Raw genomic sequence first — 72089 nt, 5'->3', positions numbered from 1 at the left:
TGCCATCTTGGGGAGGGAGGAGGGAGGGAGGGGAGAAAATCTGGAACTCAAACTTATGTAGAACTGTCTGTTGCAAACTAAAACTAAAACTAAAAATAAAAAAAAAAACTTCTAAACATCTCAAGTGGAATAAAACTCACCTAAAAACCAGTAGGAGAGGAAGATAATTAAATAGGGAAGATATTAAAAAAGAAGGGAAGATGGCTACCAAGACATAAAAATGACTACGAACCTCTTGAAACATATATTTAAAGAAAAAGGAAATTGAACTGATACTTGATGAAACAGAGAACCCTTTGGATTTTCAAAAGATCATGGAATCATAGCAACATGTTCTGTATTGTTCAACAGGAAAATCAGGAATCTTGAAAGAAGTTAAAAGGGAACAAATAGCAGAATATATGGCCTACACAGCAGAAATCATTAGCAGAATAAAAGACAAAATTTGAATCTGTAGTAGTAAATGTCTTTAAAGCAACAAAAGAGAGGACGATATATTGGGGCTTCAAATATAGTGAAATAAAGGACAATCTCACATAAGAGGAGTAAATAGCAATAACCTTAAAAGAACACGTGATCTTTATGAAGGAAAAATAAAACACATTTATCTAAAATATAGGATGCAAAGAGATAAGGAAAATAAGTCCTGGAAAAATGACAACTCAAAAAAATGAACATCACAATGCAAGAAACAGCACAGGAAATCTGCCTAGAAATTATGAATCCAGAAAACAGAGCACAAATTGAAAGAATTCTAAGAATGCTTCTGGAGCAAAAAGACTTCATGGTTCAAATTCAAAGAAAAAAGTCATCAAGCTTAACAGTTTTAATGAGAAATAAAAAATTCTGCAAGTGACCAGAGAATGTTGCTCAAATGCAAAGGAAATTAAACTGTAACAATGGAAGACAATAGTACACTCATCAGAAACTGCAGAAGTTAACGAAATAATGTTTTGAAAAATAAAGTGTCTCAAGATATATATCCTGGAAAAACGACATATTTTGCACACCTGAGTCTAATCACCAATGAAAAGATAGATTTTGAATAAAAGAAAATAATTTTAAAACATTCCTATAAAAATGAAAATGGTATGGGCAGATGCTAGTGATTATTAACAAAGTCCAAAGCCTGGCATTCAAGGCCCTCTACATTTTAACTCCAACCAATCTTTCCAGAATTATATCATACTCTTCCTTTTTGAATCTTCTATGCTGCAGAAAAACTGTACTATTCACTACTCCCCAAGCTCAACCTTCTCTTTCCACTTCCATATGTCTTTATTGATATTATTCTTTAAACCTTAAACCTCTCCACTTAAAATACATATCATCCTTCAAGGTACAACTCATACCACCTCTTTAATAAGGACTTCTCTGATCTCTGGTAATGAATACCTCGTAATAAGTCTCATTGTACTTTCTTTTTATTAATGAATTTATTGCAATTTATATTACAATCTAGTACATTGTTGTCATTTTTCTTACAAGAGTATAAGCTCTTTAAGTAGACATGCTATCTTTTATTTATTTCCCCTCCACAAAAATCTGACATGGGGTCTTTCAAATAATTGTGCTTAATGCATATTTACCGAATATATGGTAAGTTGAGTTGAGTTGAATTGAATTCTATGAAAGACAAGCACAAGGATATTAATGAGCTGAAAATTTTGGCACCAACCAGACTTTATTTAATCTCTGACTCACTATTTTAAGAATCCCACCCACCCACAAATAGAAGTTACTGATCTGATAGGTTATATTTGCTGATTACTGTCTACCAAAGGTGGGTTATTTTGAGAAAGGTTATTAAAATTACTCTACAAAATCTTTTAGACACATATAAGGTAAGCAAGGATTGAGATAATAAAATGTATGATCCCCAAACAACTAATAGCATGTTAGCCTATAGAAGTAATCTATCTCAGAATTACAAAAATGATCTTCATATCAACACCATCATACTAAAATAGAACTTTGTCAATTCTGGATAAAGTACCAATTTCCAACTATTGTCTTGTCTCACTGGTACACGTGATGTAATAACTGTGGCTATAAAGATTTTTTGTAGGAATAATAGGGGTACTCCCAAAATTAACATTTCTACTACTCCCAAGTTATAGCTTACAATATTTTCCTCTTCTTTCTTTCTTTCTTCCTTCCTTCCTTCCTTCTTCTTCCTCCCTTCCTCTACCTCTGTTTCTCTGTTTCTGTCTTTCTCTCTCTCCATGTTATTTCATCAGCTTAGGGAAAATAATTGCAACTATTGTGAGCAGGCTCTATTTTCCAGTACAAATAAGCGTTTTTTCTTGCAGTGTAAAGATAGTAGAATAAGGGTGAGAAGTTAAATTATGGGAACCCTGATTTTTCCTGACTCCAAGAATGCTTCTTATTAATTACCTCATACTGTCTCTCAACTCATAATGTGATTTTTATATAATTTGATCTTTTATATTTCATGTTGTATAATACATACGTAGCAGCTAAACTACTCAGGGGATAGATATTTGACTTGGATTCAGTTAAGACCTGAATTTGTATCCAGCTTCAGATACTTATTAGCTGTGTGTTTATAAGCAAATTACTTAAATTCCCTCAATCTTGGATTCTTCACCTTTAAAATGCAGATAATAAAAGCATTATTCTAGCAATGATAGCATTTTAATAATAGGCTTATTGTTGGGATAGAAATAAGATATTTGTAAAGTGTTTTGGAAAACTTAATGTACTATATAAATGCTAGCTATTATCAATATTATCAGCAATCCTGATAGATTTATGTGGCTCATAATTATTCCCTTTTACAAGCAAGAAAGTTCAATATAGATGATCTATATGATCTAATTTAAGATCATTGAAGGAAGTCCATGTATGTGTGTTAGTAGGAAGGAGGATGGTGATAAAAGAGGCAGAGATTAGGTTTTCTGATTTTGATCACAGACAAGTATTCCACCTTTGATCACCATGGCTGATTGATGAGAAGGAAGCTAATGACGTTTGCCCCTTGGGAGGTTAGGAGGTCAGCCTTGAAACACCCCTTGAATATGCACACACACACACACATATGTATATGTGTGTATGCATATATATATATAGGTGTGTGTATGTGCATATATGTGTATATGTATATATACATATATATGGTTATAATATTGTTGACTTCCATGCATTGTATTTTATTGTGCTTTCTTAATTCTTAGATAGGAAACCAGCAGCAGCAAAACCTTCAAGTTTGTGCAGAAGATGGTATCGTGATTCAGTAAATAGTTGTCTCCCTTTGAAGTTAGCATATACATTCAAGATCATGTGTCATGTGGACACTTGAGATGTCCAATTTGGAATCAGCTATGAATCCACAAATTCATTTTTCAAGAGATATGTGTCTGAGTGAGCTTAATTAATTGCTCATCATGCTGAAAATGAGGGAAGGGGAGGTTGTCTTTTCTCAGCTCTTTCGTTATGCTAAAAATTAAAGAATGTGTGATATCGTCAGTAGAATTGATTATCTGCCTGTTACGATTGAGTTGGGAAGTTTACTTTTTATACTGCCAGGGATATTGTCTAGTTAACCTGCTTTGAAACTGGTAGAGCCTAAAATTTTAGGAAAAGGATAGTCTTCAGGAGAACACACCAAAATTTTACCTGGGACAAATTTGGATGGGAGAAAGAATACTATAGGATTTCAGTTGAGAATGGGAAGAAAGGAAGCACGTTTCTCCCAGCTGAGGAAGCACTCTCTGTCAAGCATCAGAACTACATTTATTGGATCCAGTTGGCCTTATAATGATTGTATCTGTGGTCCTCAATTCCCCATATGTTCAATTGTTATGATTCTGTATTCAATCAACTTTTGTGGCATATAGTCAACTTATTCTGAGCTAACATAGAAGTTTTATTGAAATATTTGCATTACTATTTTAATCTGCGTTGGTCTCTGAGGTTTTGATTTTTATTAACTAATTTAAACAAAACTTTTCTCCTTTGGAAAGAGAATTATCAGACTAGCATAGTCACCACTTCCAGTAATGGTAATAACTATGTTGTGTTAAGGCAGCTCATCTTAGAATAGTGCCTGGTGATCCAATGCTGAAGATGAGGTAGAGAAATAGAGGGAGAGGAAGAGGATGAATATGTACTAAGAGAGTTTTGCAGAATTTTACACATAAGCTCAAATATGGTACTAATAAGGATGAAACAATGAATGAATGAATGTGTATTTATTACTCCACTCCAAAATCATAACCCCTTGATGGAAGTCTATACCATCTTTTTGTCTTTGTTTTGGCTTATTGCTTTATTCATGTGGGGAACTCCTAGTGTAGAAATTTCCATTACCTACACATGTGAGCAAATAGTCAATTAATAATTGTCTTGGCCTAGTATTAATGGTATTGAAGATCTTTCCCACTCATTCAATAGGCCTTAGGGGGGCCTATGTGGGAAAGCCTGATTATATCTTTGTTTGTAAGTAGGCCTAAAGCCCCTACTTACTAGGTGCTAAGCCCATGTGGATGTGAAGCCCTTGGGACCCAAAGGGGAGTTGCTAAGACCAGAGCCAATGGTATGTGCACCAAGGTTTAGTCAATCATTCAACTCAGCCAATCAGAGACCTGAGTTCTAGCCAATGAGGCGCTGGCTAGCACTGTATAAAAGGAGAGCCCAGAATTGAAGAGGAGAAGAGAATTGAAGGGGAACAGAACTGAGAGCTGCAGGACTGAGAGGAAGACATTGAAGCAGCGGACATCAAGAGGGTGATGAAGAACAGACATTGAGAGAACCGGTGTCAGCAGAGCTGCAGAAGAGAGTGCTGAGCAGAGAGTTAGGATTCATGAGTGATTGTCTACAGGAAGGCCCTAGCAGGGGGGAAGGTTACAAGATGACTTGGTTCCTTGCTATAATACTGTGTTATAATTTCTTTGTTACTACATTGAGGTGGGCTTACTGGTTTGGGAATATAATTGCCACTATATTGAATTGGGGGTATTGGTTCTTGGATTTGATCCTCTGGAGTCTAAATAAATGTTATACTTCCTCTGCCTTCTACATAGAGAGTTTTTCATACTTTGTGATTCTGAACCATTCAGGCATGTTCATGGTTATCCTTGAGGTCATGAATCTTGTCTTACTGATATACTTGGGGGACAAAAAAAAAGTTACTTGTCCATAGTCACACAGCCAGTACGTAGCAGATGCAGGAGTCTTTCTGACTTCATGACCATCCTTGTATGAGCTGTGCTAGGCTTATTCTAAAGTTTTCATTCCTTTGCAATTTCTCTCATAACATTATATGTTCAACGTATGTTGTGATTTGACACTGTATCATCTTAGGAAAATAAATTAGATCTCAAATATTTGTATGAGAAGGTAGAACTTTCTTAGAAATTGAGGAAAGAAAATTACAACAATGTTAAAGCAAACAATTAGGAAATGCCCTGAAGCAATCATCCCTTTCCATTCTTTTCCTCCACTGTGAATGTCTTACCTTTTTAGCTTTAGACATATGGATAGTCAATGATCTTAGAATTTTTTGGTTATGGTTGTAGTAAATCTGGAAACATCAGTGAGTGAATTTCTTGGATTAGAATGAATAAATCCCAGTTAAAATATACTAAGAAATATAAAGCTGGCACCCCTAAGACTAAACCTATTACATACAGTTAGTGTGTGTGATGAGTAGTTAACAAGAAGTAAAAAAGTATAGGGGGACCTGGCCACATGCCTATCAATATCTGTCACTCCAATCCAATCCAAGAGTTATTCATCACCTATGTGCCAAGAAGGCACTGTCCTAGATTCCTTGTATCCAAAAAGAAAAATAACAATTAATAATAATACCTAGCATTTATATAACTCTTTGAGGTTTGGTAAGATCTTTACCAATATTATTTTGTTTTATATTGACAAAATCCCCAGAAGGTAGATACCATTATTAACACATTTTTCAGTTGAGGAAACTGTTATAGACAGAAATTAAATGACTTATGCAGGTGACAGGGAATCCCTGGAAGAATCATGGTCCTCTATGTGATGTCACATATTTATTACAAATGATGGGACAAAAATAATTTGGGATGCCATTTTTTAAGCTCCTATGTCCTACAAATCCTTTCAAACTAATCCTGACTTCAATGATGCCAAGACCCCTGAGACATTAAATTGAGCCAAGTAGAAAAGGACCAGTATGTAATTGCAATTATCTAACAATAAACTACAGTATGTCCTTGTTATGTAGTCAATATGGATCCTAAGCACTACATTGAATGAAGGAACTAATATAGTTGTGGTTTGGAAGGGTCCTCGAAGGCTAGCCAGGAAGACCCCCAGGAACTGGAGTGAGTGCTGAAGGACCTGAAGGAAGAGTCTTCTTGAACTCTACTGAACAACAAATGAGAGAAGGGCTAGACGATGGAGCCAGTAGTAGTGAGGGTTTACTGTATTTTGTTTTGAAGTATTAACACAGCCTTTAGATGGATTCGATCAGGCCATCAGCATATGGGAATTGTTTACTATGGGCTAGATACTCTGCTAGGTGCTGGGTATATAAGAAAAAAAACAAAACACCATGAACAGTTCCTGCCATCAAGAAGCTTATGTTTATCATGGGAAGCAAAATGTATACATGTAAGCGGATACAACTATATTAAAGTAATCACAAGGTAATTTTGATAGGGAAGGAAATAGCCCTAATGGGAAGGTGGAGTCAAGTTAGGATAGGGTGGGGAGGATTTTAAGTCTCAGATGGCAGTTCTAATTCTTGCCACAGATGATGTAATAAGATATAGATTTTATTTTGAATAACTATACTTTTATAAACTCAAGATTGCAATCTTGCAGTACATTTCCTTTAAAAAAAATTTAAATCTATGTGGTATGAGACACATCACTGGTCAATATTGACTGCCCTGTCTATTTCTGGCTGAAATTTCAAATATTTAATTTATAGCACCTATCTTGTTTGAGACCTGGGTACCTAAGTGAATCTCTTTGTCTCTGTTAGCTCACCCGAAGATAAAACAAACTGGAGCTAATTGTTTCTAGATTCAGACTTAGAAGACCAAAAAGCAGGCAATCTTCCACCAAACTTGCTTATCCTCCCTGCCTGCTACAATAAAGAGATAGTGGGTTGATATTCTTGATGTGAAACAAGATATATTTATTTAACTTGCTTTGTTCTAATGTGTAATTTTGGCTGTTTGTTTTTTTTTCTCCCTGTCTGTGTTGTACATTTCTTTAATGAACATGCAGTCACCTAGAAACATTGGTAAGAATTTAAAACAAAACAAAACAGCAACGATAAACAAAACATGAGGAGGACTCTTGCCATCTCTGAAGCAAATGTGGGTAGATATTTTGATGTCACAGTTCTTCATTCTTTGGAATTAGGTCTCCTCCACTTCCCCCTGCTTTGTTGTCGTTATTGTTGTTCATTCTTTGTTCTCAAAAAGGACCAATGACATCAGGAGGGTGATGTTTTGCCTTGCTAGCAAATTGTATTTAAGTAAGGCAGAGCTGTGCGAAGTTATCAGCCTCATTGTCTCCTCCAGACTCATCAGGGTTCGGTGGCAAGACAAAAGTCCACATGACTGGCAGTGGCCCAGGATACAGTGGAAGACCGTGGCCTTTTTAAATTAAGGTCATTTGCAGGCCTCAGTTTGTCTGAGGCAAGGCCCATGTAATGAGTAAGGGCTAGGTAAGAATTCAGACAAAAGGTGGCCTAACGTGCCATCCCCAAAATATCAATCTGGGAAGGGAAGATCCTCAAATTTTCTGCCTTCTAGTCCACGTTTGGCTTGAAAGTCTCCATTCCTAAATGTTGCCTCTTCTCCTTTTCTAGCCTTGCCTTCTTTTTCACCTTCTCTCCTACAAAACAGGATTACTGTTTTCAAGTTGTCTCCTATCCACTGCCTCTACAATAAGCATATGACCTCTCCTGGAAGTTTTCTAAGAATTTTTACGCTAGTAACTACAAGGAAAGAGGTAAATTTTGTTTTTAAAGGAAAATTTCCTAAATTAAAAGCTAACCCTAGTTTTCCATTTAAATGTAGAAAGATCTAGGTCTTAATTTTTTTTTAAAATAACTCTCCAGAACCGTCTTCTATCCAAAGTAGTTGGTTTCAATCTTGTTTGGTTAGATGATAGCTCAAGTTCATAAGATACTAGCCTGGCATAGATTTAGATGGACAGAGTTACTGTCTTTCTTACCCTTTCTGCAATTTGCTTCCCAATAATATCTACAAGTATGTGGTTCCAGTATTTTTCTCCCTCCCTTTTTTTCTTTGCTTAATCCCCTCCCCCACCCACTAAAAAAATGTCCCATTGATCCCACGGACCTTCTGCCATCTTCTAATGGACTTCCATTTATTTTCCTATCATTCATTGAAGACCTCAACAGATTTTTTTTTTATATCTAACCCTCACCTTCACTGGTTTTCTGAATAAGAAAATACCCTTCCCTATAAAATCTCCAAATGTACTTCCATTGGTTTCAGTCCCCCCTACATTGACCTTGCAGTCATCTCTTCTCTTCCCAAGAGGTTTCCATAGCTCTAACACTTTAAAGTTCTATGTTACTCACATCCCTGCTCTAGGTCCTCGCTGGTTTACCTGAAAGAAATTTTCTACCTGCTTAGTAAGCATCAGGTCTCAAAGTTTGGTTCTAGCATCCAGTCCAACTTCCTCCCAGTGGCTATACATTCTGATGACAGTAAAATAATTTGTTGGGAGTTTTTTTGAATCTTTCTTTCCCATGAACATTCTCTCTAAAGACCAAAGATTCAACTTATCTTCCTAATTCAAAATCCCCAACATATACTAAATCTCTCACTAAGTTTCGATTTCTTATGTCAATTGTACCTTTCACTCTTATTTGTAGGACTGAGATACCAGACAGGTCTTGAACTCCATGAAGGAATATGGCTTTGTAAAACCATAAAGTGCTTTGTAAGTATCAATTATTATTTTGTTGTATTTATTGTGTGGCAACATCTTATAATGGTTAGAATGTGAACCTAGGAGTGAGGAAGAGCTGGACTCAAATATTACATGTTGTAATTTATGGCCTTGATAAATTCATTGAGCTTCTGAATGCCTGCAGAAAACTCTTTAAATTGCAGAGTAGGTGCTGATCTTCAGCAACAGAATTTTCTTCCACAGAGTTCTTAAAACAAGTGAAATTTTTAAAAATGTACGTATATATACAAATATAATGCATATATATAAATGTATTTATGCATATATACATACGCATATATTTGTGTGTATGTGTGTGTAAACATTATTACACAGGTAATTAGTTCACCTTTCTTCTCTAGAGAGGCATGGTGGTGTGTTGGAGGAAGAGCTGACCTGGAATCAGGAGAATTTATGTTAAAGTCCTGCCTCTGACACACAGAAGCTATGTGATTATGGGCAAATCATTTTAAACTCTCACTATTTATTTAAGATATCCTATAGATGGCCTGGTCCTGAGGTGGATCAAGGAGGGAAAGACACTAATGTCCCCCAACATGAACTTATTCTGTTTGCCTTATGATGTATGTTCCTTTTAGACCCATTCAACGTCCTGTGCCAATATAATAGTTAACAATTATACAGTTATTTCTTCAATATCACAACTTCCTACATTGTGGTTTTGATATATTGTAGGGTAGGCATAAGAAATTAAATGGGAATTTTGAGGGAGTTTTGCGGAAGCCACAAGTGACACAGAAAAAGTTTAGAAATTCAGAAATGCAAAAAAATATAGTATAGTATTGGATAATATCAACATATTTTATCTTTTAATATCATAATAATTCAGACTTCTTCTCTGGTACACAGGGAGGGCCATTTTTTATTTTTTAATTTATTTCTTTTTGGTTTTCGACATTCACTTCCATAACTTTTAAATTTTCTCCACCTCGCTCCTCTTCTCCCTCCCCAAGATGGCATGCATTCTGAAATAGGCTCTACATATACATTCTTATTCAACATATCTTCACATTAGTCAGGTTATATAGAAGAATTAGAATGAATGGGAGGAACCATGAGAGAGAAAAAGTGAAACAAAACAAAACAAAAAAAGAGCAAATAGCATGCTCCAATTTGCACTCAAACTCCATATTTCTTTCTCTGGATGTGGATGGCATTTTCCATCATGAGTGTTTTGGAATCGTTTTAGGTTCTTGCATTGCTGAGAAGGGCCAAGTCTATCAAAGTTAGCCATCGCACAATGTGGCTGTTACTGTGTGCAATATTCCCCTGGTTCTGCTCACTTCACTCAGCATCAGTTCATATAAGTCTTTCCATGTTTTTTCTGAAGTCCACCTGCTCATCATTTCTTATAGCACAATAGTATTCCACTACATTCATATACCACAACTTATTCAGCCATTCCCCAGCTGATGAGCATCCCCTCAATTTCCAGTTGTTGGCCACCACAAGGAGAGCTGCTATAAATCTCTTTGTACATCTGGCTCTTTTTCCCATTTGTATGATCTCTTTGGGATACAGCCCTAGAAATGGTATTGCTGGCTCAAAGGGCATGCACAGTTTTATAGCTCTTTGGGTGTAGTTCCGAATTGCTCTCCAGAATGATTGGATCAGTTCACAACTCCACCGACAGTGAATTAGTGTTCCAATTTCCCACATCTTCTCCAACATTTATAATTTTCCTCTTCTGTCACATTAGCCAATCTGATGGGTGATGACCAAAAATGTTAACACAGATTTTCCAGATAGCGGGCCCTCTGCACCCCTAAGGCCTGCACTGTGGAATGGATAACTGTATAATGCTGACTATGTGCCAGGCACTGTGCTAAGCACTTTAAATTATCATCTCATTTGATCTTCACAACAGCCTTGGAAGTCAGGTACTATTGCTATCCCCATTTTACAGATGAGGAGACTGAGACAAACAGAGGATGTGATTTGGCTAGGGTCACAGCTACTAAGTGTTGGAGGCTAGATTTGAATACAGGTCTTCCTGACTCCAAGTCCAGCATTCTATATCCCTCAGTTTGATCTGCTTTGCTCCAGATCTCCTTCCAATGTGCAATTGATTATCTCACCTGGGGTGGGAGGAGGTTCACCTTTAAGTTAAAATTATACTAAGTTAAGGTAAATTGTAAATTAAAATCCTGTTGTAGCTCTGCATCAGTGTAGAGAAAGAGAGAGAAATGGGGGGAGTGAGGAGGGAGACCACACTGGGAGTTCTCCACAATGCTGAAGTCACAGGATCACGGGTCTGGGATGTCCTCTCCCCTACACACACACACACACACACACACACACACACAAAATAATCTTCCCTAGGTACTTTATGATAACTCATCCAACAGATTCTGAGCCTCATAGAGTCATCCTTCCTAGGATAAAGGTTCAACGTGGGGGGGGGGGGGAAATATATACAAGCAGTAATAATAGGCAATTCCCACTGACAGCAAGAGAAGGGTCATTTTCCCACACAAGGAAACACAATAATAGAATCATATAGTGTTGGAGACCTTGGAAGATGTTAATTTAGTCCTTGCTTTTCCCTTCGGGCAGAATTACACCTAAATCATCCTAGACTGACAACCTTTTCATTATTTTAAAGCTACTTAGGAAAGGAGGTTCAAGAATCTATCTCTCACCCTCACTGTCAATGTTTAATTCATAGGTGAGAGAAATCCCTTTACCTAAGCAGGTCAGTACTGTCTTTCTCATCCTTGTATGGGAACACTTGAGAAGTAAATGACTTCTCCAGGGTCATACAGTCAGTATGTATCAAAGCAGCACATGAAGCTAGGTCTTCCATACTTCGAGGAAATTTAGCCACCCATAGGTTCCTAAAGCTGGTAATACCACCCTCTGGAGGGGCACTGGAATGATCCAGGGTGGTGGTAAGAGCCTCAGGTGCAATTGGGGGATGTTGAATAAAAATAAGGGTCAACCTAACTTAACCCCAGGGGGGTACTCAGTAATTTGTTTTTGGAAAAAGGCCAAATAAGTTTGGGAACCTTTGCATACACAATGACTCTCACAATAAATTATAATTACAAATGAAATAAATAGCATATTTGGTCAGTTTAATATTGATTTAAATATAGATAAGAGTAATGAGAATGGGAATGGGAAGCATGTCAGCAGGGTCTCGGGAACTAGAGTAGTAGGAATTTATCTTTCTCCCAAAGTTACTCTTAGAACCTTGAGAGTAGGTGAAGCAGTCATCCTCTCTTCAAAGTGTGTTCAAGTTTGGTGAAAGAGAAAAGAGCCTAGGGAAGGGAGCCAGACATCTGATGCACATTCATTCATTCAACAAGCCCCCCTTTTTTTAGCACCAACTATAGGCAAGGCAACATGCCAGGTACAAGGAGAGATTCAGGCGATGAGCAATACTTGGTCCGTTTGTCCAGTGCAAATATGCTGTGCCACATGAGGCTATCTTCACTTTTGAAATTTGTAACAAAGTGGAAAGAGCCTTGGATTTCAATTCAGAAGATCTAAGTTGAAATTCTGGCTCTACATTTATTGCCTGTGTGTCTCTGGGTCTCAACTTCCTAATATTTGGTGGGGAAAAAGGTTTATACTAGGTAATCTCTAAATTACCATCTAGCTTTCAGTCTTATTGTCCTATAACTATGGGTTCTTTGACTTCTAACAGCTCCTGAACACCTAACAGGTAACTAAGTATGTGTTTCAGAGGATAAATGCTGGCCTTGGAAAATCAGAAAGATCAGAGTTCAAATCCTGCCCTAGATTCTTCATTGCTTTGTGACCCTTGGCGAGTTACTTCTCTTTTCTTGTTTCATCATGTATGAAATAGGAATGACAATAGCACCTACCTCTCAAGTTTGTTGTGATGATAAATTCAGACAAATTAGTTTGGGAAGCACTTTGCAAAACTTAGAGTGCTATATGTAACATATGTACATATATATGATCATACAATCATACTATGACTTCAATTTTTTCATACCTCAGTTTGCAAAATGTTCTCACATATATGTCTCTGTGTATGCATGTTATGTATATACACATATACGCGTACTTATGTGTATATGTACACATCATATACATATGCACGTGCATACACATTGGTTTACAAAAAGGTCCTCACACATGTACACAAATATATGTTAAGCATAGATATATACACACACAAACATGCATACACATATATCTCTCTCACTTTATTCTTACAACAACCTTGCAAGAGAGGTAGGCCAGGGAGTGTTCTGCCCATTTTTCAAAAGAGGACACTGAGGTTAATGTTGAGCAATTTGTCCAAAGTAACATGTGTAGCAAATATTAGAGCTAGAACTAGAATCTTAAGTCACTGTGTTTCCTTGGGCAAGTCAATTTGCCTTCCTAGGCCTTAATTCTTTTGTAAAATGAAAGAGTTGGACTTGATGATGTCAAACTCTTTTTTGGCTCTAAATCTATGATCCCATGATCTCATGAAACAAAATTCTGCCTTCAATCCAGTCCAGAAGGTTTTTCATGAGACTATGGTGCCCAACTCTACTAAGAGTTGTCCTTATTATAATTGGGTCTAAAAGATGAGTGATTGATTTCAAATTGGAGATTCAAGTGGTAATATAACTACTTTTTCCTATTGTCCTGCAAAATAAACATTAGAATTATTATTCTGGAGCTTGGCATCCAGGAAAACATCAATCCATGAAGGTTGTTGCTGTTTTCATTCATCATTAACTAACTGAGATGTGGTCAAATTATCTAGAAAGTTTAAAACACATTCTAATGATCTGCTTCCTCTATCCAAATCACCACTCTGTTATTTTCCATAATGATAGCTGGTAGGTACATGCCAGACACCACTATTATTTCACCTAAGAACTCTTTCCTAACCCATTAAAATAAATAGCACACTTGCTACTTAGCAGTGCCATACTGGGATCTGCTACCAAATGAGTTTACCAAGAAATAATTTAATACTGAGCATGTGGCAATGTATATATCAGAATTAGAGATTAACCTTAATCTTAATTAAATCTCACTAAAGCAGGCAAGAGCTGCCTGGATTACTAAATAAATAAATAAATAAAGATTTATTGATTATTTTAGAAATGGAAATCACATTTAATAAATACTGGAGTGAGCCATTAAGGGAAAGCAGACCACTGAAAAGCATTAAATGGTGATTAAAACAAGATAAATATTTATTAAATGTGGCTGTGATTTATTAAGCTGTGTTGGACTAAACAAATGTAATTTGATATCTGAATCATATCTCATTCTGATATAGCCTTCATTAAATCTGAAGTCTTGGCTTTAAATGGATATCATATGTTCCTTCCCTTCAGTTCTTAATCTCTTTGAAATATCAGTTTGATGCCGTGGAAGACATTGAAAGTCACAGAGACTGAAGGCCCTTGATTATCAATGAGGTTGTTCTGCTCTCTGGGTAGGGAATAGTGGATGCTTTCCATAATGTGGAATATTTAACTCAGTCAAGTGGTGTAGTTTAAACAAGAAAAAAGACACTAAGCTGGGAATTAGGACACTTGGGTTCTAGTTTTTGTTTTACCACAGTGTGTATGTACATAAATGGTTTTAGGTTTCATTTTCTTCATCTGTAAAATGAGGCATTTTGATTTGAGGATCTTCAAAGTACTTTCCGGTTCTCATTTCTATGAATTGTGCATGAAATGTGGTGTTACTCAGCTAGAACCTTCTTTATCCCGATGGACCTATAGAAATAGTCTTTACTGTCTAGGGTGAAAGATAAGTATCAGACCCATTTATTCCACATTCTCCACAATAACCTTTTATTCAAAAATATTAACCTATTCTTGACTGTTCTCTAGGTTTATCTAGTAGAAAGAAACAAGGTCTGGCTTTATAGACAATTGAAGTGGAAATTTTAAATATTTATCTAAATCATTCTAGCCTAAGTATTTGGGGAAAAATGATTTGAAGGGTGTGAAGTTCAAAGGGTCCCTTTGATTCATAGACAGCACTTCAGGCCTTGAGCCTCTTGCATGGGGAAGGAAATGAAAGGAGCACTTTCTCTCTATCTCCTTGATAATTAATTTACAAGATTCAGGTTAGTCTTCAAGTGCGAAAACAAGCCAACTTAAAAAAAATACCTTATACATATATAGTAGGTAGGTAATAATTGTTCTCCACCAGTCCCTCAGACTTCTGAATTTTCTTTTAGTGTATTTATGCATGGGATCTTGAGTCATTTAATGTCTACTAAGGAAAAAGAAGAAGCACTTCTTGTTTATTCATTAACAATTAGCCCCTAACAATTATCTCTAGTGTTTATATTGTATAAACAAAGAACCAGCATGACTATCAGCCACAACTCCCACATACTTATACTGACAACAGAAGGCTATTTATATGTTTATATGTATGTTCAGGAGTGGGAAATGAGGGGAGAGAGAGAGGGAGAGAGAGAGAGAACGGTCAATTATCCAACCTAGTTATCTTACATTGATTAGTCTCCAGTTAATTAATTATCCAACGTCCACTTCTTTTTTCCCAATATAAAGCCTGTAAAAACATGGGCTCCTGCATACAATTAAATAGGCAGTAATAAGACTGATTCTTTTTTTCCTGCCACAATCACAGAAAATAACCAAAAACCAAAAACCGAACACAGATAGGATATGGGAGTGATCTGAATCAGCTAGCAAGAGTTGTTAAAATCACCAGTCCAAACATGTCATGAGCCCATTATTTGTAGGTAGTTACTTATGGCTGATAGGAGGGTCTAGTTGCTTTGAAGGCAAGGGGACCCAGATTCCAGTCCTATCACTGACAAATACTCTCTCTTTGACCCTGGACAAGTCTTAGCCCTCTGGAAAACCAGCTCAGGCTTTGAGATGCAGAGAACATGACAACTTCCCTTAGAAGAAGGAATCTCTTTATCCATAAGTTTCCTGTTCCACTGAAATAATTGTGTGTTTGTCCTTCATTTTTGAAGAGGACCATGGCATCAGGGAAATGATGACATGACTTGCATTTGACTTTGATTTGAGTGAGGGAGGGCTGTGCAAGGTTACCAACCTCACTTTCTCCTTCAGAGCCACCTGGATCCAGTGACCAGATATTCATCAGGATGATTGGAGATGGCCCAGGATGCAATGAGAGACCCTGGCCCTTTTAGGCTAAGTCCTTTTCACATACTCAGTTAGAGTGAATAGGCCCTTTTAATTAGAAAAAGAAAAAAAATATCAAGCTGGGAGGGGAAAACCCTCAGGATTGCTGTTCCAAAGAGAAACAGTTACCATTGACAATTCACTCTAAGCCAGGAGGGCCCAAAAAGCAGCCATTAAGTGGAGCTTGGGCAGGGACCTATTGTGGTTCAATCTATGAGCTTCAAAGAGAACTTAGTTCCAGTCTGTACCTCCTATTACGGACTACAAACTTTCTATTCATCCAAGTATTTGATAACTCTTGACTTTATGTATATGCAGGCAGCATGGAAGCAAATCAATTGCTAGCTTTGGAGTTAGGAAGTTAGAGTTTGAATCCTAACCCTGTCACTTATTAGCTGTATGACTTCGGGGAAGACACTGAATCTCTTTGAGTCTCAGCTTTGTCATTTATACAATAGAGATGGTAATAGCACCTACCTTCCAGGCTTGTGCTGAGACTCAGATGAGATGATGAATGTAAAGCTTGCTGAAAACCTAAAAGCATTACACAGATTCTAAGCATTATTATTTATAATTTATTATTATATCATTGGTATTTATATTTCTAAAATATTCATTAAAAAAGAAATTGCAGAAGAAGAAAGGAGACATGTGAGAAGGGTTAAGGGCACTGATTTTCTCAAGCATCAAAGTGTCACGTGTCTGGCCGCCAGGACAATTGCTTGCATTTTCTGGGGCAGCTCACTCACCTTGGCTGAGATGTCTGTGCTCATTAGACATGTGACAAAATCTGCAAGCTACATAAATGCCAGGGCTGACTCATCAGTGTGTCAGCACATCCTTTCAAGTTTTCTTCTCCCTCCTGAGAAAACAAAAGTAAAGACTGCATCTCTGAGCAGAGAACAAACAGGAGAGTTTGCAGCCTCAGAGGCAAACTGGTAAACAAAGTTACATGACACTAAATATATGGAGAGGCTTAGAGTGAATGCGGCCGTGTCAACCATAACTGTAATGAAACAGCTAATGAACAAGTGCATTCTAGCAAAGAGCCTAACGGCAGCAAAGTCGGCCATGTATGGTACTGAGCACAGGAAGGGAACCAAGTGAGTAAACAGCAAAGGCAGGATTAGCCTCATTTGTGAGGAATCCGTTCCAGCCAGGATTTAAATGGGGAAAAGGAGGGACTTTGCATCTAAAAGCAGCTGGACTAACTACTAAGCAAAAATAAAATAATAAATTTAAAAAACGCATAGCTCTCTTCCATGACAAGAAGTTATCATGCATGTAACAGACACATACACATGAACTAATCCTGTAAAACTCTAGGAAAGAAGCCCTAGAAATTTCCCATTGCCTCACAGAGCATGAAAATCCTAAAAGTCACATCTTTATTTAAAAAAAAAATCTTCCTTGGTTGGTATATTAATGGGCAAAACATCGGCTGAGCTTTTAAACCCTATCGAACAAAAATCAGACAGGATCAGATTGCCTCATTCTCAATCTCAAATCCTCTACATGTAGTCGCATATCCTTACTTGGGATTAACAGCCTTACTCATGGAGGGTCTTTAATAGACACAATCTACCTATTTGATTAAACAAAACTCCATATTTGTCTGGTGAAAGAAAACAAAAAACAAGTGTTATAAAGTAGTGAAGGGACCAAACTGAGCATCAAGAGACCTAGGTTCTTCTAGTCCTGTGTGCCTGCTAGCTTTCTTTATAACACTAAGAAGATTACTTCATTCATCCAACAAGCATTTATTTTTATAGATTTTATTGCTGTCTTTTGCTTTCATAGATTCCCCCTGTGTTTATCTCCTTCCTCTATCCCAGAGAGTCATCTCCTTCAAAAAGGTATTTTAAAATAACCTACTATGTGCTAGGTATTGTCAAGGTGCTTGATATATAAAGAGAGTTAAGAAGCTTACATTATTTGGGCCTCAATAACTTCATTTGTAAAGTGGAGTGGTTGGCTTAAATCAAATAATTTATCTTCCTTCCTTCCTCCTTCCCTCCCTCCTTCCCTTCTTCTTCTTGTTCTAGTTCTTGTTCTTTTTCTTCCTGTCTCTCTCTCTCTCTGTCTCTCTCTCTTCCCCTCCCTCCCCCTCCCCCTTCTTCCTTCCTTCTTTCCTTCCTTCCTTCCTTCCTTCCTTCTTTCCTTCCTTCCTTCCTTCCTTCCTTCCTTCCTTCCTTCCTTCCTTCCTTCCTTCCTTCCTTCCTTCCTTCCTTCCTTCCTTTCTTCCTTCCTTCCTTCTTTCCTCCCTCCTGCCTTCTCTCTCTCTCTCTCTCTCTCTCTCTCTCTCTCTCTCTCTCTCTCTCTCTCTTTCCCCCTCCCTCCCTCCTTCCCTCCCTCTCTTTCTTTTCTTCTTTCTGACAATTGGGGTTAAGTGACTTGCCCAGGGTCACACAGCTAGTAAGTGTCTGAGGCCAAATGTGGACTCAGGTCCTCCCAGCTGCAGGGACTGCATTGCCCAGCTGCCTCAGATCAAATAATTGCTAAGGTTTTTCCCACTGTATTTATAAGGTTGCAGGCTCATGGATCTAAGAGGTGGAGAAGTATTCAAAGACCAGCTTGTCTAACATCCTTATTTTACAGGAAGGAAAAGTGATGCCCAGAAAAGTTAAATGACTTTGAGCAAGGTCACACACTCAAGTATTTTCAGAAGCATAGTTTATGTCTATTCAAGGATGGTGAAGTGGACTGGCATCATCAAAATCCTTTGCAAATGATATTAATGGCCACTTCTGGGCCCTGGGTACCCATGTACTGCAGAAATCATGAGTGGTTATAGGCTTACTATAAATTATTTGGATAAAGATGGAAAATTAAAAAAATATATATATGGAAAATATGTCATCCCTCATAAATTCTTTCCTAACAGGCATCCATACCAGTATTAGCATAAAGGACAGGAGGTATCTAAGCATGATTGGGAGGAACAAATACCAGTTTAGGAAAAGGAAGAACTTAGGGAGAAAACAGGCTTGAAATCAATAATTGGTAAAGACCTGATTATCTTTCCCTCTTCCCCAAACCTTCTCCTCTTCTTAAATTCTTTGTGTCTATTGCGTGTACCACTAGCCTTCTATTCACCCCAGTGACCATTGTAGTCATCCTCAACTCATGACATTAGAACACATTACAAGGACAAATTGTAAGAACAAATTACAACAAATTACCTGTCCTAATAATTTTGCAATCCTGAAATGATATGACATTTAATAATGTTGGAAAAAGATAGACTATTGGGTTGGAATGATCCAGCAGAAAGACAAGTAGATTTGGAGTCAGAGCACCTGGATTCACATCATAGTTTTGCTTCTTATTTCCTATGGGACCTTGACAAGTCACTTAAAGTCTCTGGGGCCAAGCTTTCTCTTCTGAAAATGAATGTTAGACTAGATGATCCCAAATGTCACTCCTAACTATAAAGCTATGGTCTTGCTATCTTTCAGCTTTATGACATAGCACATTTAGGGTTATATGGCATTTTTACTGTTATAATGGAATATGACCTGTACTACATACTTCCTAGTTCAGATTTTGTGAGCCCTGGCCCCAGATTCAGAGAGAGAGAGAGTATTACAAAGCTGAAACATTTACTGTTTCAACAGTAGTTAGAGCGAGGCTATCTATGTTCAAAATGATTTTATCCTACCACGGAGTAGCATAATAGATGCTTATAGTTAGAAGGAAGCTTAGAGTTCATCTAGTAATTTGCAACCCTTCTTCCATATCTATCTGGCCTTTAAAACACATTATAAGGTGACAGTTATCAAAACTGTTTGCTACTGAGCAAAAAATAGAACCTAATAGAAATCCCAGAAATAGATTCAAATACACACACACACACACACACACACAATTCTATAGTATAACCACATTGCCATTAAACAACAGGAGAAATGACCATTTAATAAATGCTGGGAAAATTAGATAATATTTGGAGGGAAAACATACATTTTAATTCACAGATCATACTATATACCACAAGAAATTCAAGTTGGATCAATGAGCTATTTTGATTTAAATAAGTAAATATTATGGTATATTTAGTCCATATATTGGGGATGGGAGAATAAATTCTAAATGAAGCAAAGGAAGAAATGATTAGGGAAATGATCATGCATTATTATTATTGTGTGTGCAACAGAAAACAAACAAATCAAGACAAAAAGAAGAACAATAGATTGGGGAAAATTTTCTATGAATATGGCAAATAAAATCTTCTCATCCAGAATTTATAGAAAACTAATATGAATTTCAAATGTAGAAGCAAGGACAAACATTTTACAAAAGAGGAAATGCAAATAGTAGGCCAAGATTTCTTTTAAAAAAAACTTTAAACTCACTAATAATTAAAGAAAGGAATGCAAATTAAAACAGCTATAAAATATATCACAGTCATCACGTTGGCAAAAATAAATAAAATAATATTGCTGGAGCAGTGGAGAAGGTACATTCATATGTTGCTGTTGGCGATGCAAATTGGTGCAGTCTTTCTGAAAAGCAATCTAATAAGCAATATGCAGCAAGAATCAGAAAACCATTTATACCCTTTGACCCAATAATCCCACTATTGAGAATATAACCTAAAGAAGCAATTAAAAGAAAATAAAAAATAACTATCTGTACAAATATGTTTATAGCTGTTATATGTAACAGAAAAAAAGTAAAAGAAAAAAGCTAGAAAAAGTCTAAATGTCCAACAGTTGGAGCATGGCTGAACAAACTGTGGTATGTCAATGTTATTGAGTACCAAATCACGATAAAGCAAAACAGATAAGAATATACAGAAATATAGAAAGATCCAAATGAAATAATCCAAAGCGAAAAAATCAACAAGCAGAATTATATACATGCATAATATATCTATGTAATAAAATGTATTTGACTGTACACACATGAATGTATTATCATAAGGCCTAGTAGGGGGTTACAAAGTTACTAATAAAGCATCATTAATTCTTGCACCTGTAATTGTACTTTTTAGTGGAAAATTTTTAAATACAAAATGAAATTCAGGGGAAAAATATTTCCCTAAACCCTACCCTTGTCACAGCAAGGTGGCACAGTGTGATAGAGCACAGAGCCTAGAGTCAAAAAGATCTGAGTTCAGATTCATCCTCAGATAGTTACTTAGCTGTTTGACCCTGGGCAAGTCACTAAACCTGTTTGCCTCAGTTTCCTCAGTGGTAAAATGAACTGGGGAAGGAAATGGAGAACCACTCCAGTATCTTTGCCAAGAAAACCCCAAATGGGGTCACAAATTGTCAAACATAACTGAACAACAACATAAATTATTTTACCCTTGCCACTATACGGAGACAATCTGGTTAGTACCTATGTAGTAAGTGCCCTTCTACCCATCTGTCACAGAATGTCCTAATCGAACAATTGGAAATGACTTCAAACTCCATCTAGTCCAAGTAATAAGTGGTCATCTATCATTTTCTTCAAAGAAACAGTATCAACAAAAACTTTAATCATCTAGTCTTCTCAAATAATGTTTATTAATTGGTACAGGATACAGGGCTTAATTGAAGCCATGCTAGGTTGTCTATTTGCTATGTTTCAAAAGTATTTGACTACTGTTGTATTGGAAAACAAATGAGAAAAGAATTCTAGACCAGATCAATGTCCATAATGTCAAGGTCAAGGGACCTCAAGCAAATCACTGTCATTGTCAAGAGAAGTATTGCTCTGCTATTGGCGGATGTCTTTTTCCTGGATAATTGGAGGATGACCCTCACTGTAACACTCTTGCTCTTTGAAGGATAAATCAAGATACTTTATAAAGTAAATATGCATGTAGTAATTGTCTTTTTTGAAAGAAGTTAAGTATGCTTCCCTTCACCCCCTCCTCTCCTCACTTGAGATAAGCTTAAAAATCATTCAGCCAATGTGCCATAGAGCATTAAAGTTGCAGCTAGAGTACTTGGGTTCAAATTCTACTACTACTAAATCATTTTCATCCAATAATTTTCTCTCATCCAGGCCTTCAGTTATTTATCTGTAATATGAGTGTGTTGAACTGGTGATCCTCCAGGTACCTTTTAGCTCTAAATATGTGATCTGTGTTTTTTGTTTTTGTTTTTTTTTTTCAGAATCCTCAGTATGAATATTTTTGCATGACCAGCTAGGGGTAGAAGTTTAACTCTGAGCTATCATGCCTTGATCCCAGAAAAAGCCTCTTTTGCCCTTTGATAACTGTAAAATACATAGGTTTCTGGTAGAACAAGCCCTTCTCATTTCACAAATGCCTTTAAAATACAAAGGTACCTTGCATAGCGATGATGCTAAGGCTGTGAGTGCTGGGAGAGAGAATTCCCTTTGAGGATATTACACATATAAGCCAGTTTTAGAAGGTTTCATGGAGTATGGTTTTGAATAGAAGGAGGAAAATACTCATGGTAAGGAATGTCACCTTTGTCCCTCAATTTCGTTATCTCTAAAATGAAGGGTTTAGACTAGATTAGTCTCCAAGGTCTTCTGGTATGAGGGCCGGAAGGAATAGGGAAGGATTCTTAGTTCAAGTTTTCTTTTATTTTAGTAATGCCCTCGGAATATCAATCTGAATATTCCCAGCATTACATGTCAAAAAGGTCTCTTCTATCTCTGAAGACAAGGTTATTAGTACTGCTGTTGCTAAATGCATTCCAAAGGGAAGCAGGAAGAAGATAATGGAAACAAGCACTTTTACTTGGATGAAGTAGACAGTGCAGCCCAAGTTCATTAATAGGTGAAGGCATTTAAATGAGGAGAGAAGGGTTGAGGTGGTAAGATGGCTAGAAATCCTTGGAAGATAGTATGAGGAATTTTAATTTATCTCAAGAGGCCATAAGGAGCCTCTCACAAAGTTGTCGCCTTGTACCACTTGGTTCTGCAGTTAGATCATTTAAAGGGCTCAATTCTCCTTAGGCAAAAGAGTTTGGCTAGGGCATGGATACAAAGTTATGGGCAACAAGGCTAGATTGGTGGCTATGAGAATGGGGCCTGGAAAAGCTTGGTTCCAACAAATGTTTTACAGTAACAATTAGTAGCTTGTAATGAAACATTGATGAGGAGGATAAAAATGATCAAAAGCTTTCTAGCCTTGAAGACCAAAGGGAACGCATGATATTAAAGATAATTAGAATGGACTATGGAATTAGGGAGAAGGTATATGGTGGTTTGGGTGCCTTAAATTATAGGCTTCCAAAAGTATAGAAATAGAGGTAACTAGACATGTAGACAGAGAGAGAGAGAGAGAGAGAGAGAGAGAGAGAGAGAGAGAGAGAGAGAGACAGGGACAAAGACAGAGACAGATAGACAGACATAGAAGGATGGAAAAGCTCAAGGCAAAAGATATAGCTTTTGATTCCTATGCACACAGATGGTAATTCAAACCATGGAAATGCATATATGAATCCCAAGAGAGTGAGTACAGACCTGAAAGAGTAGAACTGAACAACTATGGTCAATATCCAGGATTAATTAATTGTGGGTCTGATGGAGCATAAAGAACCAGATAGGGAAAGGCTTATCACAAAGGCCCTTAGGTAGCCTCAAGAAAAAAGCTTTTAGGAGTCCTTGTCATAAGGTATCTATGTTTTTATTTTGTAAATTTTTGTCTCTTTTTACCCAGAAATCCATTATTCCTTCATTATTAAAAATTATTTTACTTTTACTATGATTTTTCCTATATTATTTTTAATAATCACAGACTTTTTACAATGTTTTAATACTTGGGTAATCTTTTGTTATTTCGATCTGGGACACAAAATACAATTATCTGCAAAGAACTGAAAATGAGGATCACACAGAGATCACACTTGGTGGATGCAGGATGGCTGCAATAAACAATAAATGAAAAGTACCAAAGAACTTGAATAGAAGATGTCATCAGGGAAATGTATACTCAAAGAAGAAAATAGGCTAGTCATATGGTGAGAACAAGGGATAACAGACAGCAGCAGAAAGGAAGGCCACTCTCTGGCTAGCCTGTGAGGAGAGTCACAGAATGACCAGTCATGGTTGGGTTACAATATACATCATTGAAAGAACTATGCAAATTGACAAGATTGTGGATTTGAGTATTTGCAGAAATAGTTTTTTCCCCCAACTGTCCCTTTTCTTTTTGCACTTTTAAAACACACGTGCAAATAAATATTAACAATAAGAGCATCAATAACAACAAAAAGCAGAAAATTTCAAGGGCTCCTTATATCCTACCATCCCAAACTCCATAGTTTAGCATTCAAGGACCACTTCAACCTAGAACTTTCTTACCTCTCCAGGGTTATCCAATAACGACTCTCCTCCGTGTGTCCTCTATGCACACTTGTCTGTTTACTCTCTCTTATATTTTATCTATTTAGAGTTTTCCTACCTCACCAAGCAGGAGATCCTGAGCCTCACTGTGGTGGAGCAAGCAAATGCCAACACCAACCACCACCCCCCTGCCCATGCTTCAGCACAGCCAGGGGCAAACAGGCATCTTCCAGCAGCCAGACCTCCATGTGTTTCAGTATAGCCCCAGGGAAATGCAAAAATACCCTGTGGCAGCACATGCCAAACACCAGACCCCTATGGCCTCAGCAGTACCAACCATCATTCATGCCACCCTTGCAGCACAGCACCAGATGTAAGGGGAACCCATGGGCCTCAGGGCAATATTAGTACAGCACCAGCCTTATAAACATCCAGGGCTCATAGCCACTTGTACAAGAAGCCGACAGTGCCCCTTCCACCCTGGGAGCAGATCTCAAATTTAAAAGAAAGGAAAAAGGCCAAAAAAGATGAGCAAACAACAAAAGAATCTGACATAGAAAGTTATTATGCTGACAGGAAAGACCAAGATACAAACTCAGAAGAGGACAACAATGTCAAAACACCTATGTCCACAGCAAAGAAAAACGGGAAGTGATCTGAAGCCCAGAAAGAACCCTCGGAAAAACTCAAAAAGGAGCTTGAAATCATATAAGAGAGGTAGAAGAAAAAATGGGAAAAGCAATGAGACCGATGCAAAAAAATTATGAAAAAATGTCAACAGCTTGGAAAAAGAAAATAACTGCTTAAAAAGTACAATTAGCCAAACGTAAAAGGAAATACAAAAGCTAATTGAGGAAAACAGCTCTTTAAAAGTCAGAATCGGGCAAGTGCAAGCTAAGGACTCTACTAAAAATCAAGAATCAATCAAACAAATTCAAAAGAATGGGAAAAAAAATGAAGAAAATGTGAAATAACTCATTGGAAAAACAACTGACCTAGAAAATAGATCCAGGAGATACAATGTCAGAATCATTGCACTACCTGAAAACCATAATCAAAAGGAGGACCTGGACAGCACCTTTCAAGAAGTTATCAAGGAAAACTGCTTTGATATCCTGGAACCAGAGACCAAGATAGGCATTGAAAGAATCCAGCAATCACCTCGGGAAAGAGATCCCAAAATAAAAACTCCAAGAAACATTATAGCCAAATTACAGAACTCTCAGGTCAAGGAAAAATAATACAAGTGGCCAGAAAGAAGCAATTCAAATATTGGGAGCTACAATCAGGATTACACAGGATTTAGCAGCTACAATATTAGAGGATTAGAGATCATGGAACATGATATTCTAGAATGCGAAGGAGCTAACACTACAAACAAGAATCACTTACCCAGTGAAATTAAGCTTAATATTCCAAGGTGGGGGGGGGGGAAAGATCATTCAATGAAATAGAGTAATTTCAAGCTTTCATAAGGAGAAGACCAGAATTAAACAATAAAACACTGATCAACAAGACCCAAGAGAAGCCTAAAAAGGTATAAAGTAAAAAGAGCCAAGATAGTGGCTTGAAAACAGGGACTTGCTTAAGTTCTCCCCCAAACCCCTCGAAACACCTGTAAAAAATGACTCTAAACAAATTCTAGAGCTATAGAACCCGTGAAATAACAGAGGGAAACAAGTCTCCAGGCCAAGATGGCCTGGATGGTCGCTGGGAAGGGTCTATCACATTGTTAATATGAATGGAATGAAATCTCCCATAAAAAAAGAAATGGACAGCAGAGTGGATCAATAATCAGAATCTTACAATATGTTGTTTACATGAAACACACTTGGAGCAGAGAGACACACACAGAATAAAGGTAAGGGGCCCATGCAGAATCTGTTATATTTCTGCTGAAGTAGAAAAAAAAAAAGCTGGGGTAGTAATCCTCACCTCAGACAAAGGAAAAGCAAAAATAAATCTAATTTAAAGAGATAAGGAAGAAAGCTTCATCTTCCTAAAAGGTATGATATGAAGTAATATCAATGCTAAACATATATGCATCAAGTGGTATAGCCCACAAAATTTTTAAAGGAGAAGTTAGCTGAGTTACAGGATCATGACCAAACGAGATAGAGAGCATCATGAAATGTAAAATAGATAATTTTGATTATATTAAATTAAAAAGTTTTCATGCAAACAAAACCAATGTAACCACGATTAGAAGGAAAGCAGAAAGCTGGGAAACAATTTTTAGAGCAAGTGTCTCTGATAAAAGCCTCATTTCTCAAACATATAAAGAACTGAGTCAAACCTATAAGAATGCAAGCTATTCCCCAATTAAGAAATGGTCAAAGGATGTGAACAGATGAAAAACAAAATCAAAGTTATCTATAGGCATACGAAGAAGTGCTCCAAATCACTTTTGATTAGTAAATGCAAATTAAAACAATTCCGAGATACCATCTCACACCTATCAGATTGGCTAATATGACCACAGAAAAAAGGAAAACGATAAAAGTTGGAGAGGATGTGAGAAGATTGGGACACTAATGCACTGTTGGTGGAGTTGTGGATTGAGCCAACCATTCTGGAGAGCAATTTGGAACAATGTTCAAAGAGCATCCAAACTGTACATACCCTTGATCCAGCAGTGCCACTACTAGTCTGTAATATATGATTCCCAAAGAGATCATAAAAAAGAGAAAAGGACCCAGATGTACAAAAATAGTTATAGCAGTCCTTTTCATGGTGGCAAAATACTGGAAATTGAGGGGATGCCCATTAATTGGGGAATCGCTGACAAAGCTGTGGTATATGAATGTAATGGAACACAAATGATGAACAGGCAGATTTCAGGAAAACCTGGAAAGACCGGAAGCAAAATGAAATGAGCAGAACCAGGAAACCATTGTACACAGTATCAGCAACGTTGCCTAATGATCAGCTATGAATGACATAGCTTTTCTCAGCAACACAATGATGCAAGACAAATACAAAGAACTCACAAAGGAAAATGCTATCCACATCCAGATAATGAACTGATGCACTCTGTATGCAGATCTAAGCATACTTATTTCACTTACTTTATTCTTTTGGTTTGATTTTTTTTTCCAATTTGATCTGTTTTTTTCTTTTACAACTGTGACTAATATGGAAATATGTTTCACATGGTAGTACATGCATTACCTATATAAAATTGCCTACCATTTTAGGAAAAGAAGAGGGGATGGAGGGAGAAAAATTTGGAACTCAAAGTCTTGTAGAAATGAATGTTAAAAACTGTTTTAACATGTAATTGTGGAAAAATAAAATGAAATTGAAAATAAATAATATAGGGGCAGTTAGGTGGTGCAATGAGTAGAGCACTGGCCCTGGAGTCAGGAGGACCTGAGTTCAAATCCAGCCTCAGACACTTGAGACACTTACTAGCTACGTGACCTTAGCAAGTCACTTAACCCCAATTGCCCTGCCTTCCCCCCTCCAAAATGAATATATATATATATATATATACATATATATGTATATATATATGTATGTATATGTATATATGTATATTTATATATTTATTAAATTTTCCTACAAAGGAAAAATAAAATAAAATGCCCTCAACAATTCTAGATTCATCTTTTGAAATTCTACCCTTCTTTTGCATGCCATATTCAAATGTCATATAGTCTATGAAGTTTCCTTATCTTATCAGAAATTATAATTCCCTCTAAATTTGAACAATACTTTATACCTCTCTTAACATAAAAAAATACACATTAATCATTTGTTGAACATCACGATATTGAATATAATTGAACTAAACAAAGAAGAAAACAGAATAAAATAGAATAGGATAGCTGTATATGTGCCATATCCTTCTTGCTAGACTATAAGTTCCATGAGGATAAAGGACTATACCTTAATCATATTTATAAGAAAGGTGGTGTTGCAAAGTAGATATGGAACTGGAGTCAGGAAGACCTTGATTCAAGTCCTGCCTCCCACCTATACTGCGAAATCCTGAGCATATCATTTAACCTCTTTAGAGTGTAAGTTGTAGAGAAGGTACTTATCTGCATTGGCAAAAAAACCAAAACCAAAAACAGCTCATTAGAAGTTCTTTAAATTGATGAAATCACAGGTCCATTAAGAAAAAAGGAAAATGAAAAATGGGGGAAAAAACAAAGAAAATAAATGGAAGGAAGGAAGAAATTAGGAAAGAAGGAAAGAAAGGAAAGAACTAAAGAAGAGAGGGAGGGAAAGAAGGCACAAAAATTATATCTCTGTTTTCCTCAGTACCTAGAACAATGCTTTGCATGCAATAATATTGAAGGATTATTGAATGAATAATTTCATCAGTAGTGAAAAGAACAAGTCAAAGAGACTTTGGAAAGGCCAGAAAAGTATATAGCATATTATTTAAGGGAAATGAGGCAATCCAAAAATTTCTAAATCCTAGGTAGCTTTGCATGGAGTTTTCAAGATTTTATTGAATTTCACTTTAGGCTGCTCCTGGGGCTCTAACTGTTTTTATCAATGCACCGCAGTCAGGACTAGCATCTTTAACAGCATTTTCAGGCCAAGGTTGCTTTTTTTGTGCTTTGTTTGGTCCTGGTCTTTAAAATGTACATAGTATATTGAGCAACTGAATGAAACCAACTACTTATTTCCCTGGTGACTTTTACACAGGGTTCGAATTAAAGTTGCCTTTCCGGGGGAGAGGTCTGAGGCAAAGAATCCATTTGTTCCTAGCATCATTTTTAAGTATACTAGGTTTCAAAAGACTAGATTTTTTCCCCAGAAGAGATTTAAGGATGTCCTTGCTGGATAAAAGCAGGACCAAAAGTCCTGATATATGATAACTACAGCAATTGACTAGGAGGTAGAGGACCTAACATTTAGTTTCTTTTCAGATGGTAGGAGCTTTGTGACCTTAAGCAAGTTATTTCACTTATCTGACATAATGGATAGATTACTGAACTTTAAATTAGAAAGATCTAGATTCAAATCACTCTCTAAAATACTTCCTAGCCCTGTGACACTGGGCAAGTCACTTAACAGTACCTGGCCTCAATCTCCTATATAAAATGTAGATAATGATACTACTTTATAGTATTATTGTACAGAGGAAATTAAATAATATGCATAAAGTAATTTGTAAACCATAAAGAACTATATGTTTTTATTTTTAAAAAATAAATGCATTATTTATTTTAAACATTGTTTTTTTAAAAAAATTTGATTTCCAAATTCTCTCTCTCCTTCCCATTCTCCCCCACCCATTGAGAAGGAAAGAAATATGATATCAATTATATATGTGAAATCATGTAAAATATATTTCCATATTAGCCATGTTGCAAAAAAATGAAAAGAAAATAAAAACAATATACTTCAATGTACACTTGGGAATCCATTAGTTCTCTCTCTGGAGGTGGATTATATTTTTCACCATAAATCCTTTGTGATTGTCTTGTATCATTGCACTGATCAAAATAGCTAAGTCAGTCACAGTCAATCATATAAAAGTCACTGTGCAGTATTCTAGTTCTGCTTACTTCACTTTGCATCAGTTCATATAAATCCTTCCATGTTTTTCTGAAAACATCTTCCTTGTCATTTCTTATAGCACAATAGTAATCCCTCACAATCATGTACCACAACTTGTTCAGCTATTCCCCCATTGATGGGCATCCCCTAAAATTCCAGTTCTTTGCCACCACAAAAATAGGTGTTATAAATATTTTTTGTATATATACGTCCTTTTCCTTTTCCTTTGATCTGTTTGGGATACAAACCTAGTAGTGGTTTGCTGGGTAATAGGATATGCATAGTTTTATTTTCCTTTGGGTGTAGTTCAAGATCATTCTCCAGAATGGTTTCATCAGTACACAATTTCATCAATGGTGCACTAGTATCCCAATTTTCCCATATCCTCACCAAACATTTATCATTTTCCTCTTCTGTCATATTAGCTAATCTGATAGGTGTGAAGCAGTATCTTGGAGTTGCTTTGATTTGCATTACTCTAATCAATACTGATTTAGAGCATTTTTTTTCATATTACTATAGATAGCTTTGATTTCCTCTGAAAACTGCCTGTTTATATCCTTTGACCATTTATCAGTTGGGAATGACTTGTATTCTTATAAATTTTATGCAATTTGCTATGTATTTGAGAAATGAGGCCTTTATCAGAGAAACGCTGTAAATTTTTCCCCCAGTGTCCTGCTTTCCTTCTAATCTAGGCTGCATTGATTTTGTTTGTGGAAAAACATTTCAATTTAATGCAATTAAAATTATCCATTTTACTTCCAATGATCCTGTCTATATCTTGCTTGGTCATAAATTCTTCCATTATCCATAGATCTAACTGGTAAAATGTTCCATGCTCCTCTAATTTGCTTATGGTATTATCTTTATGTCTAAACCACATACCTATTTTGAGCTTTTCTTGGTATACAGTGCGAGCTGTTAATCTATACCTATTTTCTGCCAAACTGCTTTTCAGTTTTCCCAGCAGTTTTTGTCAAATATTGAGTATTTGTCCCCGAAGTGTTGTTCTTTAGGCATATCAAACACTAAATCACCACGGTCATTTACTACTGTGTATTATGTATCTAATCTATTCCACTTATCCCCCACTTTATTTCTTAGCCAGGACCAGATTTTTTTTTCATGATTACCACTTTGTAATATAGTTTGAAATATGGTATTGCTAGGCCAGCTTCCTGCACATTTCTTTCTTTGATTCCTTTGACATTCTTGAGCCTTTGTTCTTCTAGATGAATACTGCTATCATTTATTCAAGCTTTATAAAATAATTTTTGGTAGTTTCACTGATATCACACTGAATAAGTAAATTAAGTTAGGTAAAATTGTGATTTTTATTATATTGGCTTCTTCTGTCCATGAGTAATTAATATTTCTCCAATTGTTTAAATCTTTTTGTGAAATGTTTTGCAATTGTGTTCATATAGTCCCTGGATTTGTACTATATAAGTTTTAGGTGTTATTAACAATTGGGTTCTCTGTTCACCTTTTACAAGAAGGTGTGGAACTAAGTCACTTATAGTTCTAAATTTCAGTAACCCAGTGTCAGTGGACCCTCTATGATTTTTGTGTACTGGTAATACCTTTATTTGCTTCTATCTACTTTGCTCAATCTTGGCAAATTTTTCATAAATAACATTTGGTATGACTTAAGCTTGCTCATTTATAGAAGTTTCTGTGGGAACATATGAATTTGGCTCATTTTTTGGTTTACCTATAGGATCCTTAGCTGCCATGCACACATCAGACATCCAAATCATGAAACATAGAACAAATATTCCAAAGAATAAAACAAAGGATTCCTACTCACAAAAATTGTACCCACTGGTAGATTCCACCTTCCTTCAGAGAACTACACAGTCATCTATGACGTGTAGCACTATTTGTGTTTAACACCACCACAATGACAGGAGAACATGTGAGAAAATAAATGAGGAATTTGAGGGAGTCAAACAATAAGCCATCAGATGAGCACACAAAGCAAAGAAAGAACTTGAGGTTTCTTGAGAGTCAACCCTACTCCCTCACACCTTTATAGTACACATAATTTATTGTATAAATGGAAAGAAAAGTCCACATTTGCTCTTCCATGTGACTTTATGCCTCCTTGATGTTCTTTTGGTCTTTAAAGATAGGGAACTATGTTCTCTCACATGTTGATCTCCTCTCTCTCTCTCTTCTTCCCCTCCTCCCTCCTTCTCTGTCTTTGTCTCTGTCTCTCTGTCTATCTCTGTCTGTCTCTTTCTGTCTCTATCTTTCTCTGTCTCACACACACACACAACATGCACACACACAAACACGCACACACACAAACACACACACACACCCTCATTGTTGACTTTTGCAGCTTCATGATTCTGATATACTTGATTCCTCTGCTGCTTCTATATTCTTTCCATTGCTGTTACTTGACTTGCTCAAGAAATTGTTACAACTCCTATTTTTAGTATGAGACAGTCTGGCCAACATGCCTCTGGTCTAGTCAACACAGATTCCAAAGTTCCACTTGACCATGAAACAAAAAGTCCACTCAGGCAACTATGAAGACTATATAGTTCCAATTCTTTACCCCTAACCAAGCTAGAAAAAGTGAAATCCATTCATCTCTTAACAGCTGCAGAGTACAAATATTTCCTTCTCACAATGGTTACTGACTTTTGCTGAATCTTCTTGTGACTGAGAAGCAATGCTTGCATCCCTTCTCTTCACCTTTCTGATTTTTGTCATTCCCTGAATAATTAGACTTATATTGTCCAAGTAACTCTGAGTCTCAGAGAAGCATTACAAATGCATTCAGTAGCTGGAGGGAGAGGGGTAAAACTGATCATTTCTGTGAGAGATCTTGCTTCAATAATGAGAAGATTCTTGCGTCTCTTACAATTCTATGAATGTAACTCCAACTGACCCTTTTTCTCCTACTCCTCTGCTTCATATTTTTAAAAATCTTTTTAATTGCCTGATATGTAGAAGAATTGTCATTTTTCATATACAAGCATCACATAAAACTAAATATGATTTTTTTAAATCCTGGCTGAAAATGTTTCATTCGTCTACTCATAAATAGCAAAAAAGAAAGCATTCAAGTTATGTTTCTGCACAGACCCCTCTGCTGGACAAAGATGTCTTTCCTGATGGAGTAGAAATGCTTTACCAGCCCATATTCTATTGTCTACAGAAACTCTTCTGAATGGGACCAGCTGCCATTATGTGAGTAAGTCATGCATGATCCCTGGGCATATTATCAAGCCCCTTGTGGAACATTTTTACCAATGATGAAATGTTATTGTTGTCAGTGTCAGACATTCAGTCTTTATCAGTCTCCTTTCTGACAACCCTCATTATTCAGACAGCCTTGGGATATCTTCAAGGTAAGATCTCTCACTACAAGGGCAAATGGGCCAACTTTCTTTCGTTGTTCTCCTCAAATATATCCTATTCCCTTTTACCCACTTCATGACTTATAATACAACCCTACCTCAAGATACCCAGGAGAAGTACACTGTTCTTCTTAGCCTTATCCTAGGATTGAGCCAGTGATAGGACCAGTCTAGGGCAAGGTATGAAGTCCTTCAAAGTAAGAGGGAGAAGAGTAGATAGAGGGATGCTTATGATTATTTTAGTGTTCAAAAGCTAGAAGAAAGTAGAATATTATAAAGGCCAGGGAATGATTATCACCAAGTAGCAAAGCAGCAGAGGCCAAAGGCAGGAAACATGTCCAAATTTAAAAGGATGGAATGGGCAGGCTGGTTGAAGTTAGTCAAGCATTCAAGGAATTCAATATCTGAAACAAGGCTGAACTCATCTGAAAAGTATATTTTCCAATTGTACTTAGTTCAGTGGTAATGCTGTTACTCCTATGTATGCTAGTGTTAAGGGATAGCTCTGCCTCTACTTTATCTTCTACCATAGTCTAAGCTATTGATAGTTTCCCGACAGTATCAGTGCTTTCTGTATTGGAAACAGTTGAGTTTTTGTTGACCAGAAAGGCCAAATAATAGCAATGCCTATGGATCCAAATGGATCAGAATATTTTTATGTGTCTGGTACCATCTCTAGAGGCCAAAGGGTGAGAGTAGAGAGTATAGGTTCTTACCTGGTCCTTAAATATTTAAATTCTTCAAATATTTTTAGAAAGTCCTTGAACATTCTATCTCAGGCAGTATGGGCAAAATAAGGTGATGCAGTAGAAAAAGCAGCCAACTAAGAGATAGGCCTTGGTGATCCTGGTTCTAGAAGATACTAACTGGCAGTGTGAATTTGAGCAAGTCGCACCTTCTCAAAGCCTCAGTATTTTCCTTGCTAAAAAGATGACAATGATACTTGCACTGCTGATTTCAAGGACTGTTGCCAGGAAAGTCCTTCGTAAGCAATTAGTACTTCTATTAAATTCTTAGGAAATTCCAAATGATGCTGATAAGTTTCTCCTCCAACTTTGTCATCTTATTCCACCAATAGAAAAAGAACTTGTTTTCTATTCCCAAGAGAATTTTTGGTATAGAATATATCTTGGGGATCAGAAAATGATCAGAGGCAAACTCCAGCACTATTTTGTATACATATGTGGAGATATATATATATATATATATATGATTTCCACATTCTCTCTTTCCAGTGTGCCAGTTAGGAGTTTTGACTTCATAGATTACACATAAACTTGGTAGACTGGGACCAAACGGTGGAATAGGACTTTGCCAAGGTAGGCCATACTTAAAAGCAACAGAACAGTGAAAGAGAAGGAAAGAATAGAAATGCATATTAAGAAAATATTTTCGTGCACGAAAATTGAGGAGATAGATGTGGGAAGCATGACAATAGCAACAGCAACAATAAGAATTAGCATTGCAATGAACTCTATGCATTTTCTCATTTTATTCTCAAAAACAAAAACCCTGTGACTTAGGTGCTAAAATTATCCCCATTTTACAGATGAGGGAACAATCTCACATAGAGATCTTTTCCCAAGGTCAAACAGTTAGTTAAGTATGTGAGATTGCTTTTGAACTCAGGTCTTTCTAACTCCTCATCTAGTACTGTACCCATTATAACACCTAGATGCCTCACGTGAGGGAAAGAATTTGGCTGAAGATAAATGGAGAAAGAAATACAAGTAATATTGTCTTTGGAGTATACTACACACCTACCTAGAGAGGAATAAATAAATACAGAGTCTCAAAAACAGTTCACAAGCCTGGAACAGGAGGCGTGATGCAGTAGTGATTGGGGACTTCAATTATCTAAACAACTGTTGGAATGCTCTGCCAAAAACAGAGCAGCTAATAATTTCTTGGCTTACCTCAAAGCTAATTTCATCCTTCAAAAAGCAGAGGAACAAACAAAAGGATGTGCTATTGTGAGGAAGTGGTTGCTGATGTAGAAATCATGGGGATTTTGGGAAGAGGCAACCACTGAGTGTTAGAATTTCTGATAGAGGAAAAGAAACCTAACACAGTCTGACTGTGTACTCTAAGAGTTTGGGAGAACAGATTTCAATATCTAAAGACTAAGCAGAATTTCTCGGCCTACAGTTCTATGGGGGAAATCAATATAGGTGAAATGGAAAGCTCTCAAGAATAAAATTCTAGATAAGAGATGCTTAACCTGGGGTCCACTGATAGATTTCAGGTTCTCTATTGAAATGGATTAGATATTTTAAAAATATTTATTTTCAAAGAAAATCTTTGTTTTCATTAATGCTTAATTGACATCTAACTTTTCCTTCAATTATGAATATAGATAATATACAATAATAGTATTAGCAATACCTGTAACTTGGTCACCAATAGAAATTAGAGATATTTTCATTTCTTGTTACAGCTGATAAAAACTGTATGTCCAATGTGACATGAATATTGCCTTGTCAAAGGCCAAACCACAATTAATAGTTCTTATTCATATTAAATAATAACAGCCTTTATTTACACTGATGTCTTTGAAAATTTAGCTCTTCTTTAACTTCTCTATATTTAAATGTATTTTCTAACTATTTAACAAATTAATAAAGAAGCATATGTATTATATTAACACAAATTTGATTTTAAAATATTTTGATAGTCATATTCTAATATAATGGATTTCCTTTGTAATCCTATTTATTTTATGAATTAAAATACTTTTAACCCAAGAAGGGGTTCATAGGCTTTACTATACTGCCCAAGAGGTCTGTAACACACAGAAAACTCAAGAAATCCTATTTTAGACGCAAAATTCCAATGATGAAGAAAAGGCAGAGCTGTCTGAAGAGAACAATATGGTTGCATATGGAACTCATTAACCAATTTTGATACTTAAAAATACATGCAAACAGGATAAAAACAAAGGTAGGTAATAGGAAATGAATTTAAAAGTGTGCTGCTGTCACATAAAAATAGTGTCTGGATACATAAAATGCAGAATGAACTAAGGAATAGAAAAAAATGAAGAAGAGGTTTTTGTAAGTTTATGCTTTTAATCTATCAGAGGCAAAGGGGATGGCCAAGGACAAGATGAGCTACACTCAGGGGGATGGAATGATAACAGATTATAGTAGAAAAGGCAAAATTCCATAATTCTTTTTCTACTTTTATTTTTTTCTGCCAAAACAGATAGCCATCGGACTTTGAACAAAAATGCCCAACTAGGAGTTGAAACTCAAGGAAAGTATTGAGGTAGGAGGAGAACCCTTTGATAACCAAGATGAGTTCAAGTCACCAGAACCAGGTGCTGAAAGAACTAATAGATGGGACAGCTGGGCTACCTTCAGTGATCTTGGAAAGCTTGAGGGGAGCAGGGCATATGTGCCAGAATTGGAAAAGGGGAAATATCTCCAATTTTTTAAGAGGGGGAGAAAGTGAGTCTTCAGCCTGCTTGTCTAAAATTCCTGACAAATGCTAAAATGGATTATCAAAGGGATGCCTGGAGAAAATAAAACAGGGATCACAAAGAGTGAAGTGCTGTCTCATCATGAAAAGGTCATACCTGACTAACCTCATTTCCTCTCTGACAGAGTTGTCATACTGGTAGCTTGTAGGGATGCTGTAGATATTGTATAGCTAGATTTTAATCAAAGAATTTGTCTGAGTTTTTCAAGCTCTTGTTGTGGATAAGATGGAGAAATGTTGGCTGGACAATGATAAAATAAATCACTGGCCATTCAGGAACTGGATGAAAGTCAGAGGAAATCATAGTATCAGATTTAGAGCTGGAAGCAACTTCAGAGACCATCTAGGGCTCCCCACCTCCACTTTATAGGTGAGAGAAGTGAGGCCCAGAGAAGTTATGTGAATTTCCTGAGGTTCCATAAGAAGCAAAAGCAGAATTTGAACCAAGGTCCTCTGCTTCCAAAGTAGTGCTCTTTCATCTGTACCACATTTAACCTCAAAGATAATAAGTCCATATTTTCCCCAAAACAGGAAGAAAAAAGAGTACAGACATCACAGTACTCTATTTCCTCAAGTGTTTTTCATATGTTTTAACATGTTTTAAATCCTTTATTTGCTAAACCTTAAGTCTCATGCCTGGAACACATTCCCTCCTCACCTCTTCGAATCCCTAATTTCCTTCAAGAATGAATTCAGATTTAACCTTCTACATGAAATCTCACAGCTACTAGGATCTTCTCTCCCAAATTACTTCACATTCATCTTGGATATATTATACATATACTTATATATATTTATATGTTGTCTCCTCTGTTAGAATGTAAGATACTTGAAGGCAGGAGCGGTTTCATTTTTATCTTTGTATCCTCAGAATCTGGCATAATCCCTTGCAACTAGCCAGCTTTTAATAAACACTTCATGAATAACCGGTAATAGTTGCTTCATAGATGGGTCACACAGGTTCTTAGGAAATAGAAAAAAAAGTCTCTCGGCAAGTCAAATCAAGTAAGCAGTAAACTGCGTACAAAAATCTAAGGCCCCATTCTCTGAAAAAGTACTCCTGATCACTGGGTGTCTCAGTTACCTGTTATATCTAGAAGTACTTCACTCCCTGGTCATTTCCTCTAAGCTAAGGGCTCAGACTAGAAATTAAACACTACAGGAATTGACTTTCTTGCCCTGTGGCCCCTTGTCTTGATTGGTGGTGGTCTCAGCCATTTATTTTACATATATATATGTATATGTATATGTATATGTATATGTATATGTATATGTATATGTATATGTATATGTATATGTGTGTGTATATATATGTGTGTGTATATGTATGTATGTATATATATGTGTGTGTGAGTGTGTGTATGTGTATATGTATATGTATATGTGTGTGTGTATATATGTGTGTATATATATGTGTGTGTGAGTGTGTGTATATATGTATATGTATATGTGTGTGTATATATATGTGTGTATATATGTATGTATGTATATACGTGTGTGTGTATATGTATATGTGTGTGTATATATGTATGTATGTATATATGTGTGTGTGTATGTGCGCATGTGTGTATGTATATATGTATGTATATACACACACATCAGCTGCAAATATATCAATTATATATATATATAATGTGTATATGTATATATACACATATATAAACTCTATCTGTCTTGGTAGCTGTGTGACCTTGGGCAAGTCATTTAACCTTGTTTGCCTTAGCTCCTCATCTGCAATATGAGCAAAAGAAAGAAATGGCAAGTCACTTCTGCATCTTTGCCAAGACAACCCCAAATGGGATCATGAAAAGTTGGACACAACAGAAACCATACACATGCACACACACATAAATACACACACGCTTATGTGTGTATTTAAAGATTATACATCACACTCACATACACACGTATATGTATGCATGTGTGTGTGTGTGTGTTTGTGTGTGTTCTGGAAACATAATCATATCCACTCTGCTGCTATTCCTGGAAAAATTCTGTCAATCTACTCCTGTTGGTGGGCTCCTCTTCTCTTTCCTATAATTCTCCTAAGGAAAACACTCTTCCCTGGATTCCTCTGTGCTATAGGTGTTGTCTCCTCTAAGTTCCTAGAAGAAACTTGGCACCATGTTTGGCCCATAGTAAGCACTTAATAAATGCTCATTCAATTTGTTGCATTTCCTAGATAAAATCACAGGGAGAATCACCTGCTTACCTCCTCTTTTGCCTAATTTCACTGTCCTCTTCGTGCATTGCATGTCATGTAATTGCAAATCAAATAGAAAACAATGTTAAGTATTAGACTTAAGGGTGTGTGTGTGTGTGTGTGTGTGCCCGTGAATGTGCACACACACATATGTGTATGGAATCTAGAATATAGCATAGAATCAGTGAACACATAAACATAACCTGGTGAAGGAGAGACAACATATTTTTATTAAAAAGAAAATCTTGCCTAATTGACTACAGGTTTTCTTATTTTTTCTTTTTTGAGGTGCTAAATAGGTATGTAGAGAGAGAGGTATAATTTAGTTTTATTTTTAAACACCTCAAACAACACACCAAAAGCTATTCAACTTAAAAAATAACGAATACTAACAGCTATGAAAATATAGGGGAAGGGTGAGGAAAAGGAGGCATACTTTGTAAGGAAACATTTTTAAAACCATAAAACTAAGGAATAAAATGGATGTTTTTAATGGATATAATAGTGTTCATCTTAATTTAGATTTCAAAGTTCTGAAGCTGATCAGGTCCTAGAGTCCACAAAGAAAGGAGGTAATATTGGATCATTTTTAGAGATTTCTTACTGCTCTAAGTCTATGATGGTCTCTGAAGAGTCATTAATGAGCTGTTATAAACTAGAGTGAGGGGTACTAAGTGGCTAGGGGACAGAGCACTAGGCCTGGAGTCAGGAAGACTCATTTTCCTGAGTTCAAATCTGGCCTCAGACACATACTAGCTGTGTGACCACTTAACCCTGTTTAGCTCAGCTCCTTGTCTGTGAAATCAGCCAGAGAAAGAAATGGTAAACCATTTCAATATCTTTGCCAAGAAAACCCCAAACGGGGTCATGAAGAGTAAGACATGACTGAACAACAACAAAGCAGCTCCAGACTGGAAAAAGTATGGTATACAACCCTGGCTTGCTTTCAGAGAGTAGGAAAAAAACAACTAGCCCACTAATGCCTTTGGTTTTTAAAAAGCTAAAGCCTACTAGTATTTGATGAAGCAGTATGATTTCTGAAGGGTTGTCTAGACCAAATCTCAGACTTTGTTATTTATGTGTCTCATTTGGACATTAGCTACCACATACATGCCATATGGGAGCAGAGGGAGAGAAAATACAGACACTTTATGAAAAACACCTATTATATAAGAAAATTACTGAACAGCAAAAACAAACTAGAGTGAGGGCTCTTGATGACTAGCTTTTCTAGACTTTTAACATTGATTTGAATGAAGCTATAAATAACAGAATTATTAAATGTGACATAACATGAATATGCTAAGAGGAATAACTAATATGTTAGATGAAAACACAGTGACATAACAAAAGTATTATAGATTCATTCTTGCATTTTATAGATTAGGACACTGAAGCTTTTAAAGAGTAAGTTAATTGCCCCAATCCATACATGTAGGAAATATCAGAGTCATAATTTGAACCAAGATCCTCTGACCAGAGTGGGGTAGAGGGCTGGGAAATGGTAGTTTTGCTCTACTCTGCCTCGGTCACATCATAGTTGAAGAACTGTTTTCAATGCTGTGTTCCATATTATAGGAAGGACATGGGCAAAGTGGAACAGTAGAAAAATGATCTAAATGGTCATGGGACTGAAATGCATGCCATATAAGGATAGGGTGAAAGAACTCTAGATGTTTCACTAGATAGTTGTATTCACATATTTGAAGGACTATTATATGGAAGAAAGATTAGAGTTGTTATTTATTCATCCTAGAGGGCAGAATATGGAGCCACTGGTAGAAGTTGAAGAGAGTGAAATTAAGTCTAACTTTCAATCATTTGGGCTATTTGAAGCTTAGAAGCGAGTGAGCTCTTTCTTATTAGAAGTCTTCAAAGAGAGGGTGGATAGTCAGTTTTCAGTTAGGGTACAATGAGAATTATTGGTCAATTACGTGGGTTGAATGGACTCTGATATCCTTTCCAATTCTATGATTCTTTGATTTAGCAGTTAATTTTATGGTGAATAAAAGGAATAAATATTTTATAATGGTTTGTAAATGGATTCAATCTGTCTCGAGAGAGGTTGGACAGGCAAAGGTATAAAAAGATCAAAGAATGGTTTGAATAAGCGGGTAGATGATAGTTCCATAATGCCAATGAGGGATGAGTTGAACATAAAATTGAAGACTATTAAAGTTGAAGAGAACATTAAGGATCTAGTCCTACCTCCTCATTTTATGGATGAGGAAACTGAGTCAACAATCATTCTTTAAAAAAAAAGGAATCAAATAAACCTATAAAACACTGAGCACATTATTTCCTCAAACCTTTAGACTTCACCAAGGCAGAACCAAACTCATTAACAAACAGTACACATTCAAATAAAATAATTTTGTTGTGTCTCCCCTTTCAGACCTCTCCACAGTTATACCATATATGGTTTGGTTTATCTTCCAACTTTTTTTTGAATTTTCTATAGTGTAATCAGTATGAATACTGTTCTGGTGCTATTGATTTCACTCTGCATCATCTTACATGTGTCTTTATGGATTTCCTCATGAGCTTCATATTTATCTCTTTCTGGAATCATAATATCCTATTATATTAACATACTCAATTTTTTCAACCATTCCCAAATTTTCAACGTGTAGGAAATTCAATTTTGTTGCTGTTTTTATTTGTTTATTGCTTTCTTTTTATTAATAGATGAACTATGAATACTTTTATACTAGGATAAAATCCCAATAATAGAATCTTTGGGTTGAAAGGTATAATTAGTTTTATGACTGCTCTTTAAAATTTTTTGCAACTATATATTCCCATTAGCAATGTATTTTAAAGATTGTCTGTTTCATATTCATTGACAATTTGTTCCATTGGATATTGCATATAGGTTTTGTCTATCAGATCACTATCTGATATACTTACTGTAAATAATTTCCCAATTTGTTTCTTGTTTTTCAATTTGGGGAATATTGCTTTTTGTTGCATAAAATATTAATCTTTGTATAATTAAAGCTACTAAAATCTTCCATATTGACAAAATACTTTTCTTCTTTATCATTGAAAAATGTATTATTCCTTTTTCTTTCACTTTTGTAAATGATTGCTTTTGTTTACTTTATTGATTCAGTCTTTTGTGGTTTATGATCTAAGGGGTGGATTTTAAGCCTTTTTTTGTAATACTGCTATTCTTTACTTACAGTTTTTTTAATTAAATAGTGATTTTACTCTATAGTGCTTTTAAGTAAGAGTTTTTTAAACACTAATTATATGTGTGTGTATGCATGTATAGACAGATAGATAGAGATAGAGATAGAGATAGATATTTCTTGAATTCTATTTCTGATTCCTAATATTTTTAAGGTTGATATCATTGGGGACTAGAGGTCATTCCATATGGAAATCGATCAAAGGAATTTCCTCACCACTGGAGGCCTTCAAATAAGGGATATTTAGTCTAAAGAAGGGAAGAAATACGAGGGACACAGTAACTGACTTAAGTAGTTAAAGGGCTGTCCAGTGGAAGAAAAGAATGATTAGAATTTTTCTGTTGGCCCCAGAGGGCAGATCTAGAAACAATGGGAAAGGATTTGCTAAGCAGTAGATTTGGAAATAATGTAAGGTATAACAGTTAGAGCTGTATTAAGTGGAATGAGCTACCTTAGAAAGTATTGAAGTCTCTTTTACCAGAAACCTTCAGGTGGACACTGGATAACCATCTCCCAGGTATGCTGTGGGGTCTATTCTTCTTTATCCATTTGGACTAGAGGATTTCTGAGCTCCCTTCTAACTTCAGAATTGCATGTTCATTACCAAGCTCATCCATAAAATAATTCCCTGATATCTTCACTTAAGAGAAAGTATTGGATTGGTCATTAACTTGGTCCCATGTGGAATTTCATAGGATTGGATTTGGAAGCATCCTCAGAGATCAGCTAACACAATACTTTCCTGATGCATGAAACACCAACCCCCATCATCCTGGCAAATGTCTATCTAGCTACTGTTTGACATTTCCAATGATGGAAAACTTTTATATTTTGTTGTAATTTTGTGTTTAAGAAGAGTGAAGGTCCTCCACATATAATTTACAATCAAAATAAGATTTAATAAAGCCAAAACTCGGATGAGGACCTGGTAGTGAGGCCTGTGGGAGGCAGGAAGACATCTGTATGATTCAATAGAGCAATGCCTTGTCAATACTATTACTCAGCACAGAAACTGGGGACGTGACAATGCCAGAGTTGTTTTTAAAAGACCTGAGCAGAACCTACTTTAGGGCTGTAATTGATTTCAGGTGTAAATTACTATATTTTTATTACAAAAGTAAATGGCATCCATATTCATGACCAAGAAGCAGAAAACAAATGCATGATAAAGTACATCATTTGCATAATGTAAGTCCAGGTTAGAGGAATAACTGCTCCTGTCAAAAGCAAGCTCATATAGATTGATTGGGACACGCACATGCATGCTCACACACATATATACATACATACTGACAACTAACCCTTTGGAAGGATTTCTCAGAATTCCTTCTAGACTTCTATTCCACAGTAAATTGTATATTTCCCAGAATTTCACTTGCTCAAATTTCCTTCAAGACAAATACTAGTAAGCCATTGATACTCAGGTTCTTAAAGGAAATTATGGCTAGGTTAACTCTCTAAGCTATTTGAGTATCAAAGCAAAAGTGGGTTGCTTTTTCCATATATATGCAAGGCTTTTGACTTAGAGCTAGAAAGATGTTAAATGGCCAACCATTTAATTTGCAAAACATTTAAACCAATGCCAACAGAAGTGAAATGACTTTTTCAAGGTCCTATATGTAGTAAGTAGGAAAAACAAGACATAAACCCAGGATATCTGACTCGAAATCACATGCTTTTTTCCAATACATTGTCATCTGCGTCTCACCTTTTACTGAAAGGTGACTCTTCTCACTCTGTATACACATACACATATTATTCACAGACATCTTCTATTAGTCCCTGGCTTAACTTAATTGCTACATCTTTGGTTTATCCTCACTTCAAAAAAGGAGTGGAGGGTTGACAAATCAACCAGTAAACAAGAACAGAAAGGTTTCTATATTAAAGGATGTTTGTTTATAGCCCACTGGTAGTAAGCATCACTTTTCAAGGCAGGACTCTTCTAGAATGTGATGCCATGGGAGGAAGTCTCTGTTTCAGAAGTAAAGTCCTTAAGGGACCCTCCTTGGATAACATTGTACATCTCACTGGTAGCATATTCTCATTCTTACCAGTCCCTATCACTAGATGTTCTAATGGCAATTATCATAATATATCATATTACACTATTATGTTTTATTTATTATGTTATGCCATATTATATTATACTATATTATATTTATTATATCATTATATTATAATGAATTATTAGTCCTATGCTCCCTGGGAAAATGTGAAGAGACATAACAGGAGTAGAGGGGAAATGAAAGTTACTTTCTCCTTGCATGTTGGCCCCCCAGAAGTGTCGGATTCCTAATCCAGCTCTTATTTTAAGGCTGTAGGTCAACCCTTATGGAACAAGCATTCTCTGAAGGAATAGATCAGCTCAAAAGATAACTCCTACTAGTGAAAATGTTACGTCTTTTCTAACAGACTCCTTGAGAATGGGAACTGTCTTTCTTTTCAGTTGTGTAGCACCAGCAAAAGCAAAGTACCATACAAATGGTAATATGGTGTTTCTTTACAATTTCAGTGTTAAGATCTGATCTGAGATGGGTCTGGGTTGAGGTCGATCTCAATCTGAAATCTCTTGGTTAATCCTGGGCCTTTAATTCCCAGGCTGAGCCCAGAATCCAGGAGTTACATGACTCAAATCCTAAAATACAGTCTTAAACTTCCAGTTCATTAGACTAGTGTTTATTTCACAAGTTCTCTGACTTAAAAAAAAATAACTAACCCAGTGCCTCATGTGGTGTTTTGCAAAAAAGTCAATGCTTAAGAAATGTTGTTAAATGAATGAATCTATCATTTCAACTCCAAAAGACATAAGTAACTAAGTATTTCAGCAGCAGTAGCAGCAACAGCAACATACAGACTTAGGGCATGGCTCCTGGGCTCATATGAAACTAGTCTACTGCAGGCATGATGTATGGTAAAATCTCATTGGCTGTCCTTGAGAATTTTCCAGGCTTACATATATGAGAAAAGTAAAGGTAGGAAAGTGACTTTCGGAAAGCTGAAGAACTCATTGTCAGGCCTGGAATCACAGCACTGGAGCAGCTGTCTTCAGCCCTGGACACCAGCCACCTTCCTCTGTTATCTGTCTTTTCAGTATCAGCTATAGCTGGGGATTACATTGTCCTATTGATTCTTCTTATCTCACCATGTTACAGAAATGCCAATTATAGTCTTCATCCAATGCCAGAAATTCCAGCTCATCCCTGTTTGATTTTAGGCTTCTCCTATTAGTACACAACAACTTGCAGCTCGTTTCTCCTCTTTCTGACCATCCGCATCTCTTTAAATGACGCTTTAGCCAGCACCTATCATTGGTCACCAAATTATTCATGAATTATGTATATGCTACCCAATAACTATTATCACAGATATGCATTGAGTATGAGATGAGTGTATGGGTATACTGTGAGGAAGCACTCCCTTTGACCCTTGCCCTTCCTCTTAGGCCAAGAACCAATGGGAATTCTCACCCGGGGGGGTTGTTAGCACACCTAGCCCATGCTCAGTTCAGATCTATGCCTATTTTTTTTTTTATCTTGAACATGATGTTCCTAAATTGTCCTAAGAGTTTTGTTTGTTTGTGGTATAGTGAAAAGAATGCTAGATTTGACATCAGAACGGAACTGGATTTGAATCATACCTCTGCCAATTCCTAGTTGAACGCCCACAGATAATCCACTTAACTTGTCTGATTCATAGTTTCTTTATCTGTAAAATGTAGCAAAGTATTTATCTTCCTAGCTTGCCTATCAAGTACCACAGTTTCTGTAACACAGTAAGTACTTAATGAATGCTTTGATCATTTATTAATGATACATAAAGAATTTTTAAAACTTAAATATGCTCTTTGAATGTCATTTGTTATTTTTATTTTTGTTATTATTTGCCTTAGGAGCATAAGAAAGGGCAGGCTCTGCACCAGGTAGACATGTACCTACACATCCTGGCTGCGTGATCCTGGGGAGTCATTAAAACTCAGTGTTCTAGGCTAGCTATGTTTAAAGAGAGGTCTATGGACCTCTTGGGGGTCTCTAAGACCTTTTCACAGTATCTGTGAAATCAAAACTATTTTCATAAGAATACTAAGACATTATTTAGCTATGAAAACACTCCTCCCTTTTCCAAATATATATCTGCTTGAGGCCAGATTTTCTTCATATACTTGACCCAAGACGACCTACACTAACAGACTGAATACAGAAGCAGACATAAAAGCCAGTTGTCTTCAGTTAAGTCAGACATTAGGAAGTCTTGCAAAAATAAACAATGCTATTCTTCTTCCCAATTTTTTTGTTTTGAAATATATATATTTTTGTAAAATGTGTTATTAATATTGTTTTAGAACACATATATTTGTAAAATATATTATTAATATTTTCAAATAATTAGTTTACTATTGCTATTTAAAATGAATTACCAAGTACATTTTAATTATTCATTTTAATTTCTAATGGGGTAAAAATTTAGAGAGATAACCTGGGTAAACAAAACCAATTGGGGGTTCTTGATAATTTTCAAGAGTATTACTGGGTGCTTAATGATAAGAATGGATAGGTATCCTGAGACCAAAAAGTTTGAGAACTATTACTCTAGGCAAATAAGATTATAAGTTGTAGATAAAATTAATACCTGTATTGGTAAAAGAATTTCCCAGAGTTCCCTGTACCAAGGAAATTACAGGACCAATATTTATCCTTATTTATATTTACACATCTCCATTCCCCAACAAATTTCCTACTAATATTTTTCCAAGTCCTTAATCATTTTTTCAGCACCTTTAGCCTCTTGGCCATATGGTAAAACCTAGACATATTTGAGAGAAAGGGGAGAAAGTTGCCTTAATGATTAATTCATAGAGACTAGAATATTCTCATAAATTTCAAAAAGGAAGGAAGTTATGTGGTTATGAGATAGCTGGATGGATGGAGCGGATGGAGCACTGAAGCTGGAGTCAGAAAGACCTGAGTTCAAATCCCAGCTCGGACACTTATTAGTTTTGTGACCCTGGGCAAGTCACTTAACCTTTGGTTTTCCTCAGTTTCCTCAACTGTAAAATGGGGACAAAACAGGATCTAACTCTCAGGGTATTGTGAGGATCAAATGACATAATATTTGTAAAGTAGTTATCAAAGTGCCTGGTACATAGTAGGCACTATATAAATATTTATTCCCTTTCTCTCTTGTTGTTATTTAGTCATTTTTTTTTTGGTAGTGTCTGACTCTGTCATCTCTTTTTGGGCTTTCCTTGGCAAAGATACTGGAGCGTTTTGCTACTTCCTTCTCCAGTTCATTTTGCAGATGTGGAAACTGAGGCAAAGAGGGTTAAGTGATTTGTCCAGGGTCACACAGCTAGTAAGTCTCTGAGGCTAGATTTGTACTCAGGTCTTCCAGGCTCCAGGAACTCTCTCCATTGGGTCACCTCGCCCCCTTATTTGTGACCTTTAAAAAATAGGGTAGTAGCTTGGAACAGAAAGATAATCACTAGATTTGGAATGAGAAACCTGAGCTTGAGTTCTGGCTTTAATGCATGCTGGCCATATTACTTTGGGTAAGTCATTCACCTTTGTGGGGTATATTTGTTCCTTCATCCATAAGAGAGAAGAATAACACATGTACTCTCTTTCTCCAGGGATTTTTGTGAGGATTAAATGAGCTAATGTACATAAAATGCTTTGTAAACTGTGAAGCACTTCATAAATGTCAGCTTTTATTATACAGTTTGTTGTAGCATTAAAATATCATCTCTCCCTAATTACTTCCCACAAGACACTGCTCACTTTTACTAGGAACCCTCAAGTGCCAGGTTAAATCAGGGTTTTTGGTCACTCCCTCCTGTGAAAGATGACTGTACCAATGGGTTTTCCTTATATGAATGCTCCCTCCTCTGTTTTGGGAGAAGTGTGTATCACAGTAAAATCCTCCAGTATTTTTGGAGGTGCGACACAGGAGGAGAAGCAAGGTTCTGCAAATAGCTGGGACCATTCCTGCTGAGCCGTCCCAGCCAGGCCTGGAGTTTTGAATAATGCATGTTCCATAAATCTAAGTGTCCCACTATGCCACATTTTAGAACAGGGAGAGAAAATAATAGCTACTGTCCACACTTATCACCAATAATAAATTGCAGGGCTCCCGTGTGTGGCAGCGATTAATGCAAAATGCAACCCAAAACACATAACTAAATAAATAGATAGTTTGACTTTCTTGGGGGTTATCTCTTTTCCTCTTTCTTTCTCTCTCTCCCCTCTAACCAGAAAATGCATTTTTTTAGAAACGCCCCAAACACCTATTCTATTCTTTTTCAAGACAGACAAATGGGCTCTTTTTCTGTGCAAGGACAGGGGCTTCAGTTCCTAGCTTCTGCTTGCATGATACAGGAGGACTGTGAAAATTTTTAGATCATGTTGTGGCTTGTGACCCTGGTCGACATTCAAGTTTACAATGGGTGGATTTATTAGAGAAGGGAGTGTTCATGGACTCCTTGGCTCTAGGTGTTTTGAATCCAATCATTAGGTAGTCCTAGAGCACCAGAGCTGGAAAGGATCTCACATATCATATAGTTCAGCATTCTCATTTTATATATGAGGAAACTGAGGCCCAGAAACATAAAGAACTTCTCCAAGATTGAATGTTAAGTTCATTTTATTCCAAGTCTCCTGACTCCCAATCTTGGGCCTTTTCTTGAACTATACCAAGCTGCTTCTTAAATCAATTAGTTTTAGAAACAAAGTCTGGGATTTTGTCAATGTAAGGAATTTCCTTAACACAGACATAAACCATCTAGAGCTTAGTAGATAAATCCTAGGCAAGTACTTGAGGCACTTAATATTCTGTGAATTACCCAAGGTCACACATCTAGAAGTTTCAGAGGTGGCATTTGAAGCCAGGTCTTTCTGGGTCCAATACTCTTTTAACCGCATGATGCTGCCTCTACCTTTTTAAAAGCAACATCAGAAGAAAAGCCCCTAAAGTGTATAGATAATATTGCCATGGTTCATGGGGATTTATTAAATTTCAGTCTTCCTTGCTCCCTGGGAAAACAAATAAAACCCCTACAAAACAAACAAACAAACCTCTCAAATCCCCAACACCTACCAAATACAAGGTTTTTTTTTTCTTTTCCCTGAGAGGCAAGGAGATATGCTAAATGACCTCACAAGAGTCCTTCTAGTCCTAGGACTCTATGACTCATTACCAGTACCCTGGATATTGCTCCTTGCTGGGATCTGTCCAGAAGGAATAAAAGCAATGATGGTCAATGCAGTGTATGACATTCTTTTCAATTAACCATTTATTTATGTTAAGAATTAGGGAAAAGGCACTACAATTTTTGCTTACATTTACAACAATGAACCTTAGGCATTTTTCTGAGAACAACATCATGGACGATGCACTGAACTGGGAGTCAGGAAGACTTAGGTTCTTACCCTTCTACAGGCAATCACTATCTTTATAAAATGATAATAACTAATACCTATGGGATGTTCCTCTCTGGGTTGGTGTGAATCTCAAATAAGATAATGTTAATTATGTTAAACTTCAGTAATAATACCATTGTAATGTACATCTCTGGGTTGGTGTGCATCTCAATTGAAATGATACATGGAATCTCTGGGCAGCTAGGTGGTATAGTTCATAGAGTGCCAGGACTGAGGTTAGGAAGGCTCATCTTCCTGAGTTCAAATCTGGTCTCAGTCACTTACTAGCCTGTGTGACCCTGGGCAAGTCACTTAACCCTGTTTGCCTCAGTTTCCTTATCTGTAAAATGAGCTGGAGAAGGAAATAGCAAACCACTCCAGTATCTGTGCCCAAAACACCCCAAATGGGGTCATGAAGAGTCCGACATGACTACAAATGACTGAACAACAACAAAAATGCAATCTATTTGGATATATTTACCATGCATACCTAGCACAATAGTTAACAAACTATTCTGTTCTACTTCTATGTTCCAAACTCAGTCTTAGTAAGATACAAGCATGTTCATGCCCTTAGCATGAAGAAGCTTCTGTCTTCTTGCGTAAATGCCAGCTGACTTTCTCAGAATCTTTATCTGAAAAGGTGGAAAGGAGGGGAGGACTTATTTCATTGGGATTAAATAATTTATCTTGATGAGTATAAATTTTGAGAACTACAAACTTGTTGACTATGTAAATTTCCTTAATTCCACTTTTGATTCTCCTAATTTTGGGTGGCCTTATTAAATACCCAGATTTAAGCAAAGAGAAGTGAATGATAGCAGTAATTCAATATTTCAATGGAACTGTGACCTTATCAATGTATAGATGTCTTCTTTCAGAACAGAATAAAACCTACCTGCTATGCCTTCCTTGTTCAGATTACTGCATCAGTCCTCCACAATAAAGACATTCCTCTAAGTCTTTTTTAATGTTGGCGCATTCAGGCTATCTCATCTTTTCTTCTTGTTCCAGCCCCTTTCCCAGTCATATGCTCAATAACATCTGTTGCCTGACTCCTTGAGCCACATTCTGTATGGACTTTAGTGGCAATATGGCTTTTTATAGAGAGCCTCATCTTAGTCTCTCTGAAGGCATTCTTTTCACAACAACATCACTAAGTAAATATTCAAATACTCAAGTGGATCTCTGACCTCATGGAACTGAATATTCCCTCCAGTGACAGAGATTCTAACAAACCCACATTAAGTTCTTTAGGGAACATTGTATTTCATGTTACCGCCATGTTGCAATATAGTAAATATTAAATGTTCATATTAAAAATTTGGACTTTTCTCTGAGAGAATATTTTAAAAGTTCCTGATTTCAATCCCCTCTTTCCTGTTCATCTGCACTGTCTGTTTCATATAAATATTCTGATAAGCTAGCACTATATGTCTTTCAACCAAATATGTATCATAATCTGGACAATAGATATCCCTTATTCACTTAGCCTGCATATAGAGATGGTGAGGCCAAACTCATCTGACTGGTTATATATCTTTTTAAGATTCTCTGCAATGTTCTGGGGCTTCTTGTAACTAGTGAAATGTCATCTACAAAGATCAGTGACCAGAGGGCTTCACCATGCACAAGGAATCAGTCTTCAACATGGAGACTGAGCTGAATTGCCACTCATCATCTTGGTATAGCTTTCCAAATTGATGGATAATATGGCATAATTCATGTGTGTTTCCCTATTCCTAAGAATCTATCAAAGGCATTTTAAGAACACTTAACACAATATAGAAAACTACTAATAATTTTCATCCTGTGCTTATTTCTCTCAACAAATTCTAACTGAAGCTAATTATGCCAGGACCTGCTTCTCCCATAATCGCAGACTAAGTCTTCAGGAAACTAATTAGAAACTAGGATATTCTCTAACTTACTAGTCCGAACTCTTGGGAAGTACAAGAAGAAAACTCCAGTGCAGCTTTTAGTACTGAGTTTCTCTGAGCCACTTCCAGGTAGGTGAGCAAACAACCTAAGAGTTATCAAAGAGATTTTCTTCTCTTCAGCAAGAGCCCATTCTTCTTTTCTGGTTCATGTACTCTAATCAAAGACACAACTCAATAGGGCACAGTGTGTGGAGAAAAAGACAGAAGACAGAGGGAAAGAGCATGGGTGAGTGTAAGTTTTTTTATTAATTTTGCCCATGAGGAGTATAAAGTCACTTGTCAGAATTGAGATCCCACATTATTACTTACTATGATTGCCAGGAAAACAAAACAAAATAAAACAAAACAAAAACAAGTCAAATGTCTCACAATGACTTGATGTATATGAAACACCCAGGAGATGCAGCATTAGTAAGCTGTGGTCAATGTCAGAGAATTACTAGGAAAACATTTATATTTAGAATAATAGCACATTCATGTTTAAAGTACCAAAGGAAAAATGAAGAGATGATGAGGAGGGAATTAGAGAATATATATATATATATATGAATTTTCTCCTCATTTTTAAAATAAGATATTCTGCTGTAGGCTCCAGCGGTAAACAATACTGTGTAATAATCCTTTACATTTCTATAATACACTACAGCTAGACACACACATACGCACACACAGAGGGGCAGAGACAGAGGCAAAAGACAGGCAGAGACAGAAAGGAAAAGCTACTTTCCTTCTTTCTCTCTCTGTGTCTCACCCCTCCTAAACCTGTCCTTCTTCCTGACCTCTAGCCTCCAGACACTCCTCTTGCCCACCATTTTACTTGACCTTCTTTGGTCTCATTTATACCCTTCAAGAAACATTTAGTTAACTATTGTTAAACAGTTCAACTTAGATCATACCCTGTCCTTTTATTCCCTAATTCCCCTATCCTTTCTCAATCATACAAATAAACACTGAAGGAGGATGCCACAGAAATATGATGACCAGAGCTGCTACACATTTATATTATACAATTTTATTTGGGCCTTTTTTTTTGCTAGGGGACAATCTTCTTACTCTTCTTTGACTGACTTGCTATTCCGTTCCCCACAGCAGTTTTTCTTCGGTCTTCAAACCACTTATACCACTATCTCTCCACCAGCCTTTTCTGAGAATTTTGCCTCAATACTCATTGAAAAAAAAACTGAGTCTAACCATAATGAGATCACTTTTCTACCCAATGACACTCTTCAAATAATATTGTTTTCATTCTAATTCTCTCATTTGTGGCTCCAGTCTCAGACAATGAGGTGATCCGGTCCTTCTCCTCACTAAGGCCAATCTTCTATTTAGGTCCTTAGTTCCATTCTCCTCCCTACGACTTCTCCTCTTGTAGCTTGTCCCCTTGATGATTCTTTTCTTCTGTCTCTCATTTTGAAATCTCTTCTTTTGCACTGACTCCTTCCTTATTGATATAAATACTCCCAGATTTCCCCTACCCCTTTATTGGTTCTCCCATCTAGTCAGGCTAACATTCAAAAGGTCTCCTTACTTTTGGAGCCCAACCATTATAAATCATTATCCATGCTGTAATAACCCAATCTTTTATTCTACATTTATTTTATAAATAAAGTTATTTGGATTTCTCCCTGATATCTGGCAGCTAAGTGGCACAGTGGGTAAGAACATTGGGTTTAGAGTCAGGAAGACCTGAACATGACTCCTGCCTTAAATACTTACTAGCAAAGTAACCCTGGGCAAATCAATGAACCCCTCAACCCAAGTTTTCTGATCTGTAAAACGGGAATAACCATGCCATGATTCACTTCATACGCTTGTTGAGATTCAAATGAGATAATGTTGTACAGTACTTTTAAAACATTCAGATACTATATAAATGCTAACTATGATTACCGTCACTTTAAAATGTGAAATAATGTTATTAAATGAGGCAGGAACCATGTGGGCATCTGGGTTTCAGAAAGCTCTGGAACTCCACGGTTCTTACCCCTGATTGCTAAAACAAAGTGAGTTGTAAATTCACAAAGTTAATTGGAAACTCATTGTCTCATAACGTTTTCCTTCCTTTAGAAGCTTGATACCTTGTGATGAAAACCAAAAGAGGAGAAATCTTCATACTTGAGTGTTTTAGGCCTGGCCATTCAGCTGGTGCAGATCTCTTACTTTACTTGGACTTAGTATCCTCATCTATGAAATCATGAGGTTAAATTAAATGGCTTCAAATGTCCCTTCTAACACCCCAGTTCTGTGATATAAACCTTTATACCCCTAAAAGTACCACAGGGAGTCTATGACACTTAGAAAAATACAGGGAGGAGATGATTGGCACAGGATACAAAAATAATGGTCTCTTTCAGAATATCTTGAGTGCTTAAGCTTTATGTTTGGGGCTTTAAATCAACGGGAAGAAGAAGCAAGTAATTCTGATGTACAACTCAGGGAACTAGAACCTCCCCATAGATTCGGAAGCATACTGTACTCCATCCCAGGAGGTGTGATGGATTGATCTAAGGATAAGAGACAAATAGATTTGACTAGGTGCTGGCTGTTCTCCACCCTACCACAATCAGTATATAAAGTAGCTACCTGTTCTCTCCTTATCCTCTCCTCAATCCACCCACCCACCGAGGGCACAGAAAAACAAAGTATATTTTGCTTAGAGAGATCTCTATTAGTTTGTATTTTCTTTTTCAAAGTAAAAGGGAAAAAAAAAACCTTGTGTGAGGGAGGAATTAATTATATGAGAATTTTTTTCCCAAAATGGGGTGATAGGGTAAGTGGGTAAAATATGGGAATAAATATAGTACTGTAAAATCTACTAGTACAATCATTTCTGCCACATTTCATGAAAATTCTGAGTCTTTTTGATAGATTTAGAAACATATAATTTGGCTGCCTCAAGAGAAAGTTTCTAGATTCATATTCTTCTTATGCCATGTGCAAACTCTAATGTATACATGGTGAACAGGGGCATTCCTATTACAGCGAATGGCAGTGCCCCAAGAGGAAAAGGGTACAGCTGAAAAACCAAGTTAAAGCAGAAGGGGTGGAACTGGAGGTGGGGTTGGGGGGTGGGTAGACTTTTCTTTTGGGACTAGGGTGAAGGCAGATAAGTAAAAAAAGAAAATGCATATGTTAAAAAGTGTAACATTCTCATTTTCATTCACTTTCTCTTCAATTCTTTGCTATTTTAACCATTTATTAGGGACTTCCAAGCCTACTTTGGAATTCCAAAGGAAATGGACAGAGCTGAGCATTAAGCAGCAACCATGACTTTCTAATCATTCATTTATTCATTCAAGAAGTATTTACTGAGAACCTCATTGTGCACAGGTGACCTTTTGTTGGTTGGGATGGGGTTAGGGGAGTTGGATAGAGAGCTGTGATTTCATCAGTGTGATCAATTCCAAGTTGTGAAGTTCTTTTTTTCTGATGCAGACTGGCCACTTGTTTGTAATTCATACTTTGAAAGAGTTCCCTGGATTACTGAGAGGGTAAGGGCCTTGCCCATGGTCACCCAGTTAACATATGTTACAAGTAGAATTTGAACTGAGGCCTGCCTTATGTGCAATGCAGCACATTGGCTTTCATTGGTGATATAAGAGAAATAAAATGTATGGCCTCTACCCTTAACGAAGTGTAAGATTAAGTTAGGGAGACAAAACACATGAAATACTTTAAAACTACTAGATAAAATACGATTAAGTCTCAAAATGACAACAATGCATATTAAGCAGTGGAGGATGTCTGAGGGAGAGAGCACTGTACATTGGTAAGTCAGAGAGGATTTTGTGGAGAAAAAATAACTTGAAGGCTGCATAAGATAGACTTGAGTGACTGAGGAGGAAGGAGAAGGAATTCCAGGCAAGATGCAGAGCATTGCATCAGCAAAGAAGCAGCTATGAGAAGGAATATAGGAGGTCTGAGGAACTGCAAAGAGACCACTCTAAGTAGGGTTCAAGATTCATGTTTGGGAATAATAGACGATATCACTGAAAAAGGCAATTTAAGGTCATTGATGCATGCCAGGCTAAGGAGTCTGAATTTTACCCCAATGGAATGGGGGACCACTGGACATTTTGAAGAAGAAAAATAATTTTCTCCAAGCAATATTTCTGATAAATTAATCTAATAGCAGTGTTCATGAGATTCAGGTAGGGGTCTTCATTAGTAATTCAGGCTGAGGTGACAGAGTCCTAGAATAAGGCTATCAAGTGGAAATAGAAAAGAAGTGATTGTGGGGACATTTTAAGTCAGTGTAGACATGATTGAAATGGATAGGATTTATGGGGAAAAGAAGAAAGGAAGGAATCCACCACAACTCGGGGGACTTCAGTCTGTGTGACCAGCAGAAGGCTGGCCTCTGGGTATTCTTCTTTGGGATTAAAGATAAATTCACCCCAAGTCACTAAAAATATGGCCATGTAACAAGTTTTCATGATCTGGAAGAACTAAACATCCAAGTGAATATAGCTTAGAAAAGGATATTTTCCAGTACATTTTTCTGGCTGAAATGCATGAACACATATACAATTTTAAAAAGTAACAATATACATTTAGTCTTCTTTTTGGCTAATCTCTTTTGAAAGAGACCAGATGTCCACTTAAATGTGGCATATGAAGTATTTTCAATTTTAACTATTAACCACATGTTGCAAATAGATCATAAAATCAGAATTGGAAGGGAATTTAGAGATGAGTGATTCTAATGTCATCATTTGTAAAGATGTGGAAACTGAGTCCTGGGGAGGGGAAGTGACTTGTCTAAAGTCATTCTGCCATGCTAATGACAAAGCTGGAATAAAACCAAGCTCAGGCCATCTGGCACTCAAGCCAATGCTCTTCTCACAATGCCAGACCTTCAAATTTTGATAACCAGCAATAGGAGGAAACTGATAAAATATTAAAAATCAAAGTGGACTTTTTTCTGAATTCAAATAATAAACTAAATGTAAAAGACTCCATTTCTACTTACACTCCACTTACATCAGTAAGTGATGTGTTCTGGCTTTCTAAGCTCTGTGTTCCTTGAATCTCTAGAGATTTCATTTGATACACCAGCATTATTTGTTTTTTCATTTTAATTCTATGACATGTTTATTAAGAAAAAACTTTACTGAGTATCCCACTTAATATTGAGATAAGCACATATCAAACTCATTTTCTAAATAGGCTTTCAATGCTTCTTCATCAACCTCTTTTCCTCCCATCTTGTTACTCAGAGACAACTCATTTGAAAAAAAAAAGAGAGAGAAACCCTTGTTAAAAATACACAAACAGTAATGTCTAGGTATACTATTCTATATGCTCAGTTTAGGACTAAGAAGAAGAAAGAACACAAGGCCTTCTTCCCTAATAATACTGACATTATGGAAGCACTGAAATGGCCTGTCCTAGAGGCCAACCAATATGTTTTAGAAATACTTTAGTACAGTGCTGTCTCTTGTCTCCCAGGAGGATTCTCTTTCCACAAGCATAGAATGGATGATGGTGCAAAAAGGAGGTAATTTCATCATCTGAATCATGTAAAATAAGTTTGTCCTGAAATCAACTTCTAGAGGAAAGAAAGAATTTATTTCCAATTTAGTGCATTCCAAGATGCTAGAACATTTCCATAAGTAATGAGCGATACAGAATACTCAAAAGATGCACTTTCCAATGTTATGTTGAGCTTTCCCATCTTGGTGGTAATGTAGTAATGAAGGCAAAGCTCACGTTGAAATCTCTAGACTAGACCTGAAGGAGATCTGACCTCTCCAAGGTGGCCATGGGTTCCATTTGGCTTCACATCTGTCTTTGGATCTGGGGGATCCCTGGGAAGGACAAATCAATTACCCATTACCAGTATCCCTCCGGTAACAGCACAGAAGGCATTCTGCTTGTCATAAGACAAAAAAGAATGGCTACATACAGGTCATGAAGACCTGGATGAAGCATATTTAATTTATGTTGCCATGGCAAGTTTGGGATGGCACTGTTGGCTCTGGACTTCTGAGTCTTCCTTAGAATAGACTTAAAGTCCTGTTTCATCCCCAAAGTTAATTAAATTTCTAGGCATCCTTCAGACCAAGTTAAAACTAGGAACTTTCTCAATGTCACAAGGCCTCTTCAGGTTGAGCTAGACTCCTTGGGGCAGGCATGAACTTTAAACAGCTCCTAATGATATTTCCTAGAAATTCCCAGGTATACTCTGGACTTTTCTGGATCACTTTGTTTCTCCACCAGGACCCTTTTCATCCTGGAGTTTCCTCCAACCTGTGGTCCTCTCTTCTCATTGATGGTTCAGTAGCCTGGACTTCCATTTCAGGAGGCACACAGGCCATACTCACTTGACTTCTGATTTTGTTCTTCTTTTTCCAGAATCCTTCACCTCCTCCCCTGAGGTCTTGCTCCCACCCACATCTCTTTTCCCCCTCTCCTTAGTTTTGTCAGCTTTATATGCTGTATTTCCCCACTACAGTACAACTTCCTTTGGGATAGGGCCTACTCTGTTTTTACTTGTATTTATAATCCCTGTGCTTGGTACAGAACCTGACACACAGTAAACACTTAATAAATTCTCTATCTATCTACAAAAGGGCCGTAACATACGAACTCATAGAGGAGCTGTTAGGCCTTAAGTGATAGAATCAGTTTCTTACCTTTGGTAATGTGTGACTTCCCTGTTGGATAGAATATAATTAAAACTAGATCAAGAATCTAAAAAAAGAATCTAAAGAACAAGGCTGCCTGCCAGGGTCCTGATAGACGCGAAGAATCCCCCTTGTCCCTGCTTAGCCCTTGTGTGGTCATTGTATATAATCATACTTGGCCCTCTTATTAAGGCACTTTTAAGAATAATTACTGTGTGTGTGTGTGTGTGTGTGTGTGTGTGTGTGTGTGTGTGTATGGAAGTGGATGTTTAAAGTGCCTAGAGTCTATTTAAGACAGTCACCACATTATGTAAGAGCCACATTTTTACCTTTTAAAGAAGTTTTTGCCCTCTCTTGCTAAGGGGGAAATCTATGTAATTGGAAAACTCAACTCTCTCTCTCTCTTTCTAATGTATAGGGGGAGAGTAGGAGGGGTGAATGCAAATGAGCTATAATTCCCCCCAAGTGTTGTTTTTTTCTTCTTTATGTACTTTTTTTTGTCTTCTGGCAAGTGAAAGGCCTTCTGTGCTGGTGCCAGGAGGAGACTGGTAATGATTAATTGATTTTGCTGTCAAACCAAAGGAGTATGTGGATGAGTGGGCGTGTGTGTCAGGGGCACAGGCCATCCTTTTTATGATGGAAACTTTGTTTTGTGGTGCCTTATAATAAAGAAAGGAATGGGGGTGGAGGAGGCAGGCAGAGGAATAGAGGGAGAGAGTTTAAGAATGAATGTGTCCACAAAGAAGCACATTAATAAAGGAATATGCAGGCAGCAAATAGCCCTTGTTCCTCTGGGTATGTGCACAATCTGCTTTCACCATTTGGGAATTTGAAGGAAACATATAATCTTTAAGAAGGCCTGAAACTCAATGAACAGGCTGATTCTGGAGTGCTCCATTATAATCTTACCTCTGCCTCTGGCTTACCTGTGACCTTGTGTGAATACATAATCTGCTGGAGTGTTTGATCTTCCTACCACCGAGAGGTGCTCTGAACAAGCAAACAGCTAAGAACCATTGAAAGTAAAAGCTCCACATCTTTGGACTAATGTTACCAGTGTTGGAGAGTCAGAGGCACTAGGTTCTGAAGTCTAATCTCTTTCCGGAGCAGTAGCAATAATTCAACCCTGTACACATTTTGTTAGGGGACTCAAAGCTAAAAAAAATCATTAAGAGATCCTGGATGAACCACCTTTCTACACAGACTAGTTGGGGCTGTCGGCCTGTATCCATTGTCATGCGGAAATCAGTATTCCTGGCTTCCCAATATGAATGTGCACGGATTTGGGGGTTGATCTTTTCACCAAAAATCTTAAGGAATTATGGCTCTAGAATTGAGTCCAATGTTCTTCTGGTAAACAACTCAGAAATGCTGTAATTCTTGTGTTTCACTTGATTGGAAATAGGACAGTCAATCATCAATTTTTATTACAATGCTGAGTCACTCTCCCAATAGCATTTTATTCTGTAATATGTAATCAAGACACTGCTATCTGAAACATGCAAATTCTTTTTGATATAACGGCTAATATTTGCACACAATGGGGAGATGTGATGGATCTATAATTCTTTGACTGTCTGATGGTAGTATTTATTTATTATTTTGAATAGCATATATGTTCCCTATCCTGAAATTAGGAATAGAGGTGAACGAGAAAAGATGGACATATTGCTAAAAATGTTGATAATTCTGGATCAGCTTCTTGTCTATTCCAGATTTCCAATTTCACACTTTAATGATTATTTCTTTCAAGTTATTTGGCCTTTGGCACAGTATAGTGGAAGAGCAAATGGAGGAGAATTCAGAGACCAGGGTTCTCATTCTACCTCTGATGCTAACTAGTTATGCAACTGTGGGCAATTTCTCCAGGTCTCAATTTCTTCATGTGTAAAATGAAAGTTTAGTCTTACTAATCTCTAACATCCTTTCCAGTTCTAACATTCCATGATTCTGTCAGCAATGTAAGTAGAAGATTTGTAATTTTGACTAATTTTCTCTCTAAGCAGTGAAGATGTCCTTTGTTCTCTATAGTTCACTCACAACTAACTATGGACCTTTAGCATTTCACCATTTGTGGTACTTCCTTTTTATTTGCTTTGCTATTTATCTGTCCTGAGAACTCCGTAGACATATTTTCTGCTTAGCCATAGTGACTCTGATGCCTCTATACCTTCTCTAAAGCAACCTATTTAAACCAACTGTTGACTCCCCAAAATAGAAAATTAACCAATATATAGACATTGGTTCTATCATCATTTCTCAGAGGAATTTTAATGGATGCAAAACAGTAACCACAGCAAAGAGCCTGAAAGAGTCTGAAGTCCAACACTTAAACTTCTTCCCAAGAGGGGAGATCTAATGTCCACAGACAACACTAGCAGGACAAGGTTGGTTTAAAATAAAGAATGATGAAAGATTAGAAGTTTCACCTTGCAAAATGCCATTGGAGGGAATTTTTATCTACCAAGAGCCAGGCATAAGATCTATCTAAATCAGATCATCACTTCCAAGGCAGGTGGAAATGAAACTAGGTGAAAAACAAATGTATATAAAATTGAAAAGATCTGCAAGTATCTCTAGAATGATCTGCTCTTAACAACCATGATTGTGAAACACGTTGTCATTGTTGTTATGGCAGAAAACCAGAAACTAATTGACTCATAAGTTTGGGAATGATTAAACAAATTTTGCAAATGATAAATATAATTCAGTATTATTACCATATAATTAATGAGGAAAGGGACAGATTCAGGAAAACTTGGAAAGACTGGTATAAAAGCGTACAAAGTGAAATGAGCAGAAAGAAAAGATTGTAATATTTCACACCCCCCAGCAACTTCCACTCAAACTAGACTCTCTAATGATCATGCCAAGGGAAACTTCATCATCAGAAAACTGGTCATTCTTTGAGACTGCATCATCTTTGGTTCTCAGACCTCATCAGTACCTTCTGTAACTTTGATTAGAGAGCTGGGACAAGGAATTCCTCTAAAAGTCTCCATTTCAAGAGAGCTCCCGGGCAAGCAATCTCTTTGTTTCTCATAAACTACACAGCTTAGATTCCACTCCACCATGTCAGGTACCTCCTCCTCCTCTACCAACCTGCTTTTAGCTTCCTTCTGGGTATCGTCTTCCCCCATCAGATTTTAAACTCCTCAAGAGCAAGATCTGTCTTATTCCATGCTTAGCACAGCACCTGGTTCATAGTAGGTACTTAATAAATGCTTATAGACTGCTGACTACAATGGCTACATTTTAGTGGAAACTAATTTTGAAAGATAACCTCAATCAATGCAATGGCCAGTTATATCTCCAGAAGACTGGTTATAAAGCATGTTTCTGAAATCTTGGTGGAGCGTTGATGGAATTGATGTGTAAAAGAAGATACATGTTTTTCACGTAATATTCACAATTACTTTTTCTAACACTCTTTACAAAGCACATAGGTAGCTAGTTAGAACTACAATGTTCTGGGCACATTCTAAACTTAACATATCAAAAACTGAATTTGTTGTCTTTCTGCTTAAATCTTTCTCTCTTCCATATGTCCCTAGTTCTGTTGGAAGGCACTGGCATACTTCTAGGTGCATAATCTTAACATTATCCCTGATTCTTCACTCTCTTGCAACCCAAATTTCCAAACAGTGGCCAAATCTTGCCATTTCTACTTTCACAATAATTCTATCATATTATCCTTTTTCTGTGTTCACACAGCTACCACCTCAGTTCAGGACCTCATCACCTCCAGCCTACATCACAGCAAACCTGTGCTAATTGGTCTCTTAGCCTCAGGTTGCTCACTACTCCTATTCATTCTCTATGTTACTGCCAAAGTAATCTTTCTTAAGGGTAGATGTAATCATCTGACTCTTCTACTCAAGCGACTCCATTGGCTTTCTATTCTCTAAAAAATAAAATATAAACTCATCTACCTAGCTTTAAAATTCCTATGCAACTTGGTCCCAACCTAGGATTCTATGAAGGGAAGAAGGAAGAGTTCAAATTGGTCAAGTCCAAACCCTGAGTCCTACTAGTGTTGGATTTGGTACCTGGCTCTCTTTGCTATATCCATCTCTTGAAAATGCATCACTAGTAAAGAGAAAATGATGGTCTCCCAAATCTGTACATTAGTGAACACAAACTCAGCCACATAGTGACATCTTTCTCCATAAAAATAATGATGAAGGCTGTCTCCATAGTTTAAGGAAGGCCTAAACTCACACTGAAAGGTGTCAGGAAATATAGTATTATCCCATTTTGCCTGGAGCTGCCTTGACAGCACCTTTCCTACCATAAGGATAGATTACAGGCAGGGTGGTAATCAGCCAAGAAGTTAGTAAAAATAGGTTCTTTTTAAAGCAGGGTGTGTACCTGTGAACATCATAAAAGGGAGTTTAAGCTATACTGAGGAATGGAACAATTAGCTCCCTGCTGCCTTAAACTAACCAGGAACAGCATGGATCTAAGCTAAAGGTTGGTGAGGGGCAGCAGGGAGTTAATTGGTCCTTTGATGGAAACACTGATGAATGCTCAACAAAGCCCACCAAGTAACAGCTACGTTGAACACCTGGGTACTATGGTGACAGGTGCCATAGAAATATATTCAGAGGAAAAAAAAGAGGTGGTGGGAAAGTGGGAAAGGGTCATGGTAAGTCAAAGAGGAGGGGAGAAATTTGGTGACAAGATAGAAGGTTGTAATAGGGTACAGAGAGATGCAGAATAAGAAAAAAAGGCAGAGTCAGAGAAAAAGAGGATCCGTTATTCAATCAACAGTCATTTCTAAGGTTTATATTCCACTGAAGAAACTGGAGATAAAAAGACAAAGTAATATTGTCCCTGCCCTCAAGAAGCTTACACTCTGTTGTACTTTAATAAAAAGTTACCCTGCCTTCAAAAAATCATTTTAATAATTTCAATTTAATATTGTATATACTCTTGAGAAAAGGTTTGTTTGATTTTTGTCTTTGTACTCCTAGCACCTAGCATGATGCCTGCCATATCAGAGGTACTTAGTGAATGCTTATTGGTTAATAAAATTGATTTTGACAAATATTTCCAGAACTCTCAGTGAATATCATTGTGCAACAATCTCAGGGGGATGCTAAAAGAAAAATCCCATGGTCTTCAAGAACATTTGGCAACATAGAATCATAGAACTTGAGTGCTGGAGAGGACCTCAAACATTATCCTGTCCCAAGCTGTAACTGAGGCAGGAATTTCTTCTACAGCCAGAGTTACTTGTGCAACATCTGCTCTAAGACCTCCAGTGACTGGAAGATCAGTGCCTTGCAAGACAGCCCATTCAGTTTTTAGATAATCCAATTGTTAGAAAGTTTTTTCAATTGAAAAACTGTCCATAAATTTTTCCCCATTTTTCTGCTTTCCTTAGGGTCTTGGTTACATTTGTTTTATTTGTACAATCCTTTCTTAATTTAATATAATAGAAATTATCCATTTTATACCACACACTGCTCTCTATCTCTTATTTATTCATAAAATTTTCACCTCTCCATGAGTCTGACAGGTAATATCATCCATGTTCTTCAAATTTTCTCATAATATGTCTTTGTATTTAGGTCATGTATCCATTTCAAACATATCTTGGTAAATGGTGTAAAATATACGTGTATGCCCATTTTCTGCCATACTGCTTTCTAGTTTTCCCAACAATTTTTTTTACCAAATAATGAATTCTTGTCCCCAAAATCTTAATTCTTTACACTTGTTAAATATGAGATTACTATATTTATATTATTATATTAAATTGAACTGAGACAACTCTGTTGATTTATCTTTCGTGATGCAATCCCACATATCTAAATAGCTTGATTACTTTTCAAAATATTATATAAATTTAATCTATTATTAGGAAAGGGGTAAGAACTGAAGGTTCTTATTTCAAGATTTCATTGCTGTAGGGAGCTCCTAGATGAGGACATATCATCTACCAATGCAAGATTGCACTTTTTCTGCAACTTGTAGTCTTAGGTATTTAAAGTATGGAAAAGTTAAGTGAGTTGCCTGGAGTCATACAGTTGCTATGTGCCACTGAGAGAGCCTGCACCCATGTCTTCCTGCTTCTGAGGAACCAGCTTCCTTTCCTTCAGTCTATGGCAAGGGTGGGGAACCTGCGGCTGTAGGCCACATGTGGCCCCCTAGATCCTCAAATGTGGTCCTTTGAATCCAAACTTCATGGAACAGGTCCTCAAGGGTAGCCCTTTGACTGAATCCAATAATTCTGTGAAGTTTGGATTCTGTCAAAGGGCCACACTTGAGGACATAGAGGGCCACATGTGGCCTCAAGGCTGCAGGTTCCCCACCCCTGGTCTATGGTATCTCTTAAGTTGTTTTTGTTGTTACGGAGGCTGTATAACTGTTGCTTATTGTTAAACATGAATACTCAGTGAGACTCACAGGGCAGAAGAGAATGCCAAGGACCAACCCAACTAGTCTTCCAAGGAAACATTTCTGTCAGGCTTTCCTAGACTTTGGGCATTTGGGTTCAGTCCTTTCCCTTTCATTTGGGGACTCTCAGACTTTTCAAGGTACACAAATCCTCAGGGTAACTGTCCCTCCTACAAACTCACAAGAAAAATGGGGTTGAAGAGTTGCAGCTCTACAAGTATATCCATTAACTGAAAACCAGTCAAGTTGAGGTAAAGATTTACCATTCAAAAAGGTGTGAAATATTTTATGATATTTATATTTTATGGCATTTTAAGGGGATTTTGTAGTAAGCCTGCTTTAATAAATAATTTAGTTAGCATAGCAAGAGAATTGAAAAATGACTCTCTTGGAGTGCAATGAAAACTTTTAAAGTCAGTGGGTGGGAAAGCTCTCCATTTGCTCAAACAAACCCACTCCTAGCAAAGTCCCTGTGCTCACATGCCAGCAATTCCCGAAATCTGATATTTGAGATGTTCCAACTCATGTACAGTGACATTTCTTGCTCTTTGACATATACACTTCCCTGTGGAAGCGCAGTCATTTTGAATGGCAGGTGTCTCTATGAATGCATCTGCCTTACTAAGGTTATATTTTCTGTCTTCTAGCTTAATAGCCAGACCAATTTGAAGGAAAATTGGGTTGAGAGAAGTATTCTGAGACTGAGCCTCTCTATGTCAAATACTACACCCTGGGGCCAATTTATTCAGCTGGGATAGAATGGGCATGGAATATAATGACTGACAGACCCCTGGGAATCACTGTGCTTTGGAATGTCACTATCATCTCTATTTTTTTTTCTTGTTTCAACAGCCCTTAAAGGGAAACCACTCCCACTAAAAAATAGCATTTTCAAGGCAGTTCCAGAACACCTCATTCCCCTTTGGGGGAAAAGATGAGCACACCTTCCCCAACCCCCCTCCCCAATTCTCCAAGCTCCTATTCTTTCTAACATTTGCACTTGCAGCAACTATAAAGTGAGAGGTAGATTTCTGGCTGCTCAAGGATCAGTATAGCCAGACGTTCCATGTTGGTCAATTTTTCCTTCTCTCCAGTTCTACTGAAAATCTACTCTTTACGGCTCTGTAATATTTTGTGGTGCATTCCCCATGCCTCCTTTCCTTCCCTGTTCTGAGTCTTAAGTTGTAGGTCTCTTGCAGAATTAAGAGGAAGTACTGATTATTCCACTCTCTGATGTGGGGCAGAGAGGTAGGCAGCTCGAAATGCCTTAGTTTCTGAGCCTTTGTATTCACATTTTCTGATAGAATAAAAAATAGACTTTTATTTGCACTCACCAGTTGCTCAACTGAGACATTTAAGAACCCCAAGCTCTGAAACCCTCCCAATGACCAGCAAGTCAAAGGGAACTAACTAAAAACATGGAAATTGTGACGTGGGTTTACATAAAAGGAAGGGGCAAACCTGGATAAAGCAAGCAGACAGAATGCTACCTGACCTGGCATTTTACCTCAAAAGAGGGCCACTTACCTTTTAAATATGATGATTCATTTACCTCAGCTATTTACTGTACCCCCTAGCATCATGCCATATTTTAAACAGTCTTCTAATGCAATTCTGACTTTGAAAGTCACTTGGACTATGAGTGAAATATCTATCAACCATTTGATCTTCATCGACTTTTGATTTGAGATCAGAGCTGGCAGATGGAAAAGACAATGACCTAATGGTGGGTTTTGAAGGATATGAAAAGTCAGACTTGTTTGCCACTGGTCTTGAGACTCTCAAGTTGAAAAAGCATTATTTTGGTTAAGGCACCATAGCTACAGAGTTGCTATGGAAAAGAAAAATGCTAATGAGATTTGTGGTAGGAGTATCAGATTGAGCCTACTGGTAGCCTTTAACACCTTGAAGTGAAAGATGCATAGCAGATTAAATTGAGTGCAGAGCTTTGTGGGAAAGAGGAAAATATTTCAATGGAGTAAGTAGGAAAGTCTAGAATTTGGAGCACTGCCCAGTAGGGAACATTGTGGTGGGACATTGAATAGGGAAATCTGGAAAGTCATGGACCAGTATTAGGACATTATAGAGATGAGAAGGGGGCAGAAAGTCTAAAATTTAAAAATGAGGCACTTAAAAAAGTCAGAAGCTCGTGGGACAACAAATTGTATTTACTTTACAATTGCCACTATTAAAGTGGACACTATTATTAGAACAGAGATAGGGACTGGATCTGTGATTTCATTGTTGCAGTAAACATCCTTCTAATGTAGATTGGTGCAGTCTTCCATCTGTCTACCTCTTTGAGTTTGGGTAATTTAAAAAAAAATTCTCTGGGCTTCACTTTCTTCATTTATAAAATGTGGGATTATGCTAAATAGCATCTGAAGTTGCTTCTAGATGTAAATCTATAAGCTTATGAGCCTAAGACTAAGACTTTGTAAATCGAAATGTTTTCTTGCCCTGCATATTCTTTGTTAGTCAAGCCTAGGAATCTTGTTTTAGCTCATATGTGCTATATAGAATCCATTCTCCATTTGGGTGACTGTATGCAGCCCTCATTTGAGACAAATCTTGGTGATGCACTAAGGAGGTGAGGGCTGGATAAAACCCCTTTAAGGACTGTTCTAGAGCAGAACCCGGGAGAACATTGTACACGATGACAGCCACGTTGTGTGATGACTAACTTTGATAGACTTGGCTCTTCTCAGCAATGCAAGGATCTAAGACAACTCCAAAAGGCTAATGATGGAAAATGCTATCCACATCCAGAGAAAGAACTATGGAGTCTGAATGTAGATGGAAGCACGCTATTTGCCCTCTCTCTCTCTTTTCTGTTTTGTTTCTTCTTTCTCGAGGTTCATTTCATTGATTATAACTCTTCTTTGCAACATGACTAATGTGAAAATATTTTTAATGTGAATGTTTATATAGCACCTCTATCAGATTGCATGCCATCTTGGGGAGGGGGGAGGAGACGGGGGAGGAGAAAATTTGGAACTCAAAAGCTTGTGGAACTCAATGTTGTAAACTAAAAAAAATGTAAACTAAATATATATATATGTACATATACATATATATATTTAAAAAGACTGTTCTAAATCCCTTAAGTTATTCCTCTAAACTAGTATTCCTGTGCTCTTTCCTTCCCCAAGGGCTTCAAGTCTCCTAAGGGTTGAGGTCCAGAGCTGAGAACTTGGGACTCTGGACCTAGAGCCTCATGGGAAAGACCTTGTGGCTCAGAAATCTTTGGAGTCCAGTTAGGCCTATTGAATGCACTGGCAATAGTTACAGGTTGTACCCAGCAGGCTTAAGTCTAACTGATGTGAAGGAAAGAAGAAGATATACAAATCTTTACTGACTCCTACAGCTAATCAGGTTATGCCCTAAAGCATGAGAGCTACTTTATATAACGTATTCTCTGATTTATAAACTGCTCATTGACCCTCCAGCTATATTGAATGTTGAATGTTGCAAATACAATGTTGAAAATACTTTGTCCCTTCAAAATAACATTGTTAAACCAATGTACTTAGCAAAATGCCTAGCGGACCGTAAATACTCAGTAAATAGTTATTGAAATCATCCCCTGACCCCTATTCCTTTGTGTATGTTTAGTATATGTGCACATTCTTGTGGACCTCAGCCTGCATGGTTAGAGATATGGGCAGTTAGGTGAGGCAGTAGATAGAGCACTGCCCAGGCTGGGGTCAGAAGGATCTGTGTTCAAATTTGGACACAGACACTTACAGGTGGTATGACTTTGGGCATGTCACTTAACCTCTGTTTGCCTCAGTTTCCTCATCTGTACAATGGGGATAATGACAGCCCATATGTCTCAGGGTCGTTGTGAGGATTAAATGAAATCGTATATGAAAGTGCTTAGCACAGTGCCTGACATGTAGCAGGTGCCATATGAATGTTGGCTATTATTTGATAGACCCAGATATGGCTAAAGATGACCTATAATTTTCCCCTTAAACTAGAGAGAGTATTCTGATTGCATTTTATTCTGCGGCACTGAATGCCACAGACTGCCCTCACACCATGTGAACTTATTAATATAGTGGCTGGGATAGCCACAACATCTTCCTCAGGGCCCAACTGGAGCCAATCAATAAATTATCCAGGGGCCATTCATGTGGAAGGTAAATGCACTGGAGGCTGTTCCCAATTTAAAGCATTTGATTTGTGTGTTAAACCACAGTGGGTTAAAAAAAGAGCAGAAAGCAAGAGTTGGATTCTCACATGCAATATATGTGTTGGGATTCTGAATTACCTGGTTAAAACAGAGAGCTTGTATCTTGCATTATGTATGTGAAAGAAATATTGGCAGGGAATGCACTTAGTCAAACCCACCCAACACTCTGAGGTTAAGAACTAGAAAGTACGAAGGATGAACTCCCTTGATGGACTATGTTAAAAAGCCAATGAATTACATGGACCCTGGTCCACAGATGAATTTACCAACATGTCTATTAAGGAAGAAAATGCTGGTCTAATGTAAGCAAAGTCTTTCCATGTCAAAGGGAAGGAGAAATGGAGAAGTTTTTAACCTCTGATCTATGATTTCACTCTAGCCTCTATTGTGTGCCTTTTGTTGATGGCTTTGACAAATAAGCATTGATATCTGTTTCCTAAGACATCTTTCCTTTACCTTCTCTACATTTTGCCCCTCTTTGTGCAGTTTTTCTTTGTATTTATTAATGCAGGGCCCCCATGTATCTCATGCTGTCTATACATAGAGCCAGGTGTCTTGGATTGGGCATAGGGCAGATGATGTTGTTAGTTTCAAATTCAGGCTCCCAAGCAAAACTCCGCAGAGAAATTCTCCTTACTCCATTGAAAAAAGAAATGAAATTATGGTATTTTAAAACCAGGGAAGTGTTTGGGAACTATCTAGCCTTCATTTTATAGACAAAGCAATGGAGACCCAGAAAAAGTGAATCTAGCTAGATTGTGGCAGATCTTGAAGGGGAGTCTTTGCCTTTTGAGTCCCAAGACAGTGTTGTTTCTCCTTTACTTCATTGGCATTGTGAATTGTTCCGTCTTCTGGTGGGCACTAGGCTCTGAAGGGGCTCTTTACATAAATCTTGACCTATGAGCTCTATATATGCAAACAGAGAACTTCCTCTTGGTCTACTTTCCTGACTCAATTTGTAATGCTAGACAGAGTCTGCAGAGGGCAAATGGCTACTTCTCCCCTCAGGATTATTCCAATAACCCTGAGGGATGTGTGTGTTGGGGGATGGGGCTTACTAATATTATTGATCATGAACTCCCATGAGCAGGCTTCCCTCATTATCTGTTAATGTCAATTAGCCAACCAGACTTAGCTTTGAGTATTTACTCCAATAATATAGTAAGAAGAGTTGGTATACAACTTTCTCCTCAAAATTCTGAGACACACTGGATCACAAATCCAGAAAGAGTCCAAAAGAAAGTGATCTCGACCTTGGAGTTCATGTCGTAAAGAGCTAACTCACAATTCCCACTTGATAGAAGTTTTTTTCTCCTTTGTGGAGTTCCTATGAGTTTCCTCTTGGCCATGGTATATTTGTCTGCTGCTCCCCCACCCCAGTCCTAAAGCTACCTTTCCTCAGAGTTTCTAATTTATTCTCTCTACTCAGCATAGGCACTGCCATCAGCATGTGTTCTTCCAGAAGCACTGCTAAGACATGAATAGGAAGTCCAATATTTTTTTACTTTCGGGTTTATAAAGTCATCTGGTGGGAGTGGGGAGAGGAGGAAATAGAGTTTCCATCCTCCATGTCCCCTAAGCAATTTCCTCTCAGGCACTTTCCTCTATATTTTTCTACCACTCATTGGGCCATATAATAGAATGCTAACTCTTACCTGGCTTGCTTTTTTTTTAAATCAAAGCTCCACAGGGTATGGCTGTTCATCAAGCAATCTCAACTCACTTCTTGTACAGCATCACTTCATTTTTAGCCAATTGGTTGAGGCTCTCTATTGCTTTCCAACTGGATTAGCTATGTTGTTTGCACTGAATTTAATGCTTCTGAAGGATTTGTTAATTCAACACAGGTGTTTTTGCCTGATAAGGTACCAGGCCTATAGTATCTTGTTAGCCAACGAGTAAGTATTAAGAGCCTACTATGTGCCATACACTGTGATAACAGCAATGGGCAGTAAGAAAGGCAAAACACATCCTTTCGGTCTGCTCCTTGTTAACCAGGAGCTCACAGTATAATGGGGGGGGAGGGGAGGAGGACAAAATGAAATCAAGCATGTACAGGTTATATATATATATATATATATATATATATATATATATATATATATATATATATATATATATATATATATATATATATATACACATATACATATACATATATATAATATGATAAATAGAAGATAATCAACAGAAGGGAGGGAATTTCGGGCATGGGGAACAGTTATTGAAAATGTGCGAAGTCAGGAAATAGAGTGTCTTTTGCAAGGAACAGAAATAAAGTCATTGTGATTGTATCACAGTGTGTGTAAGGATGAATAGAGTGTAAGAAGACTAGAAGGGTAGGAATTAACTGGAATTAACAAATTAATTAATGCATCCATTAACTCATTTGATCCTCACAACAACCTTGTGAGGAAGGTATTATTATTTTCCCATTTAACAGATGAAGAAACTGAGGCAAACAGAGGACTTGCCCAAGGTCACACAGCCTGAGACAAGATTTGAACTATCCAATGTACCACCCAGAGCTAGAAGCAACCTGATTGTTCACCTAGTCCAAACACCTCATTTTTTAGATGGGCAAAGTGAGGCTGGGAGAGGTTAAATGTCCCTTTCAAGGTCATTTAAGCAGTAAGTGGCAGTGGTTGGATTTGATCCTGTATCTTCTAAGTCCAAATCCATTAATCTCTCCATTATGCCATGTTGAATCTCAAAGATGCTAGCCTACAAGTATGAATTCTTAGTCACACAAATGAAGTTGTTCAACAGAGCAGAGGTGATGGGTACAACAGGTCTAGGTGACATAGCCGTATAAATATTTAGACACAACTGCTATACTTTCCCCCTTCATTTGAAACACTAATGCATTTCCTGAAGCCCACATCCTTCTTGAACTAGATCAGTGTAGCTTGCTGATTGCATATTTTGTTTTGGTTTGTTTTTTTTTTCCTTGTCACACTGTAAAAGCAAACATGCTGGCCTTATCAATTTCATTTTTTTCTACTTCTTTATTAATCAGTCTGTCATTTGTACTGTGCTCTAGGGTGCTCTGCAGGGCCATAGAGTTTTCACTTCAATTCTTTGTATGAAAATAGGGAACATGGTAGAAGTGATCCTGGATGCAGGCTAAGCTCTAGCCTTGGGATTCTTTGGGCTTGTTGTCCGGCATTAGTCTGCAGTAACTGCACAAGGCAGCTCTGATTGTTTTCATGAAAAACTGCTTGTGTGCTTACAGAGTCCTGTCTTGGGCATACAGCAGCTCCCAGAGGACTGCCTCAAGGACTTTTGATGATATTCGTAGCCCGTTGAGCTGAAAGAGTTTCCTGGAGGAGTGGGAATGGAGTCTAACATCAGCTTTCAGGCTTCTTATGTCCTTGAGGA

The sequence above is a fragment of the Trichosurus vulpecula genome, chromosome 2 (genome assembly GCF_011100635.1).
Source record: "Trichosurus vulpecula isolate mTriVul1 chromosome 2, mTriVul1.pri, whole genome shotgun sequence".
Lineage (NCBI taxonomy): Eukaryota > Metazoa > Chordata > Mammalia > Diprotodontia > Phalangeridae > Trichosurus > Trichosurus vulpecula.
Note: the sequence above shows the minus strand (reverse complement) of the source record.